Below are 72,089 nucleotides of genomic sequence, written 5' to 3' on the forward strand. Positions count from 1 at the left end.
ATTAGGCATATACTTAACTAGGACATGAACAACCGATCACCCTATAGTTCATTCTTTCCATATTCCACATATAACATGCATATATGGTTTAGAACATGTCATGTTTTACCATGGTCCATAAATAATTGAAATAAAATTATTCCATTATCTCATTATTAATTAGAGCATTGGAAGAGCTTTCTAACGCTTCTGACGACACTTAATTCTGAGTTACGGAACTCTAGTTATGCGATTTTCAATTCTGCATTTTCCAACTCACTCTTAGGAAATCGATTTCTATAATAGGAGTAGGCAATTTCCTGCACGCAGAATGTCCATAAACCCACTTTTTTACCAGAAATTGATTTCTATTGTAGGGGTGATTCACTTCCACTCAACACGGACTGAAAAACACTTGTTTTTCTGCATAAAACCAGTTCCAAAGTGTTCCAACTCCAACCCTTCCCAATTCCAATCATCCCAAAATTTCAACAACATGTATATCCAATTTTTCAACAGCAAGATAATTTACACATACACATTCTAACAACATACATTCATGGATTTTCACATAAAACCCCATAAACCCCAATTTCATACAATTTTCGCAAAACCCCAAGTCTCTAACTAGAGACTCACCTTAGAGATGATGATGGAGTTGGATAGCGAGACGAAGATGATGGGAGCAACAAGCTTGAGTAGAATCTTGGTATATGCAAGGTTGATGATGACTTGAAGCTTGAGCTTTGACCCAAAATGGTTTTCTTATCATTCCTTCCACTTGTTTCACGTTCTCCTCTCTCTCCTTACACAAAAATATGATTTTGTGTTTCTAATCCCACATGCAATCAACCAAACAAACCTTAGGGAGTTTATTTAAGAGAGAAAATGTCTAAAATACCTCTTACCACCCATTTAGTCAATTTCTCTACAATTTAGACCAATTGAGTGACTTAGTGCTAATTATTCTCTAATGACTTCATCAATTAAATTATTGATAGTCATTAGGTGATAGTTATATAGGGCATTACAAAGTTTTTCTTTTCAGTCAATTCTTTGTAACACTTGATGCTCTGAGGATGTTGAGTTTGATCTTCAAAGAATTAATTTCTTAATTTAATTGAGAGAAAAAATAATAATTATCGTATGAGGATCCAAATTTACTATATAAATAAAAATTATATGAATTGAGTTATAACTAATTATTTCCCACTCAAATTTATTTTCTGACCATATCTCTCTCCCAAACTCAATATTCTCAAGACACGTTACAATATTTATCTCAAAATATTCTTTAACTTGAGACTAAAGTTTATATTTCTCAAACTTTTCAACAATTCTAGACTGTCACAAGTCATAACTAAATTAACTATAATAATATTTCAATGTAAAAGACAAATTGAACCTATCATTTAAAAATATATATAATATTTTAACAAAACTTTACTCATTCACAAAATTGTCTTTATAATACAAATTTAAGCTTATAATGACAATCTAAAATAGTTTAAAATAAAATAAAAATCAATCTTCACCAAAATTGTCCCCTCTAAATTAGTGTATCTTTCAACACTATTAAACCTTTGTTAGTTCATATCATATTTTCTTACTATTCTTTAGTTGCCCTTATTCTTTTGAGGTATTTACCGAATTAACACTATTTTAATTTCTCTTGATTAAATCTTTTTCTTATTGCTCACTTTATGAAATGATTCTATTAAAGAATAATTTATAACACTAATAATTAGAAACTGCATCGTGTAAAGAGATTAAAGTCAACTAATTGACAAAACTATAGCGCTTTAGCAAGATTAAATCTTTTCATAATATGCTTATGATATTTTCTTTGCTTAATAATGTTGATGAAAAGCCAACACTCCAATGAGAGTTTGTCTTTTGCTTTATTGCTTTAGAAGCACTAGAACTTAAGCAAAGATAGTATGACAAAATTTATGTCATATTAAATAACACCTCTAATGTCTCTAGATTGCAAAGCTTTAAGATCTTAGACCTGTGAAGTTTGAAGTGTACTCATTTTTTAAACTTGAGTTTCACTTTAAATATACTAAATTATGAGAGAATTTGAGTTTCTCCACCTTATATGAGGTCTATATCCAAAAAGATGATGTTGATAATTTATTCCTAAAAGTTAGAACTTTTGAGAATCAAAATCTAACTTAATTTTCAAATATATAAAGTATATTCGTTTATATAGGCCAAAAAATGTACTCACAAAAATATATATAAAAGGTGATGTTTAATTAGAGTTCTCATTATTCTGAAATGGGTCATCTTGACGTCAACCCATATTTCAGTCCATATCCAATTAAAATCGAAATCTAATTAGTCTTTTAACTTTATTTGATCACTTAATCAATTAAAGCTCTCAAAAGATGTAAACTTTGTAGGAATGATGTATAGAAGTATTCTCATGACAGATGTTTCTCAATGTAAAATTAAGTGATATAGAGATTGTATGCCCTAAAGTGTATTCTAGAAGATTTAGCTTTTGCACTTTCAAGGCTAAGAGAACAAACAATATTTGCTAAAGATATTTTGCATGAAACTTGTGTGATTAGCATTATATCTTCTGATTTCCAGTCTGCTTCACATATTGGACTGGCTAAACTTTTATTCAAGTTCAGCCTATCTACAACAGAATTATATTTTTGAAAAAAATTCAAAAATAGTTGGATTGCATTTCTTGAAAATTAAATGTTGTGATTTAACTCTTTTATTGACAATCTAATTTATTATTTAAATCCTCAGACTTAGGTTTGTTGAATCATTTAATTATTTATGTAATAACCAGAAAATGGCAAGCTTCAAATAAAGATAAAAGCATAAAGAGGACCACTTGAAAACAAATTGAAGGATTTTCTTCTTGTGACCTTTTCAAAAAACTTTGCATCATGAATGACAATTCTGTTGGAACAAGGTTTAATAGGGTGAAGAGCGATGGTTATCTTAAATTTGTTCGCATATTTCTCTAACATGATTATTTTTCCTCTTATTTTTAGCTGAATTTCTATTCATCTCTACAGTAAATTTTAACATAAAGTCTAGTATACGCTAGTAAAGGAAGAGAACAGATTCAGATCATGTTTATAAGAAACATAATTTTAACTTGACATCTATATTTAATATTTTATTCAAGAAATCCTTTGGACTATTATGAAAACATAAGATCATAATATGAGTGTACCGTGTCGGGAAATTGACACTACTTCATTTCAAAAAACAAAAAATGTGAAAATTATGATTGTTATAACCGTCTTATTCTACTCTAATTTTTTTAGAAAAATAGTAAAATTCGTGTCGGTTTAAACTGCCATTAGTTATAAATTAAAATTGCCATTACACAAAAGTTTATTGTTATTATTATTATTATTCCTCAAACAAAAAAAGGTTCAACTATTAATCTGTAAGTTCAAATCAATGAAACATGCATGATGAGTTCATGGAGCAGAAGGGTTCGCTGATTCATCTTCACCCTCCATTGTTAAATCATTCCCAGTTGGTGTAGTAACTTTCTCCTCACCCTTTGCCTCCTTCCTCTTAAAGACTCTATATGCTCCTAAAATTGACTTCTGTATTAAATTTGAGCTAAAAAATTCAGTCACTATATCTAGCACAAAAATCATGATTTTCATCTGAAAGTAGAAAAAAAAATAAAAAATAATAATAATAATAATAATAATAATAATAATAATAATAATAATAATAATAATAAGAATAATAATAATAATAATAATAATAATAATAATAATAATTAATATTTTTTTTTTTTTTTTTTTACCATGTAAGGATGAAGAATTGGCTTGATGTGAAACTCCTCCATCATCCATTCACTTCTCACAACTTGTGTTCCCTCCATCTTCCAATACTCAAAAGTGTTCTTTCTTCCAATGAAGTAACGGCTTCTTCGGAGAGAAACTTCTTTTCTTTTTTCTACAATTCTCCATTCGCCATTACCTGCTGCTCTTATGTCCATGTTTTCAAACCTACCATTCCTCACATCAAAAAAATAGTACTTCCTATCACTAAATGAATTTCTTGTATCTGCAAAAACATACAAAGTTCATTCTCATGATTAAAAAAATATTAATTAAAATGCTTATAGAACACCAAGAAAATTTCAAATGGATCATAGAAAATTTTGCTTTTTTAACAAGACACAATTATCATAAGAAAAAAATTAAAGGGCTAAAAATACATATAATACAAATAAAGTGCGTTTCTACTTACCAATTGGTAGCCTCCATGGCTCAGTTTGGAACACATCAAACTGAAGAATTCCATGAAATGTGAGTGGTTGGTTAAAGATCTTCTTCCTCAAATAAAAGCTCATGAGATCATCATCCGTTGGATCAAACCTGTAACCAACACGAAATTGAGAAACACAATCTATCGAATCATAATCAACATATCCGTTCATAGCCATGGATATCACCAAAAAGTGTTGTTCTTAGGTTAATGTGAAGAAAGAACTCTTTGGATATGAATATGTGAAGCAAAAGAATCTTCTTATGACTTAAATTTATAGGTAGAAGAAGACATGTAGTGTCTTCAATATTGTGATGAATGCAAGAGAGAAAAAATGGTGAGATACAAACAGAAAAGGGAAAATTATAACTTCTATACGGTTATAAAACTAACTAAAATAATAGAGAGATCAAAGAGAGATAGAGAAGAAAGAGAACAATATTATCTTATCTTATTTCAAGTGTGCTTTACATTGTAATATGGGTCTCTATTTATAGGACTCAAGGGAGATAGAAAATCATACATATTAAACACATATTAAGTATGTAATAGGAAGATGAAGAACTAGGAGATGGATGAACATCCACTAACATAAATATTCATAACACTCCCCCTTGGATGTCCATTGAGGATATGCCTCGTTAAAACCTTACTAGAAAAAACCCAGTGGGAAAAATTCTAGTGAAGGAAAAAGAGTACAATATCCTTTGAATGTGAATTGCCTCGTTAAAAACCATACCAGGAAAACCCAATGGGACAAAACCATGGTGAAGGAAAAAAGAGTGCAAAACATATGTATTTCTCCCCCTCATGCAAACATTTACATGTGAGACGATATTCTTTGTAGTCGTTGCTTAAAATGTCTTCTTCGAAGTGACTTCATGTAGTGGTAATAGTTATGCAGGATTTTATGAAGTTGTTGCCATGATTTGTTTCGTAGATCTCCATGAAATGGTTGTACCATCACATGTAAATAAATAACCTCTTTCTGATCTACCATTGTGAGAATCTGACAAGTAACCTACATCTCTAAGATAATGAAGTATATGGTTGACTACTTTCCAATTTCTTCGTGTAGATGAATAATTCTATCTTACTTATAGATTGACCGCAAATGATATATCATGATGTGTGTATTTAGCAAGGTGCATTAGTACTCCAATTTCACTAAGATATGGTACTTCAGGACCAAGCAATTTTTATCCTTTTCTCGAGGCCTAAAAAGATTTTTCTCCATATCTAATGATCTAACAACCATATTGGAGTAGGCAACATGTGACATTTGTTCATATAGAATCATTTCAACACTTTTCTATATAGCCTTCTTGATGTACAAATATTATTTTGTCCACATGCTCAATTTGCAAACCTAGACATATTTTGTCTTTTCTAGGTCCTTCATCTCAAACTCTTTATTTAAGCAATTTATAGCTTTTGGAAGCTCTTCAGGAGTTCCAATAATACTTATGTCATCCACATAGACAACTATTATTGCAAATACTTTTCCACACCATTTTATGAAAATAAAAGGACAAATTGATCATACCACATGCGTCTAGATTGTTTCAATCCATAGAGAAACTTGTTCAATTTGATGGAGTGGTTTTCTCGAGATCCAAAATTACGTGCCTTTGGTATATTGAATCCTTCAGGGAGTTTCACGTAAATGTCACTATTAAGTGAACCATATAAATAAGATGTCATAACATTCACCATGTTCAAATTAAGCCCTTCATGTGCTACAAGGCTAATTAAATATAAAAAAATCGATTGAATCCACTACAGGTGGATATGTTTTATCAAAATCAATCTTAAGTATTTATGAAAATCATTAAGCAAACTTTATATCATTCTTATGTTTCTTTTTCATAAAAATCATTTATATCCAATTGGTTTCACACCTTGAGGTGTTCGGACTACAGGTCCAAAAGTGAGTCACTTGTAAAGTGAGTTTAATTCTTCTGCAATTGAATATAATCATTTGGCCAATTCTCACTTAGTCTACAATCTTTAATAGACTTTGACTCATGATCCTCGTTATCATTGATCACTTTTAGCGCTATATTGTATACAAAGACATTGTCAATATTGACTTTATTTGGTTATCTCAATTTCGGTTCCATTGTATTTCATCCATGACATAATTTATCGAGATCTCTTTATTTCATATTTCAAGTACTTGATTTGTTCTTCTGGAACTGAAAATTAAATTAGATCAAAGTGCTCTTAGCATTTTCATATCCTCACTTGGGTCATCTTTAGTTTCTTTTCTTAGTAGAGGACTTTTAACATTGGAACCGACTTTCATACCACGCTTTAGGCGCAGCTACAACTCATTTGCAATATTATATTATCCAATAGGAGAATCCACTTTGAGTGGAGTATTACCAGCTGATAATTTATTTCATAAACTTTGCAAATGAATAATATTTTGAACTTTTGGTTCATATTGATTTGTACGAGGATCAATACAACAATTTATTTTATCTTGTTCATTTGAACTTCTTGTTCATGATTTCAGCAGTTCATTTCCCTCCCCCTAATATTGGGAAAATTAATTTATCAAGTGATAATCAGCCTACTGGGCTGCAATCAAGTATTTGATTATTTGCTCAAATTATATCCTCAAAATTGAGATTCATATTAATTATATTTTTCCACATTCTTTCATGACTCATCTTAATGTATTATATTGGAGCAATTGGAATATACACAACACATCCAAATGTTCACTAAGATGAGAAATATTATAATACATTAGGGAGGACTAAGATATAGTATATTGTTGGCTTAATGCGAATAAATATCTTAATATCATACTTTGGGTGTTTCAAATATATAATTTAGAATTGATGATCTCATAAGTATCAACCATATAATTAACTTTAGACGTCTAAAGAATGGATCTTCGGGTCCATTTTCTTTTTATGAACATATATTACATGATATTCAATATCAATTTTAATAATATATATGTGATACTTATACAGGAATTTCTATAAAAAAAGTTCAGACAACAAGATCTTAGTCTAATTAGGTGAGAAAATAATTTCACAAACTTCTGGTTGTGAATAGAGACATATGCATGATATTTTAGTCGATGCAACAGTTAATGTCATAAAAACGCAATTTCTCAAATTTTTATTTTCTTTTAGAAACACACAAAAATTTAATGGATTGAAGAAACTTCTGGTTCTTCAATACAAAATATTCGCATCATATTATATCCGAGATGGTCCAACCGGTTTTACCAACGACACATTTAAGTGTAATTTGTAAACTACTGGTTTACAATGACATGTGCTTAAATTGTACTAATATAAGTGTAGTACAAGCCCAAGGAAAAAAAACGGTAGCTTTTCTATTATACATTTTATGTCCAAATTCATTTGTGTAATACAAAGATATTCAATACCTCCAGTATAATTCAAAACCAATATAATAATAGTATCTCATTATTAAACACTTTAATCAAACACATTCATATGAACATATTATCATATAATTATCAAACAATTACCCCTTATAAAATTAAACATATTTATTCAAACAATATTATATCACTAAAATTATATCGTCATATAATTAATTTGATTTACAATCCTTCAGGGATGGATAAGTTCTTCAAAAACTATAAAAATAATTTATTTTTCTATCCTTCAGGGATGCTTGATAAGTTCTTCAGGAACTATAAAAATAATTTGTTATATACAGTAATCTAAAAAATATATATAACCATCCTTCTGGGATGCGTTAAAATAATTTGTGTCATTTTTCTAGAATGACAATATTTTAATGAGCACATTACAAGTTATGAATTTTTAGATCGATACAAAAAAAATTATGAAATCCTTCTGGGATTCAATAATATTATAGATGCGACCTTTTAAAGATTATCGAACTTTGAATTCTTCTGAAATTCATCAATTATTGATAAACACAATACTCGATTAAACTCAATCTTTGAATAATAATTTGGAGATAGTTTAATAATAATAATCTTTAGTTCTACAAATATCACATCACAAATTATTTCCATAAACAACAGTCAAGAAAAATTATTCTTTGTGCAATCCTTCAGGGATGCTTGAATATTAAATTAACACTTTTATGTGTTAAAATTCAATTTCGGACAAACATATAGAAATGCTTTAATGTTAAATTCTTCTGGAATTTAACAAGAATATAATTATCAAAGAAATCTAATATTATTGTACAAGAAAAATAAATTTCTCTATAAAATATATAAAAAATAAACATATTTATACGAAGAAAAAAAGAGTAACAAAATCATGAATTATATTATATTGGTTCAAATATATTAAGATTAGAAAATAACGTAGAACCTGGCTATATCATGACTCGCGTTGTAGAGTATCGTGCTGATAACGTGTTATAAAACTAACTAAAACATTAGAGAGATCAAAGAGAGATAGAGAAGAAAGAGAACAATATTATCTTATCTTATTTCAAGTGTGCTTTACATTGTAATATGAGTCTCTATTTATAGGACTCAAGGGAGATAGAAAATCATACATATTAAACACATATTAAGTATGAAATAGGAAGATGAAGAACTAGGAGATGGATGGACATCCACTAACATAAATATTCATAACATATACTAATATGTTACGAATTTTGAAATTCTAATTGAGTATAATTTTTTTCTTTATTTTATATTTTTCCTAATATGTATCATGCAAATGTATAAGATTATACAAGATCAAATGCATGTTCATAATTCATTTTTGACCGGTCTACAAAAATATATTAAAAATAATACAGCATTGAATTAGGAAATATTAAATTTATTTATTTAAATATTTGTCAAAAATATTTATTTTCATTACATTATGGATTATAGCAACAAAAAAATGCATAAAATTTATAATGTTATATTCAAAAAAAAAAATTAGAAAGTTTTCTAAATAAATTAAATCATGAATAATGGAAATGTTACTAGGAAAATTTTCCTATTCAATTATTCATGAATTTAAAAATAATTATTATATTAACGTCTAAGGGAAGTGCCAACTCGAGAATCAAGGAAAATAAAATAAGGTAAGAGTTTATCAAGAATTAACAACCATTGTCACAAAGAATCAACTATTTCTATACTACTAAAAAAATTGATGTATTATTTTTTATTTAATTAATTAGTTATTGTTGATTTATATGTGTTAATTAAAAAATACTTTATATGTTTTGTTGGCCGATTATTTTTTTGCAATAATCAAATATTAAAAAAAATACACAAATAACTATGTCTCGGAGATAATTACGCAAATAATCATGTTTCAGAAAACGTTAATATGCATCGGTAATGGTTATATCACATCTTTTTGGCATTCTTGTTGGAAAGAGGAGAGGAGTCTCAAGGAGCTATTTCCGTTGACTTTTTCTTCTTCAAAGTTAAAAAACGCTTCCGTGGCTAGTATGGGAGGTTGGAGGGATGATGTGTGGGAGTGGGGGGACCTCGGTATTCCGTTTTCTATGGAGACCGAGGCTGCTGAAACTGACAGGCAGCAGCTCTGTTTCAAGCTGGGCAGCGTCTGTTTGAGGCCGGAAGCGAGGGATCGTGTGCGGTGGCTCGCAGAACCGGACGGTATGTTTTCGGTTCGAAGTTGTTACAATCTTCTTAGTTTTTTTCACTTACCGAGAGGGCCTTTGAATAAATATGATAGCATTTATTCTTTGATTTGGAAAGTGGTGGTTCCGTTAAAAGTTAAGGCTTTTGGTTGGCGTGCTTCTTAGATAGATTACCCACTAGAGATCTCTTGCTAGCTAGAGGTATTATTTCTCCCTCTTTTGATTCTTGTTGTTTGTGTGGTTTGAAGAGGGAATCCATGAATCACTTGTTGTTTAAATGTACGGTGTCTTCGGTGATTTGGAACAAAATAGCTTCTTGGATAGGTTTAGTAGATTACAAGTTTAAAGATATTGGGAATTGTTTTTTGGTTTGGCATAATTTTTGCAAAAAGCAAAAGGTTAGAGCCGGTACGGAAGGATCGTTGTGGTTATCGGTATGTTGGTCTATTTGGAAACTTAGGAATGAGATCATCCTCCGTAATGATGGTTGGAGTGTTTCCGACATTGTTTGGAGTGTTAAGGAGCTTTGGTGGAGATGGTCCTTCATCGGAAAAATTACTCGCACCAATTATAATTTCTTTGAGTTCACAAATGACCCTTTTTTGTATTACTCTTAGATTGTATTTGGCTTGTAATTTTTTTCCGGGGCTTTTGTTTGTTTTGCCCCGCTCTTTGTAATCTTTTCGATAGAACTTTTGGTTCTTTTTAATGAAAGCTTGATTACAAAAAAAATATATATATGCAGTAGCCATGTGAGATGACGTCTTCATGTAATTTTTTAATGGAGACGTCAAATGAGATGGTGTCTAAGTGCATGTAGTTTGCAATTTTCACATGCACCTAGACGTCATATCATTTGGCATCTTCTTTAAAAAATTACATTGAGGCGTCATCTCACTTGGCTACTAAATGTTAACATTTTCTGAAACATTGTTATTTGTGTATTTTTATTTTCAATACTTGGTTATTAAAAAAAAAAATCATGTTGGCCATCTACCCAAAAGCATATTCAATCCATTGTAGGCTCCAAGTAGAAGCACGCCAATCATTGATGTACATGTACGAGTGAGTGCCGCACACAAGCATACCCTATTTAAATTTTGGTTGTTGGTGCACCACACCGGATAAATCAAGGACATCCCGTTCAATATTAGTGTAACTTAGTGACACTTACTTTCACTCACAAAGTTTCACCTCATTCATGTATTATTTTGAGGGTGAAAGTGCTAACATTTTTGCAAACACCTTCTCTAATCATTGGAAAACTATCACTCCAGCACCAGAAACCTTTTCAAAATGGTACTCATCAATCATTCACAAATTGTTTGTGCATGTACACAATATTGTTGGTCTTTGTGGTTATCAACAATCTATTATCTCAAATTCGCGTTAATTTCCTCAATTCCACTGTCATAATCATTTCAATTACAATTTCGAGCAACTGTCACTTCTTTTTGATATTTCTTCAATGGTAGATTCCAACCATAAAAACCGATAAAGAACTATGGATGAACATTTCAACCTACTGCAACAAAAAAATTTGAGGCTTCTCCGCCTAGAAGAAAATCAAGAAAAGATTTCAATTGAGATCATAACGCAGTTAGAGATTTTGCAACACGCTAACTTCAGAGATATCTTAGTGGACGCTCTTGTTGACGCCAGTTTGCAACCTTAAAGAGCTCAAGAGCTTCCAGGGAGGAATTTTCCTCCTCACCGTGATAATATTAAACCTCCAAGTAAATCTAGTGACAATGATATAAGTCGTACACCTCTCGAAGACCATCGTTTGCGAAAGAAATATGAGCGCAACTCCTTCAAGCAACCTAGTATCCATCATCGACGAAACCAGTTCTTAAGACATATCACAGAATGTCGTGAGATGTAATCAAAAGACTAACATTTAATGCCAATTTTTTGGGTTGAATATGGGAGTATAATAGTTTAGAAGGGATGGGGATTGAAAAGACTTTATCCTAATAAAAATTCTTTTGAAATAGTTTTTCAAAATCAGAGGTTTCAAAATGCATGGGAGAAAAAAAATTTAGAAGATGTGTGTTATGGTCCGAATTCACGTATTACTTAATGATCAGATAGTATAATGAAAATCAAAATGATAAAGTCACTAACATACAATGCACCAATTAATTGAATTCAAGTCAAAACATGAAGTTTTGAGTGAAATTTAATTAATTGAAATAAGAATCTAATATTATAAGTTTATACAGCTATAATATAATCAACATGAAGAATGTTTAGAATACGAAATCTAACACATACCTAATTTTAAACATTAAAGCTCTAAGAGTAATAAATTTAACAAAGGTGAACTTTTATGCATGTATGACCTTCTTGCGCTTACGGTGAACTTTCTTTTGTTCTTTCTATAATTTAGTTGAACTCTCTTTTGAAATCATAATGGTTTTCATGGTTGTTACAAAGGTGACTAATACTTGAAGAATACAAAGGTCTTGTAAAGTTGATAGTATCGTTTTATACTTGAAGAAACAAAATGGGCCTACATCAACAGAAATTAAATTTGCTGATGAAGCTAGTGCATTTTGGGATACAAATCATGTTGTCTGATATATATATTCTTAAACTCAATTCTTTTAGATCAATCTCTTTTTGAACTTTTAAGTTAAAACATTTTTCTGTTGATTATTCTAATTTTTAATATTTATTTGTCTAAGTTATTAAACTTTATAAACCCTTTTATTATTATAACTTTATCAACCCTAAAAAAACTTTTTATAAATATTTTTCACAATTGTTTTTTACAAAGTATGTACTTAATTTTTTTTCTTAACAATAGTAGTTTTTGAAAACTTATATAATTATCTTGCCGACCATTTTTTAGTTTTTAGTTTTTACAATAATATTTTCATATTTTTTAATTTGTTTGAATTCTCATGACAAACTGGTGACATATTCGTGGTCCACACCAGAACCCGTGCGGACGCACGGGTATCCTGCTAGTGATAAGAGAAAAAGGGTGATGAAGTAATTTTACACTGTCAACCAATCACAATCATGTATCCAATTAAATCACTCTTTTATTTTTAAAAAAATTTAATGTCATGACAGAGTGATGATTTTTTTATTGGGTGACAGTGTAAAATTATTTTACAATGTCATGCATATTCATTAAACCCTTATGATAATACAAACCCATCAAAAATAAATATGAATGATTATTTTTTTTCTTATTTTTAATTAGGATTTTTACCGATTATTATAGATAACCAGTAGTTCAATTCACCTAAGTGCCCAACACCTAGCGTAGTTCTACAGATTCACTCGGGATTAGATGAATTGCAACTAACATGGAAAATGGATTAATGCACTCTGCATATCCATCCATTCAGATGCCGCCTATCGTAGTTCTAGGACTCATGCATTTCAGAATGAGCATGGAGATGCAGTAGTTCCTTCCGCTAGAACAGATGCCCAAGACTTTCCCCAGTGGAGATCACCACTTCCACTTGTTTTATCAACCCTTTAAATAGGTAACTAAACACATCTTAAGGTACACCAGAACGAGTCGGAGTGTAACACCTCATCCATCCCAGTACTGTCCAGGCCACAGTAACTAGAAAAATCCAATATCTATGTCCAAACCCATAAAGTCTTCCATCTTATCGGTTCTCTAGTCATATATGTCATTGGCACTACGATCGAGTAGCAAATCCTTAACTGCTTCGAGCTCAGCTCTATCGCAGAATTCCCTTTACTACATTCCTACTCAGTCGCCTCGTGAATTTCCTACACTGCTTCAAGGATCCAAGAAAGTTCACTCCATCTGATCGAAATCTTAGAACTTCCAGTCATCTTATACCCTATCATGACGGTTGGGTTATCAACAATTTCCTCGACAAATGCTCCTCCTATAGATAACAGTTCCAATATTCCTTCTACTTAACTGGCTTCTACCACTTCAGCTCAAGTTGCTTCAAATCTTATTCGTCCTCGTAATGGCTCCACCATGATCTTATCTATCGCATATACAGTCAGTGAGTTGGCCAGGCTCAACGAATGAATAATATGATAGTAGAAATTGGTCTAGTAACACACACATGTGAGGGAAAAGAGAATTGCTAGTGATGTCTCATGGCAGGGACAAGAATCGACCTGCTCTGATACCAACTGTAATCCCCGGTACATATATGTCTAGAATAATATGTAGTGATGCTATAAATGGTACAAGAAACATACATAAGCGGTAAAGACATGAAACGAAAAATCATATACAGTTCAAATTTCCAACTAAGATGTATAAAATTAGCTTGTCTATAACATTGCACAGCGGAAAGATAACGTCTGAGGAGGTCTTCCTGCCAATAACTTGTCCACGGTCTTCAATATGGGTCATCTAGCAATCCATCTACTTAAACCTGTTCTTGAAAAATATTAATAGGATTGGGGTAAGATTACTAAATCTCAGTGAGTTCCCCTATCTTATGGGTTCACTCGGTTCTACAAGGTGCATGCAATCAAACGGATTCACCGAGAATCCGGGTTTTCCTCACGGCTAGGTACAAGTACAAACAAGGTAATGCCATCATTGGAAGTCTCATAACTATCCAATGAGGCAACAACAACAAGCCAAGTACAGAAAAATATGCAGACCCGTACCCATGTACGAGGAATTCAGGAGTAAGTTTACTTGCCTGCTACATAGACTACGCATCCACACCCTCGGTGAGTTACACCCATGTCTATTTGTCAAGAGACTTATACATACACATCGCAAGTGAATCGGATAAGTCCTACGTGGTTTATCCGTGACAAGTTACAGCGGTGACTTGCCTACATGGTATCACGGCCCCGTCAATCACTATACACCAATGTGATCTCCACAAGCCTAGAGGTGAGTTAACCGAGAAGTGCATCATATATGGTACCACTAGCTCACCATACCAAGCACGCCGATGCTATTAACCACTGGTGGAACGCCTTTGAAGACCCACACAAGCACATCACAATGGTAGCTCAGGTGCGTAAGACATACCCATATCAAAAAGCAAGGTATCCAAGATCACAAAGCAAGGCACGCACTAAAGATCACAAAGCAATAGTCATGGTCTTAAGCGATTTATCATCTATTAGCCAAGCCTACTCCGATTCAAGCATATACACAAATCAACGAGATCACATAGCACGGTACAAGCCATCACACAGGCAATCATATCTCCGATTGTTCAACCGGAACAAATGGGAAACAATGCATAATTATACATAACCTTTGATAGGAGTCATAACTTATCAAACATGCATACCAATGTCATACTCATCGAGAAATCATGCATTAAAATAATCATAGAACCATGATTTAGCATTAAACAATTCCATGATATTCATCAATCCAAGACAAGAGGCTTCCGGTTCCCGGTTCGGAACGAAACTGCACTCAAGAGGGAAAAGTATAAATTCTGCATCAGACAAGTTTGTTACGCGAACTGCTAGCGAGCTCTAGCGAATGAAGTCAAAAGCTTCATCTGGTTCTAGAAAGGAAGGTTCGCTACGCGAACTAAGTTCACTAAGTGAAGTTCTTAACTCAGGAAATAACCAGAACTTCTATTATACAAGGGTCCAAAACTCAAGTTAGGATAATATTATACAGCTTAATAATCAAGGTAAACATCATGGCCTAAGTTCAACACAAGGGTAGCATCTTATAGACATAAACTCAAGGCTAGTTGTGCTTATTCCAATATCATGCAACACCTATTCATGTGCCATAATTTATATCTGCATCAAAAGCATGGTATCTAAGCAAGAACACAAAGAGAACTAAAATACATTTCCAATGCTTCTGACGACACTTCGTTTCAAGTTGTAGAACTCAAGTTATGATCATTTTAGTGAAACATAATTTTGTGCAGTCTGCAGTCACTCGCTAAGCGAACCCGACAGTGCAGAACACAAATTTTGGGTTTCTAACTCCACTGTTTGCATCCCAATTCATCCCAAATCAAACCCTAACATACAGTAACAACCCAAGGCATATACTAATCACTCAAGGCATAAGGGGGCATCATAAGAACACATTTCTATCAAATGATCAAGCATGCAAAGCATTACACTCAACCCAAACCCAAGATGCAATAGTTCTCAAACTTTCTACCCAAGTTCTATCTAATGGAACTCACCTCATCCCATGAAGATTCTGAGTTGTACAGATGAAGATGATGACAATATTGCTCCTAAAATCCCTTCTTGATCAAAGTTATGCTCCTATCATCATCAATCCCGTAACCACTAATTCACATATTTCAGCAAGAATCGCCAAACTTCAAACCCGCTTATCTCCATCAATAAAGAAGCTATGAGTATGAAATCATATATCAAATCGAAGGAAATTTTGTGTAGATTCCAGAACTTCAAGAATTACCTGAATTGGAGCTACGAGTAAAAAGTTATGACCCAATATGTGAAGGCTGCTACAATACTACGAAAATGGATTTATGAAGATGATGAACATAAATTTCCCTTCTTCTCTCTTGCTCTTAAGCTCTCTCTTCTTCTTTCCAATTCTTATTCCTTAAGCCAAGCAAACCCTTATTAAAGATATATTTCTCTCTTGGCCCAAAATGTCCTTTAACTAAGTGATATTTACAACAATGCCACTTAGTTCAATTCTAACTAATTCCATTAGTTCCATTATGGTTCTTGCACTTAAGAAGGATTACCCTAATGTCACTCTTGATTACTCTACTAATATCATATAATCATGTTTAGACCAATATGGGATATTACATTAATAAATAAACATTTAAATTGTAATAGTTATATATAACATATTTCATACCAATATAAAATAATATTAACTAAATATTCAATAATTTATTCAAATTAGTTAATACACTATAATATGTAATTTTAATTATTTTTTGCTCTTTTTTTATGTTTGGAAGGGCTTATTTTTATTATTGTTTTCACATTTTTAAGGATATTTGACTTATAATAAAAACCAATTATTTCAAATTAAAATTACTTTAAATAATTTTTGACAAACATTGCAAAATATAACAATATCCCTATTAAAAAATATCCATGTGAAATATAATTTGTATTTAAATTTTTTAAAAGTTATTAGTTTACAATGTCACTGCCCATACAAGGTAAAATTATTAAAAAAAAATTGTTTAATATATTTTTTTAATATTATAATTTTTGAAAACCATTAAAATGGAAAACAATATTTGATGGTTAAAATTTTTTATGTTTTAATTTTATTTTATATTTTAAGAATACGTTTTCACCTCTACTTTTTAATTAGTTTTTTTATCATAAAGTTGTATATCTTAAGAACATTTTAGTCGGTATATCGATACACACATTTTTTTCTATTTAAATCAAAGTACTAAATTAATACTCTCATCTCATTAATTATTTGTATATTATTAATTTAGTTTTTTTATAATTCTTCCTTCTTTTCTTTTTTTGTCAACAAAAGATAAAGTAATAAAAAGGAGTAAGTTGTTCTTGTTTAATTCTTTAAAAGAGTAAAGGTTTGTTTTTTTCTTGGACATATTTCAATCTCATTTTTCTCATATGTTAAATTTGTTTTGTACACATAAAAAACCAATGTCCGATGAGTTTTAATGAATCCAAATGATTATAGATCATACACATTAATGGTATACCGATTAGGAAAATTTGCTTTAGATATATAATTAAGCTTACGATCTTATGTATAAATATATGTTTTAACATGATGAGAGAGAGAGAGGGGGTTTTTTATTCAAATGGTGAAGTGTGGTTTGATACATTATTTAGAAATATGAAACATGACCTCACAAGTACATATTTTAAAACTTAATCTAGTACAACTTTTATTAATTTGATGAAATGGTTCGATGAAACATTAATTGCTCATGGAGAGTGAGGAGGAGATAAATTTTCATCCTCTAATGTGAAATCAATTTCGCTCGGTAAGATAGTCTTAAAAATTCGATAAGCAGCTAACCATGAAACCTGCATTAAATTTGAGTTCAAGAATTTAGTGAAATATATTTTGAACAAAGGATAAAACATGATTTACTATAATATATTTATTTACCTTAGATGGATGAATGGTTGGAGTGATTCGAAACTCATCCATTACCCATTCAGTCTTCACATGTTCATCTCCCTCAATCTTCCAGAATTCAAGGGTGTTCTTTCTTCCGATGAACATATTGTTTGGTAGAGAAACTTCTTTGTTCTTTTCCATACTCCTCCATTCACCATTTCCAACTTGTCTTCTATCCATATTTTCAAATCTATGGTTCTTAATATCAAAGAAGTAATACTTCCTATCCCTAAATGAATTCCTACTATCTATAAAAAAAAAAAAAAACTTTATTATTGACAAGTTTAAATAACACTAGAGAAATTTTATATGATAATTCAATAACTAACCTAGCATCCAAGGTTCTCTTTCAAACACATCAAATTCAAAAATGTTATTAAGTGGAAGAGGATGTCTATGAACCTTCTTCCTTAAGTAAACGTAGATAAGAACCTCGTCACTTGGATCAATCTTCCATCGAGAATCATCTCCCAATTCGTAGTTAAGAAGTCTATTCTCGCCATGAGTCCTGCACAAAAATATCTTTGCTATTTTTATGATTGATCGAAATAATTCTTTGGATGAAAATAAACATCTTCAAGGAACATAGCTTTATAGACAAAATACTTTCAGTTTTTTATAAATGTGCTCAATGTAGTAGAGATATGGGTTAAGAATGTAGTGAGACAAAATGGAAAGTTTCACACAAAAAAAGAAAAATGATAACTAATACTATGTAAGGAATTAAACATTTTCAACGGAGTTAAGTGTTTTTCTATATTTTATTTATTTCCTATGAAAGTTTATATAACATTTCTATTATCTGAACTTGGGAAAATAAATAAATAAATTATACCTTAAAAATGCAAAGATTTGCAAATTTATTTCATAATTATCAATATTCTAGAATGCATTTTTAGCCTAAAGTTAGTTTAGTATTTTCAAAAAGAATTGAAGGATCAATTTAATAAATTTAGTTTCCAAAAATAATTCATCTAAAAAAAGGGAAAAGAAAAATATTTGAACATAATGCAAATAATAAAATAGAATAAATCGTAAAGTACCATAATAAAAAATTAAAACATGATTTCTAAACATATTTGCTCGCCGATATTTCTTAAAATAATTTAATCTCAACAATTGAAATAAAAAACTTCATAATATATTTTTAAGGATATTTGACTTATAATAGAAACTAATTATTTCAAATTAAAAGTACTTTAAATATTTAATGACAAACATTGCAATATATATATATATATATATATATATATATATATATATATATATATATATATATATATATATATATATATATATATATATATATATATATATATATATATATATATATATATATATATATATACCTATTAAAAATAACCATTTGAAATATAATTTCTATTTAATTTTTTTAAATTATTAGTTTACATGTCATTGCCCATACAATTTAAAATTATAAAAAAAATTGTTTGATATATTTTATTCATATTAGAATTTTTGAAAACCATTATATTGGAAAACATTATTTGATGGTTGTTAAATTTTTTATGTTTTAATTTTATTTTATTTTTTAAAAATACATATTCACCTCTACTTTTTAATTAGTCTTTTTATCATAAAGTTGTATATCTTAAGAAAATTCTAATCGGTATATCGATACACACATTTTTTTCTATTTAGATCAAATTAAAGTACTAAATTAATACTCTCATTAATTGTTTATATATTTTTAACTTAATTTTTCTATAATTTTTCCTTTTTTTTTCAACAAAAGATAAAGTAATAAAAAAGAGTAAGTTCTTGTTTAATTTTTTAAAAGAGTAAAAGTTAGTTTTTTTCTTCGACATATTTCAATCTCATTTTTCTCATATGTTAAATTGGTTTTGTACACATAAAAAACAAGTGTCTAGTGAGTTTGAGATATGAATAAAAATGATTATAGATCATTACACAAATGGTATATCGATTAGAAAAATTTGCTTCAGATATAAAATTAAGCTTACGATCCTAAGTCCAAATATATGTTTAGGGAAAGATCTAAAGTGTGGTGTGATACACTATTTAGAAATATGAAACATGACTTCACAAGTACATATTTTAAAACTTAATCTAGTACAACTTTTATTAATTTGACGAAGTGGTTCGATGAAATATTAATTGCTCATGGAGAGTGAGGAGGAGATAAAATTTCATCCTCTAATGTGAAATCAATTACACTTGGTAAGATAGTCTTAAAGATGTGATATGTAGCTAAACATGAAACCTGTAATAAATTTGAGTTCAAGAATTTAGTGAAATATATTTTGAATAAAACTTGCATGATTTTTTTGTTGAACAAAGGTGTAGCGGAGAAAATTTGAGGTCAAAGCCATTGAATTAACTTGACTCATTATTTTAGTGAAAGTCGTTATCATGCTTTATTGTTTCTAAAGGAAGAGGGAAAAGAGCGAAATAAAATCCAAAGAAGTTTTTAAATCAAAACGAATAAAACAAAGTAGAGATCTTAGGTACGGTGGTTGATTACGCAAGAGAAATGTGTTAGCACCCTCACATCTGTGGTACTCCACAGAAACCTTTTTGAAAATCTGTGTAGAAATAAATTATTATGTGCAAAAGAAAGTTTGTTTGATTTTAAAATTATGCTTAACAAGACCTTTACACCTTGTGCCTACATCCCTCCTCAGTGCAATGGAGAAGTCAGAGAAAATGTAGTTCCACTTAAAAAGAAAATAATAGTTTTGAATGGGCCTTACACAATAAGGAACATGCCTATGCTCCTACGGGATTGGAAACCTGATTTCTGTATGAAGAATGACATGCTGCGAACAATCCCGATCTGGGTGAAGTGACCACAATTACCTCTGGAACTGTGGGGAGCTAAGAGCCTGAACAAGATTGGTAGTGCTATTGGTTCACCAGTTGTTACTGATGAATGCACTGCTCAGAAATTGAGGGCTTCATATGCTAGAATTCTTGTTGAAATTGATGCTACTCAACAAATGCCAAAGGAGATTACCATACAAAATCATGAGGGAAAGAAGGTGAAACAGGCAATTGAATACGAGTGGCTACCTAAATTTTGTGGAAGATGCCAAAAATTTGGGCATAATTGTGCCACGACCCGTACCATACCTCAATGGAAGCCAAAGCTGAAACAACCTACTGAGGAGCCAGCCAAAGAGAATGGGAAGGAATCAATTGCTGAGGCTAGCACAGAGCAAGTGTTGGAAAGCAAGGAAGATACTCCTAATGGAGTGGTTAGCAAGAATACTGGGCAGGAACAGTGGTCATCCCCTAAAGTAGGCAACAAGGGACATGGAACTAGCAGAAATAAATGTAAAGCTCCTATTCAAGTCTTGTGTAGTAATGGCTTCAATGCTCTAGGGGATTGGATTGACCCCATAGGGCATGAAGAACTTGAACCATGTTAGTTTCATGGAATGTGAGGGGGCTCAATAAGGTTGGTAAACTGAGAGAGATTAGCTCCCATCTCTTAGGGTTACAACCCGATATTTGCATTCTTTTGGAAACTAGGGTCAAAAAAGATAAGGCTGAGTTGATTAGGAAGAAACTGAAATTACATTATGCTTATGTTGATAACTATAATAGTCATGTAAATGGTAGAATATGGATTAGCTGGAATCCCCTGAACACCAATATTAAAGTCTTGAACTGTACTGAGCAGATGATTCACTGCAAGGTTATGGATCCATCTGGCAAGCTTAAATTTCAACTGACTGCAGTCTATGCCTTGAATACTCTGGCTCAGAGAAGGAAACTCTGGCAGGATATTAGCAGCCTGCCTAGGATTGATCATGAGCCATGGTGCCTCATTGGAGACTACAACAATGTACTAAGAAGCAAAGATAGGATTGATGGCAACCTTGTTACTGAAAGAGAATTTGTGGATTTGCAAACTATGATGGACATGTGTAATTTAACTGAAATGGAGAACCAAGGTGACTACTATACTTGGCACAACAAGCATGATAGGGATCCTATATTTTCCAGAATTGATAGGGTTTTGGGAAACAGTGCTTGGTTCCAAAACATGGACATGAATCTGAGGCACCACCCTCCTCATATCTCTGATCATGCTTTGCTCCAGGTTAGCATGAATTCCCTACCCAATCATAAGAGAAGCCATTTCAAGTTTGTGAATCAGAATGTGGAGTTTAGAGGGTTTCCAAGCAGCTGTTGCCAACAATTGGAGTATGCCTATACATGGGAGTCCTCCTTATGTGCTTTGGGAAAAACTCAAAAGGCTGAAGCCCATTCTCAAGAAGCTTAGCAAGCCCTTGACTGACATTCAAAGAGCCATTTTGAAAGCTAGGGATGACCTACAGCATTTGCAGCTATAGCAGGCAAATGACCACATGAACACAGAGACTATAAGGAGCATTAAGAATGTCACTGAGGATATAGTCAGATGGCAAGAGATTGAGGAAAAAGTTCTACAACAAAAAGCTAAAATAGACTGGATCAAAATGGGAGATGGCAACAATCAATACTTCCATGCCTCTCTGAAAAGTAAAAATAAGGCTAAGAGGATTCTGCTCTACAGGCAGGATGGTAATCCCATATCAGCTACTAAGGAGATTGAAGAGGAAGTACTCAGATACTATAGTGAGCTGATGGGCAAGGATGATAGAGATTTGCAACAGATTGACATCAATGCTATGTGAAAAGGTAGGCAGCTAACTCTTGAGCAGAGACATGAGATGGTCCAGGAAATCCAGGAGAAGGAAATCTATGTAGCTTTGCAGGGTATGGGGGACTCAAAGGCTCCAGGCCTTGATGGGTACAATGCTAAATTTTTCAAAAGCTGCTGGAATATTGTCAAACAGGATGTGGTTAATACTATCACCTACTGGTTCAGGAATAGCACCATGTTTAAAGGGTTTAATAGTACTCTTGTTACTCTCCTACCCAAGACATCTGAGGCAAATAATGTGAAAGACTACGGGCCTATAGCTTGCTGCTCCACAGTCTACAAACTATAATCCAAAGTCTTGACAAACAGTCTAGCCAAAGTTATAGGATCCATAGTTGGGCTCAATCAAGCTGCATTCATCCCAGGCCAACAAATTCACAAACACATTCTCCTGGCTTATGAATTAATAAGGGGCTATACTAGGAAACAGGGTCCACCCAGATGCATGATACAACTGGACTTGCAGAAAGCATATGACATGCTTAGTTGGAAAGCTCTGGACACTATCCTCCATGAGGTAGGAATTCTTGACCAATTTGTGAGATGGATTATGAATGGGGTGACTACAGTGACTTATAGATATAATATCAATGGGGAGCATTCTCAAATGCTTAGAGCAGCCAGGGGTATAAGGCAGGGAGATCTTATCTCTCCCTACCTCTTTGTGATAGTTATGGAATACATGAGCAGACTTCTCCACCAAATGCAACTGGACCCTGATTTCCACCATCATTCTAGATGCAAAAAGTTGGGCCTGACTCATCTCACTTTTGCAGATGATGTGCTGCTCTTTGCTCGAGGAGACACTACCTCAGTCCAAAAAATGAAGCATACCCTGCAATGTTTCTCAGATTCTGCTGGACTAAGTGTCAACCCTATGAAATGCTATGTGTATATGGGATATATGGAGGAGGAAGCTAGGCAGCAAATCATGGAGATAAGAGGGTTTAGAGAAGGTACTCTGCCTTTTAGATACCTTGGAGTTCCCCTAACATGCAAAAGATTGTCTGCAGCTCACTATTTGCCTCTAATTGAGAAGATCCTCCAAAGACTACAACACTAGAGTACAAGATTCTTGAGTAAAGCTGGTAGAATCCAACTTATACAGAGTGTCAGTTTTGCCATAGCCAACTATTGGCTTCAATGCTTGCCCTAGCCCAAGTGTGTGATTCAAAAGATTCAAACTGCCTGCAGAATATTTGTGTGGACTGGGGGCACTACTCCTAGTAGGAAAAGCCCAGTTGCATGGAAGAAGATCTGTAAACCTCGATCTAAAGGAGGGTATAATGTGATTGACCTTGAGGGCTGGAACAAAATCACCATGATGAAACTTCTATGGGATCTAAAAATGAAATCTGACTGCCTCTGGGTCAGATGGATTCATTCCTATTTCATCAAAGGTCAGGATCTGTTGCATGTGGAGATACCAACTTCTGCATCCTGGGTCTACAAAAGCATACTCAATACTAGAGCACACATTGCAGTAATACAAGAGCAGTGGGATAGAAGTCTGCTGGCTAAGAAGTTTCACATGAGCAAGATGTATAAAGGATTATTGCAACAGGAGCCCAATGTTGACTGGCATACTCTACTGGTGGGCAACATAGCAAGGCCTCGAGCTCTGTTCTACCTTTGGCTCACATGTCATCAAAAGCTTGCCACAAAAACTAGGCTGAAGAAGTTTGGTGTGGACATTGATACTAAATGTTGTTTTTGCCAGGAAGAGGAAACATTGGAGCACCTCCTTTTCTGTTGTGGCCCTATGACAGTTATTTGGCAGGAGATTTTACTTTGGCTTGGGGTTGCCCGCACACCTTTACAATGGCATAGGGAATTAGCTTGGATCATTTGATACTTTAGTGGGAAAGGTAAAAAAATGTGGACTTATGAAGTTGGCTGCAGCAGAAACAATATACTTTTGTTGGAAGTATAGGAATGACACATGCTTTGGGCATACTTATGATAGGAACATAGTTGTAGATAATATAAAAGATACCATCATACATAAAGGATGGAGAATTAGAAAATATAGAAACATAATGGCTCAACTTTTAATGTAAGTACTAGTGTAAGGTTGGATCCTTTATGATCACCTTGGTTTGTAACTGTTTTAGAATTAATCCAATATTTTATTGATTAAAAAAAATAATAGTTTGTTTTAAAAATGAAGAGACACTTTGTCGTCTCAAAGGAGAAAACTCAACTAACCATACTTGAACATGAGAACAAGTGGATTCTTTGCATCACAAGTGAAAAAGGGCTCCAACTCGGGTAAAGATCAACGAGTATGCCACTAACTCTTTCAAGCGGAAAATAATCGAGTATATCAATAAATATCAAGGGGATAGAAAATTACATCTCGACTATGACGATTACTCGTGCCTAATCTTTAGCAGAAGATGTTTAAAAGAAAGAGCCTATAATGGCAAAAAGATTTGAAAGAATTTTTTTTATCAAAAGAGTTTGAAAAGCTTGCAAACATAAGAAGGTTTTGAAAAAGGGATAAGATTTTGAAAATTTAAGAAAGGGGAAAAAGATGAAGGGGCTATCCTAAAGCATAAAGTAAAAGATAAGGTAAAGGAAAAGTATAACCAACAAAAAGCCAACACATGACATAAAGAAGTCAATGTAAATTTCTCATCTTTTGGATTAAAGAATCAAGCAAGTAGAATACCAAGATGAAACCCAGCCTCAGATGAATTAAGAACCAAGCAAAGTCCTCCTTTTTATTTCAAAGTTTTCATGTACCGGATGAACTTTCTTGAGTTCAAAATAACATCTTCATATGAATAACTTGCAAACCATTGCCTTGAAATAGACCTCGAGAACTTAAGACAAAAATTGACCAGAGTAACAGTTGTATACAGATGAATCCTCAATAAAATGCCTTGGAATAAACCTCAAGGACTTCAGAAAATTATGAAACTCAAAACAACCTGCACGCGTAGAAAATTCCCAATGCCTTGGAGTAAATTGCAAGGACTTCTGATAGCACATCAATAAGATAACATATTGTCCAAAGGCATCAAGGTAACCAGGATCCTAATGCTAAGTCCAAGAAGTCCAGATCTCCAAAGTGTTCAGGATATTAACCAATAGTCCACAAAGAGTCTTAAGTCTTTTATTGTTCAAGTTGATTATTAATGTCTTAATAACAAGATAAAAGGTCCAAATGGACAAAGGAAAAATAGCACAAGTACAAATAAAAGTCCAAGTGGACAAAAGAGAGAGTTCATAAGCATAAGCATAAGCATATGTCCAAATGGACAAAGGAAAAATAAACATAAACATAATAATCAAAGATAGATGGTAAAATAAAGCATAAAATAATAAAATAAGCATAGAATATAAAGTTAGAAGTTAGATCAACGATGACTGAATAACGAACTTAGGCCAAAATTAATGAAGACTCATGGGAGTATTGATAAGACCAAAACCTCCTAACAACAAGTCTCATAGGTGTTGGACCATTAGTCAAATAATCAACCGTCCTTGGGCTTTCGAACATAGGTTTGGGCCACGAATGATCATTTTTTGATAAGGGGCAAAACTTAGCTCTATGTTAAGCAATCGCCAAGTAACTTATATAGAACTCATCCTACAACGAGGCCGATCAACAATCTATAAGTTTAAGAACAAGTTAGAGAAATGATATAGAAGATCATTCTCCTAAAACTTGCAATACATGCAAAAGGAACAAAAAGAATTTCCTTAACCATCATGGGACTTCACTTTGATAGTTCAATAGAGGAATGATAAGACCATAACCTCCACACAATAAACTTCTCAAAACTTGCACCCACAAATTAAGAGAAAGGAGATGAAGAGAGATCTTGAAAAATAAAGAAAGATATTGAAAAAAAGGCATCACTAAAACAATTTTTTGATATTTTAATATAGAAAATAAAATAATTAGCTAATTTTTTTTTTTGAAACTATTAGAAATAGTTAATCAATTATAAACTAAAAAACACAAATATTAAAGGAAGAAAGTCAAAGAAAAACAATTAAAAAAACTTAAAACAAATAAAATAAAATGGAGAGTGTAAGTAATGCAAAGGGCGTTGGGCTTCAAAACAAAAATTAGGCCTAAGATTGATTTCCAGACTCATCCAGGTGGTGAATTCGTTGGACATGGGGTATGTAAGCAATCCGGATTAGGCCATTTGAATTTCATTTAGGCACATCTGAATTATTTGACATGCGGGGCAAACATTAGGGTATGACAAATGCCCTTATTTAAGTTTCTTCTATTTGAAGATATGAATATTGAAATCTTTGTCTCGACGTGATTGAAGAGAGTTCAATACAAAATGTGCAATTTTTGGCCCTGAGATGCCATGCAATGATTATGATTATGAGTGTAAGAGATGAAATTTCCACAAGAGGGAAACAAGACACCATTGGGGAAAGAAAAGATAGACTACATTGGGGGAAGAAACTTCACTGAGAAAAACACCTTGCACAGGTAGAGAAAGGATAATATATCATCGAGTCATAATCGATGGCAGCAAGCAATCATCATCGAGTCTTAATTGATGGAAAAACCAAAACAATAGTCATCGAGTCGTAATCGATGTCAAAACTACCGAATGGTAAGAGAAAAAATAGCACCAAGTCGTAATTGCTGTCAAAACCAAGATAGTAGTCACCAATTCATAATCGATGAAACTACCGAATGGTAAAAGAAAAACAGCACCGAGTCGTAATCGATGGTAAACTACCGACCGGTAGGAAAAGGATACACCGACTTTTCACTTGGAGATGAAGGTAGAGAAATGTCTTCATCGGAACATCAACTTTTCACTTGGAGATGCAGGGATGACAAAATAACTTCATTTGAACATCAACTTTTCACTTGAAGATGCAGGAAATACCGACTAAATGGATGGAGATAAGTTACTGACTCAATGGATGACGGTACACTGTCGGGGATAATAAGCTTCCGTTATGAAAATAGGGTACACTTCTTCTTTAATCTAGTATTCTACTTGAAAAAGGATTGAATGCAAATTGTCTCTGCTAAAAGGACTGCCATCTGCTAAGCTTCCGCTAAGAATAGGGATCAACTTCTTTAATCAAGTCTTCTGCTTGAGAAAAGGAACTGAATATAAACAGTCCCCTCTAAAGGGATTGCCATATGCTAAGCTTCCTCTAAGAATAAGGATCATCTTCTTCTTTAATCAAGGATGCTGCTTGAGAAAACGAACTGAATGTAAACTGTCGACTCTACTAAGGGACTACCATCTGATGGGAATTACAATCAATAACTCTATCAGGAATCTTCAAAAGAGATGTGGGCAGGTTAGATTCATAATTGACTTCTCAAACAAAAAGATATGCCATTTGTTTAAGGAGTTCGCGACAAACTTCTCTAATGGGATCATACCGAGGAGATGTCATTTGAAGGAAAGGTCCAGGGCTTCATCTGATTAGATGTGAATCAGGAAGTTCACAAAAGCTGCTCTGCTAAGGACAAAGACTTAAGAGAATACCAGTTGTTTTGAAGATAAGAGATACATACAAATTGCTCAAATAAAGAGGTTGTTATTTGCTGCCAATCAAAACATGTTGGGGACAATACAAGCTGCTCTAATTCAGAAGCTGCCATTTGTTGTCTATACAAGTTGCTCAAATTCAGAAGCTGCCACTTGTTGTCAAGCATAAACTCTAAGGGAGTGTAGTAGCAACACTACTGGGAAACAAATCCTTCATCAGCTGATAGGAAAAATCAATCATCAGGAGATTCTCTGTTTTTTAGGAAAACAAAATCCTCTAGAGGTGCAAAACAAATGTCTTCTCAATCTAGGTTCCTCAACCTAGAGAGGTTCCAAAATAGTGTCGTAAGAGATCAAAGTTCAACTCTAGGAACAAACTGGAAAAGAAATAGTCAAACAAAACTCTTCCCAAAGAGGAATAAACTCAACTGGGGTTTAGTTCCATCCCGAAAATCAAGTTGGGGGGAAAAACTCAAGAAAAAATTCTTCCACGAGGAACAAACTCAGTGGGGAATTAGAAAGCATAAACACTTTCTGCTTAAGGTAGACACTCTACTTGGAGAGAGATCACCCTCTTTCGGCGGATCAAAATCATCAAAATGGAGCTTTTTCCAATGGTCAATTACTTCATCCATGTGTATCGGTGAATTCAACTTCATCTTTTTAGAAAGTATACAAGCGCATGGAAGCCCATAGGTTTTTCTAATTGTGCACCCGCATTTTGCACTATCTGGACCTGTTGTCTCCGCCTGCTTCGCCTCATAAAAAATAAAATTCAATCCCGCACTAGATATGTTGTAAATCAATTGCGAGTATAGATTTTTTCCCTTAAACCGGGGTTCCATAACTTTCTTGCTCCGACCAAACGATGTTTGAATTTCATTATGTTGATTTTGGAGCATTTGGTTCACGGTGTCTCATCCCCTACACAAATCCCCCTTGCTATCACCAACCATCTCTTCAACGCCGCATGTGCGGATTCAACTCGGTTAGTTGTAGTGCAACCAAGATGTCTCACTCGATCCGTCCAAGCACAAACAACTTTTTCTTTTACTTTGTCAAGGATAGTACTTTTGACGTAATGACAAAAAGTGTTCAAAGAAACATACAAAGTCCAGAATTGTACCACTTTTTCGGTATACAACTCTTCGGAATGTGCATCTAAAATCTCCCTCCATGCGGCCATAATCTTGTCCACCATAACACCGGCTTTGATGATGTTACCGTTGTCGTCCTTTCTTTCTTTCGTGCCAACGGAGGGTTCGAGCTTACTTCTCACGTTGCACGTTATGTGATACCGAAAAAGTAATGCGGTCGATGTCGGGAAGACGGTATCGACCGCATTCATCAAAGCATTATCTCGTTCGGTAACAATGACACTTGGCATAGTCTTTTGATCCACCAACAAAGACTTACATATTCCCAAAGCCCATGTAAAGTTTTCTTCTTTCTCACATTCCAAAAATGTATTTTCCATTATAATCAAACAAAACAAACCTCTGTGTTTCTTTTTGAGCGGAACTTCAAATGCTTTGACTTCCCTATTGTACATAAGGGATATGTAAGCACAACATGCAACGTCTTGCCGAGCACACAAAAATAAAAATAACTTCTTCTCTCATCTCACCATTTTTTTGCAAACTTTAACACTTTAGCCTAAAAACACATATTTTCAAAAGGGCTTGTGGAGTGCTACAGATGTGAGGGGTGTTAATATCTTCCCCTTACATAACCAACCCACGTATCCAGATCTTTTCTTTGTTGGGTTTTATCGATATTTTCTCTTTTCTTTTGAAACAATAAAGTTCGGTGACGACTGTTGTTTCATGAGTTAAATTAATTAATAGCTTAACCTCAATTTCTCCACTGCGATATGATAAACTCAATTTCTCACTAAAATATGCAATTGGATTTCCCCTTGTAACCAAACAACATCTATCTTTATATAAGATGCATCACATTAAATTTAAAAGACTTTTGCAAAGTTGGGCAAGGACAAGATAGATGTATTCATTAATTTTTAGTTTAAGGTTCTAAACACGTCTCCTTGTTCTTCTTCTCACTTAAATGCAACACTTTTAACTAAGCAATTAAGCTCGAGTGGTAAACGAACTCCTGCTAAGGATGAAGGTTCGGAGAATACCGAATTCGATTTCTAATAGGAACAATATTTGGTCAGTGCCATGACCTCTCGACACAAACTCTAGATTACTAGAACCCCATTCCCCTAAGAACCAGAGTGCATAAAACAAACAACACTTTTCTTAACAAACTTATTCAAAGGAGTTGGTAATGTTCTAAAATCGGACACAAAATGCCTATAGACGCTAGCAAGGTCTGAAAACTTCTAGCATGACTCATGCATTTAGGTGTATGATAATCTTGTATGGCCTTAATTTTTTTCTTGATCTATCTTGACACCTTGTACAATCACTACAAATTCTAAGAAGGTAATTTCACTTTGACCAAAAAATGCATTTCTCTAAGTCAACATACAACTTCTCTTCTCGTATAACTTCTAAAACACTCTTGAGATGCAATCACCACAAAATTTTCAATGAAAAGTCTCAAAAATTTAATTTATCAAACATATGGACATTTGTAAAACTGACTAATCATTCATAAAGACCAAAATTAATCTCAAAAATCTAAAATACATAAAACTGCAACAAAATACATATATTAATATTCTAAATACATAAAGTAGCATCCAAAAATATAAAGACAGATACTAATTCAACTAAAACAAATTTAAAGGACCAAATTGCTAAAAAAAATAATTTAAAGGACTAACTTGTCACAATAAAATAACTTAAAATATCGTGTAATTTTGCCTATAACTTATTTTTGCATATATCATTGCGTTTGTAATTTCTTTTCAACAGATATCTATACTCAACCGGTGTTATTAACGGCACAAAGGAAGAGTGGTATATTTTCATTTTTAATTAGAGATCTTGAGTGTAAAAAACGCAATACATATGGTTGATTTTGAGTTTAATTTGCTCTTTAAGCCCTATTGTTTGCAATTTCTTTTCTTCAATTTCTATACTTGTACAACAAAACTATGGGTGTTTCACTAATACGTATATACTTATTTACACCCGTTGCAAACTTGCAATGGAAGCCAACAATGTTACACTTGCAACTTATGTATATAAGAGAATATAAGTAATATCAACCATATTTCATTTCAATTTCAATGGAGGACCTCCAAACTAAGTATTACTACAAAACCACAATTTCTTTCATCCTCAAGTGAAACGTAGAAAACATATATGTACAAAGCCTTAAGGCATTCATAAACTGTCCCCATTTTCTACCAAGAGTGTTTAATATGAAATAAAAGACATCGCTTTGTTGCTATAACAAAAGCAATTGTGAAAATGAGCCTGTATAGAAAAGACAGCTCAAGCTGTGAAAATTGAGGATTTGAGTTCCCTTTCACCTTCCCAATTCCTTCACTCAATCCCTCTTCCTCACAATTTTTGATAGCTTCATCATATCTGCAACTGCTTCTGTTATCTCTTTAACAAAATCTACTATTACCCCATCAATTCCCATTAGATGCTGCATGTGAACCACTTCCGGGACATTACTGTCATCAAGCCAAATCAACAGAAAAATCAGTAACAAGACAAGTATATTACACTATTACATTCGAGTTCGACAACAACTAAGGAAAAAACACCATACTTCAATTTTCCATATGTTAAAAGAGAAAGATTAGCCTTCTTGATCTTGCTTACTGCTCCTGGATTTCTAAATATCCCATTGACCTCAGAGACAATTCCTTCCAATCCATTCTCCAAACAGAGCTTTAAGGCTTCTTCCAAAGAGTTTCTCCTCAAATCTTCAGAGATTTCACACCCTCCCTTGGTCAAAAAGAAAACCTGCCACCAAAAAACAATCACAACCCATGTTAGAATCTCACAAAATAGCAATAAAATTTCATCCAAATCAACAAAATGGGCATTAAAAAAACTCACAGGGTGAGTTCTTTGCAATTTGCTAACAAGTATAGCAGCATCAGGTTGAAAAGTAGAGAATATAATAGGCCTATCCTTGGCATTATCCATAACAACCTGTTCAAAAACATTCATCAAATTAGAAACAAAATTAAGAACACCAAACAAATAATCTGTGTGGATTATTTTGTACCTTTAAGATGGTTTGAAGGACATGAACAAGATAAGCTTGTTCATATACAATATGGTCTTCAAATTTCAACTCAATGTTAAAACCCAAAGAAGGTTCAACTTTGAGAAACGCTTCTTGAAGGGTACAAAGTGTGTCATCTTGTTCAACTTCCCAATTACATATCTTTCCATCTTTTGTTTTTCTTACCAAAACTTTTCCTTCTATTCCAGGCTCCCTTTGAAGCCCATAGGAAAGAAACTCAGATAGACACAACTCAGGTATTCTCTTCCCAAATACATTACCCTGAAAAAATCCCAAAAATACCCTCTCATCACAATCAAATCAAAATATCCACCATAAAAAAAATTATAGTAGTTAATTCCAAATATACCCTTACATTTTCCTGAGAGTAGATGTAATCATCATGGAAAATGACTGGGCAGTCATCTCTGGTGACCTACACAAAAAAAACCAAACCCAAAATGAAAAAAATACAAGTAGAAAAAAAATCAGTATCTATTCAACTGAAAAACTCAGCAACAGAAAAACCCTTAAACCCCGAACGTATTTACGGAAGTGCCATTGAGGACATAAACGGAAACCACAAGAGAAAAAAACGTGTTGAGTTGAAAGTTCAATTACGCGGCAAATCTTGAAAGTTCTTTTTCGGAAATTTTTTATTGAATTTCTTGATGATGATGATGGTAAATTGTTGAAGAAAATAGAAAGAATTGAAAGATATACCTGAACGTCGAATTCAATGAAATCAATAGGAAAAGAAGAAGCAGCATTGAAAGACATGATGGAGTTTTCTTTGATGGCTCTCATTCTCCGATCAGAAGATTGAATAACATTCATACCGTTTCCTCTGTGTCCGATCACAACGAACTTCGGAAATTTGAATCCACCATTGCTCATCTCCAAACCTGAAAAGAAAATCAAGAAAATGGTTGATAAGAAGAAAAACGGTGCATGGATGCATGCATGAATTGCAAATAAAGAAGTTCCAATTTCAAGTTCCACAACATTGACAATGGTGGAAAAGTAACAACTGCAACTGACATTGAAGCATAAACGAAGAAATTACATGTACGCACCCTTTGCCTCCGCTGATATCGAGAGAGGTAACAGTAACGATAGGGGGAACTGACCGGAGCTCCGGTGGGTTGAACGGTCGGCGGGGAAACGGGATTGTGAGAGATGGTCCGTAGAGGTGAAAAGATGTAGTATTGTGGAGTAATTGGGAAGGAAACGCCATGGTGGAAACATAATTGGAGCAACGAAATGAAAATGGGTTCGAGTTCAACATTTATATTTTTTTTAGTAGAAGTGCAGAATAGTACAAGTATAGCGAAATTGAGCGTTATAAGTTATAACCTATTTTCCAATTGAATCTTCATTTATGCATTTTTTAAACTGAAATTAAGTTATGCTCCTCAACTAACTAATTAGGTTCCATAAAATTATAAAAATAAAACTATGCATCTTCAAATGTACGAAATTAAGAACAGCCAGAAGTAGGTTATTTCCCTTTCTCATGACGGTAAATGTACAAATGTTATCACATCATCACACTTGAATAGTTAAAAAAATAAACAATAAAACATGGATTAAGAAATCAATAATTCTTACCATTAGAAATTCTCACGCTGAATTTATAATATAATGGTTAATAGTTAATTTTTCTCCTATCATGATGATGTGGCATTGACGTATTGAATTTTTTAATCTTTTTATTATTAAATGTGAGAATGTTTTACTCAAATAACCCAACTTTTTAATTCAATTTCCAAATTCATCCACGTTTCAAAAATCAAACTCTTCTTCTACGGTTTCCTAAGGCTTTATCCTTTTATCCATAGGTAGGATTACCTTCTAGACATAGCCACTAATTGCAAAAACTTTCGACTTAACCTTTTGTTGGAAGTCTTACATATTCACTCCTTTTATCTAATAAGAACGTTTAGGGCAACTAACATTTCTTCATCCAGATCGATTAACTCGTCCATCATCATGTTCCAATAATTGTTGGATGGAAGCTCACCTTTCCTTTGGATTCTTACTGATTGTAAGTATATCTCAACAGGAAAGCCTGCATCATGGCCAAATGTTAATCGAAAAGGCGTAGAGTTAGTTGCTTCTTTAGGAGACATTCAACAAGCATAGAGTGCTTGGTCCAAAGTTTTATGTCAGTTCTTTGGCTTTTGACCCACATGTTTCTTAGTTAGGCCAATTACGATCTTATTCACAACTTTGACTTGACCATTTTCTTGAGCGTAGTAGGGGCTAGAAATTTGATCCCTGAATCTCAAGCAAACTCAACCATGTTTCGACCGAACACTAAACATTGGTTCGTGGTTATGGTCTCAGCATTTCCAAACTTATAAATAATGTGACTATGAATCAAATTGATCACAACATCTTGATCAACATTTGTCAGAGGCATCGATTTAACCCATTTGGTAAAATAATCGATGCCTAATAAGATGTACTTAAGACCCTTAGATAATATAGGTCAAATTTCGCCAACTAAATCTTATGCCCAACCTCTAAATGGCAAAAATTTCAAAATTCCTTTAGGGTTTTGTAAATCTTCCTACCCTTCTACCCCTACCAATTTTGACATTGAAGATTCTAAAGCAAGAATACTGAGTAAAATAAATTTTTCTTAGACTTCGATTATTTATTCTAATTTTTCTTTGGAGACTTTATTTCCTAAAGCAATTTGAGCTAAGCCATTAACTTCTTGATTCGTCAATCGAGGCACATGTTTGATGTGAACTGAATCGAAGTACATAAATAAATTCTCTTTGATGCACTTATATTCTTTCGTCAATTATTTCACAGCCAATTCTGAGTCACCTTTAATTTTGATTGTTTTCCCCCAAGTCTAACAATATCCTGCTATTAAGGCTTTATATCAAGCCTCACTATTCGAGCAATATCCTTAGATTTTGAATTTAAACTTGGTCGGGATTCCTTTAAGGAAATAACAAGAATTCCAACGCCAGTTCCATCTTTATGTCTAGAACCATCGAAGAGCAACCTCCAAGGTTTGAGTTCCACATAATTTGATCTACAACAAAATCAACAACAATCTGATCTTTCACAGCCTTTAAAGGTGCATATGTTAAAGAATACTCAGTTAAAACTAAAGCCCATTTTCTTATTCTACTATGTAAAATCGGCTTCGACAACATATGTTTAATAATATCAAAGTGGGAATACACAAACACATCTGTCAGTTTTATATAGTACTTTAACTTTGTACAAGAGAAATATAAATAGAGACACAAACTCTCTATTGAGGTATATCTAGTTTCAGTGTCATTTAACACTCGAGTAAGGTAATAAATTGCTCTTTTGACCCAAAAATTAGACGCAAAAATGTAAAACTTCATGAATTTATCTCTCATGGGAGGCAATAAAATAGGAGATTTTAATATGTACATCTTGATTTCATCAAAAGATTTTAGATCTCCTTTTAGATTTCTACTTTAAGTACGTTCTGGACCAAATCCATAAAAAGAACACATTGTGATGTTTTATACCCTAGAAAATTAAGAAATTTGCAAAACCTATTTTTCTTCATTTGCTCTAAAGGTGTCGTCTTTAGCCCCTTTGGGATAATAGGTCTAAGATTTCATCACACTTGGTTACATCGAATGTGTATGTCGTGGTAACATATTTCTCAATTTTTGCTAGGCTAGATGGGATTCTTCCCGTTTGAGAGTTTTAACAACTTACAGACGTAAGGCGGACTTGGCTTTAAATATCTCAGATTACACTACTCCAAATAATACATTTCATGAAAAAGCTTTCACCTCTGCCAAAATAAACTGAGGTATTACGTCAAGGCGCGCCATAATTTTTTTAAAATAAAAATAACATAATCCCTCAATTTTTAATATAACCGAGGGGAAAAACAACTCAGTACACGCTTTAAATCTCAGTTATTGCAGTTTATGTTTTTATTTCTTTATAAGTGTAAACTTAATGATCTATCTGTTCGGTTTAATAACCGAGGGATAAAATAATCATATTTTATCATAAAAGCATTTCTTAAAAAGATTTTACCTTAATCCTTACTTATATGTAGCCGCCCCAAATTTGTATGCATCATTCTTTGGGATGAATTACAAGACAAAAAAATCTTCAATGTTTTTCTATCCTTGAACAAAAAAAATTGCCCTTGCAATCTATCTCACATAATGGTGTTAATGTTGTTGTTGTTATTGTATTCTTCGAACAACGCTCATTTAAAGAAGGTTGGAAAAGTTCTCTATGATAGATTACAAGTGCAGAAAAATAATTTCCAACTTCAATTTAATCAAAGAAGGTATTCATTCTTTGAAAATATTAGAAATTAGATGCATTCAAGATATGCAACAAAATATTGAATTACTGCGACGATGACAATTCTGGATTTGTTAAATATTTTGTGTAAACAATGTAAATCTTAAAAAAAAATAGTAATAATAATAATAATGTACCTCGATTTTCTTCTAATACCGAGGGTTAAACATGTTTTACCTTGATTTTTGCCAAAACCAAGGGAACAATTTCGGCGTGAATTTTTAGGATATTGATCACTGTCTGGCCGTTTTCGACCTCCATCACCCTTAGTAACTTAGGGTGGGGCGCTTCAACCTGTTGGGGTACAACTTGTTATTTCCTCTGATTATTAGTTATCCCTGTATTATTTAAGACTTCTAAAGTTTGATCATGTCTCAGACTCTGGACTTGGAGTATTGGTCGAAGAGTCGCTTGGGAAGCACTAAAGAAATCTAAAATTCGTCCAACTTGATGGGCCAATTGTTGAAAGCTATGGTTAGTATTTTGAATCAAGGGATTAAAGACAGTGCCAAATTGACGTATAAACATGTTAATCATTTTACGGTTGCTCTCATCCATTTGTTGCCTTACAGATCAGAGGAAACTAATGGTTAATGTTGGCATGACTTAAGGTTGCACCCCTCGACTATGGCTGCTTATTGTCGATCTTATTGAGCGGTTGTTAGTTGATATTTTTGACATTGAAAGTAAGGTATGAATTTAAAGAACACTTTATAATGAAGAATTTAGTATGATAGTCGACCATTTCAGTCGAAGTCGGCCTAGTGTTTTGTCTCGTTCTCAAGGACTTGGCGTATTTTTTATGGTGATTTTCACGCAATAACTACGATTTTGACTACTAGTGGTTACTTCACTTACAAAAAGATAAGATCAAATACCGGTCGCACACAGGAATTTAGATGTCAAAAACACCTGGAAACAAACCATCAGCATTGAAGCAACGTAACAAGGATACATGTCGAGCACGCACATAGCAATCATAGAAGACAATTTTAAATCTAGTAGTATATATATGTAATCCTGATATCGGGATTAGGGGTCACAAATTCACATACAACACTCTAAAACTTAAAGTATCTACATTACAAAGAGAAACAAGTTTGTGAGAGAATGTATGATCTTGTGTTCCATCTTTTCATTTTTTATGCATTTTATTAAAGTAAATTCCTTATTTAACTTATATCCTCATTGTTTTTCCCTTGCTTTCACTTTACTTTACATTCGATCCGACTCAGTCGGTAATTTCCTTTTAACTTTCTTTTTACTTTACAATCGAACTAATGGACACTCTAAACATATCTAGAAATTCTTGCACAAATATGTTCTAAGATTTTACTATACGATCCTGCGAATAACCACTTTTGTATACTAGCGCTAAACAACGATTGTCATATTATCTTTCCATTTCTTATGTTTGATGACATGTGGAGTTTTTAGATATTTTTAAGATTCATGATCACTATATATCTCAAAATCCTTAGAAAACAAATAATGTTGTCAACTATGCTATCCTCTTACTGATGCATAAAATTTCTTATCATTAGTGGAGTAGAGGTGTGTTCCATTCAATTTCTCACTAAAATATGTAATTAGATGATCCTCTTGTAACAAAACAACCTCTATCTATTAAATGCATCACATTCAATTTCAAAAGTTTTTCCAAAGTTAGGCAAAGACAAAATAGGTGCATTCATCAATTTTTAATTTCTAAACGCATCTTCTTGTTCTTGTTCCCACTTAAATGCAACATTTTTCTTAACAATCTCATTCAAAGGAGACGACAAAGTACTAAAATTGGGCACAAAACACCTATAGACGCTAACAAGTCCATGAAAACTCATAGCATCACTCATGCATTTAGATGTAGGTCAATCTTTTATGGCCATAATCTTTTATTCATCTACCTTGACACCTTGAGTACTCACTACAAATCCTAAAATAACTTCACTTTGACAAAAAGTGAATTTTTTTCAAGTCAGCCCACAACTTTTCTTCTCTTATGATTTCTAAAACACTCTTGAGATGCAAGTTCAACCTATACACAAATACTTCATCAAAAGAGACAACCTCAAAATTTCCAATGAAATATCTCAAAATATGATTCATCAAACACATGAGCATTTGTCAAACCAAACAACATGACTAACCATTCATAAAGACCAAAATTAATTTTGAAAGTTGTTTTCCACTCATTTGACTCTCTAATCCGAATTTAATGCTAACCACATTCAAGTCTAGGTATAGGGTGTCTATGCCCGACGGTGATTGAGTTTAATTTGCTCTTTAAGTTCTATTGTTTGCAATTTGTGTTCTTCAATTTCTAACGTGTACAATAAAACTATGAGTGCTTCATTAATACATATACCTATTTGCACCCATTGCGCAATGCAAGACAACAATGTCACACAAGTAAATTTTGTACAAAACAGAAATCAGTTAAAATCAACCATATTTCTTTTCAATTTCAATGGAGAACCTCCAAACTAAGTATTCATACTCATGCATAACCACAATCACCTTCCTCAAGTAAAACGTAGAAAACATATATACAAAGGATTAAGGCATTCATAGAACTATCCCCATTTTCTACCAATTGTATATAAAATGATAAAAAGATATCGCTTCGTTGTTATAACAAAAGCAATTGTGGAATGAGCTTGTAAAGAAAGGACAGCTCAAGCTGTGAAAATTGAGGCTTTGAGTTCCCTTCCACCTTCCCAATTCCTTCACTCAATCCCTCTTCCTCACCAATTTTTGATGGCTTCATCATATCTGCAACTGCTTCTGTTATCTCTTGCACAAAATCTACTATTACCCCATCAATTCCCATTAGGTGCTGCATGTAAACCGCTTCCGGGACATTACTGTAATCAAGCCAAAATCAACTAAAATCAGTAACAAAACAAGAACTTTACAACAAATAAGGAAAAAAAACATGGACTAAAAAAGACCAATAATGGACCACATACTTTAATTTTCCATATGTTAAAAGAGAAAGATTAGCCTCCTTGATCTTGCTTACTGCTCCTGGATTTCTAAATATCCCTTTAATCTCAGAGACAATTCCTTCCAACCCATTTTCCAAACAGAGCTTCAAAGCTTCTTCCAAGGAGTTTCTTCTCAAATCATTATAGAATTCACACCCTCCATTAGTTAAAAAGAAAACCTGCCACAAAAACACCACCAACCCTTGTTAGAATCTCACAAAATAGCAATAAAATTTTTTCCAAATCAACAAAATGGGCATTAAAAAAACTCACAGGGTAGGTTTTTTGCAATTTCCTAACAAGTATAGCCGCATCAGGTTGAAAAGTAGAGAATATAACAGGCCTATCCTTGGCATAATCCATAACAACCTGTTCAAAAACATTCATCAAATTAGAATATAAATTAACAATACCAAACATAACAATCAATGTTTCTGTATGGCTATTTATACCTTTAAGATGGTTTGAAGGACATGAATAAGATAACTTTGTTCATAAACAATATTGTCATCAAACTTCAACTCAATGTTAAAACCCAAAGAAGGTTCAACTTTGAGAAACGCTTCTTGAAGGGTACAAAGTGTGTCATCTTGTTCAACTTCCCAGTTACATATCTTTCCATCTTTTGTTTTTCTTACCAAAACTTTTCCTTCCATTCCAGGCTCCCTTTGAAGCCCATAGGAAAGAAACTCAGATAGACACAACTCAGGTATTCTCTTCCCAGATACATTACCCTGCAAAAATCCCAAAAATACCCTCACAATCAAATCAAAATACCCACCATAAAAAATAGCAATGGGAAGGAAAAAAAAAGCTTACATTTTCCTGAGAGTAGATGTAATCATCGTGGAAAATGACTGGGCAGTCATCTCTGGTGACCTACAAAAAACCACATGCGGAGTTTTGCTTTAACTTTTTTCGTCTTTTTTGCTTCATTCACCTAAAACTATTTTTTCGTAGTAAATAAAACCCCAACCCAAAATAGAAAAAATCAGAATCGATTCAACTGAAAAACTCAGCAACAGAAATACCCTTAAACCCCGAAGTTATTTACGGAAAATGCCATCGGGACAAAAACGGAAACCACGAGAAAGTTGAAATACGCGGCGAATCTGGAAAAAGAACATGCGTCTAAACTAGTAATAATCGTTACTTTTTTTGGATAACTTTTTTGGAAATTTCTTGATGATGATGGTAAATTGTTGAAGAAAATAGAAAGAATTGAAAGATATACCTGAACATCGAATTCAATGAAATCAATAGGAAAAGAAGAAGCAGCATTGAAAGACATGATGGAGTTTTCTTTGATGGCTCTCATTCTCCTATCAGAAGATTGAATAACATTCATTCCGTTTCCTCTGTGTCCGATCACAACAAACTTCGGCAATTTGAATCCACCATTGCTCATCTCCAAACCTGAAAAAAAATCAAGAAAAAAATGGATAAATATTTAAGCAATAATAATCAAGAACGGTGCATGTATGAATGTATGAATGAAAATGATAGAATGGTACCGTTGGGGAAGCGGTTGAGGAGGGAGAGGGAGGGATTCTCCGGGACGAGGTTGAGGGAGGGAACATCGGAGACGTGGACGGCTTTGAGAGCCATTTTTGGTGAGAAAGGGGGAGGAGAGAGAGGGTTTGGTTGATATGAAGGATGGTTAGGTTGGTGGTGATGATGATGATGAGCCTGAGGGTAGAAGAGAAGGTTTAGGGTATTTATATTTGATTATTGTGGAAAAATTGACACGGGATCTACGCACCGAATATTCTATCTGTTTGTCATATGCTTTTGGATATTCCTGATTTTGTATTTTGGAGAATTCAATTCAATTGCGTTGACACTTGACATGGATACAACTCAGGCTAGTCAGAGCTGTATGATATCTTATCCTATGACAATTTTAATAACCTGTTCGGTCCAAAAAAGTAATTTTTCCGATTCCAAAACAAGTGATATATTTGAAATAAAATAATATTCTAAAATAAATTATTTATTTTAATTTTTAATATTTTATTAATGTTATTTTTTAATTAATATAAAATTTATTATATACTACCTCGGGTCCTATTTGTAAGAAAAGATTTTCTTTTTAAATACATTGTCCAGATCCATTATTTATTCAATATATCTAAAAAAGAATATTTTCTTATAAATGAGACTAGAGAGAGTAATGATTAGGGTTATAGTAAAAAAAAATTTTACATATATTTTCTTTAATGTGTGAAATGGTCAACTAAATCACTCATTGAGAGACGGAGAAGTAAAAGCAATGACAACTTTTTTTTATTGAACATTAAATCGGCACCGGCTTCGCCCAAGTAAATATTCCATTGGTTCATTTTTAATTGTCTTTTTTTTGCATGGCAAGAAAGCTGATGGTTGTTGTTCCTTTTGAAACTATGACATTTCTTTAATACCTTTGACCTTTAATTCTTTTGATATACTCCCTCTGTCCCACAATGAGTGACTCAGTCCACCATTTCACACAGATTAAGAAAAGTAGTTAAAAGTAACAGAGAATAATATTTTTACTATACTATCTTTATTATGTATTGAAAATGATGAAACTTTTATTAATTAGAGAGTAAAATTGAAAAAAGTGTATTGAAAATTAAAATGGATCATTCATTTTATTTCAAATGGGTCACTAATTGTGGGACGGGGGAGTAATTTTTTCTCTACAAAATACTACTTCTGGTCCTATTTATAAAAAAAAATTATTTTTTAGATTTATTGGATAATCATTGTATCTAGTCTATATAATGTCCAGATACATTGGTTATCCAATAAATTTAAAAGCAAACTTTTTCATATAAATGGGACCAGAGGAAATAAATAGTTATGGGTGATTTTGACCAAACTATAATCATTACTACTTTGAACTTTGAAAACAATTAAAAGAAACATAAAATTTTCACATAAGCCACACTTTAAAAAGAACGGAACTTAAAAAGGAACGGAGGCTCAATTATCTGTCTAAAGTTAGCACACGTTAAGGATATGAAAATTTCTTTTTCACCCTAAGGATGTGGCTCACACCACTCAAAACCTGAAATTACCCTCAAGTGCGTTTGGAGCTTAAATCACCACGCCCTTCGTAAATCAAACAGCTACCCTATTTTTGGCAAAAATTGGTCCGAAGATGCATCTCCGTAATTTTCTAGGGTGTATTTGGATATGCATCTCCAAAAATACCCTGAATCCATTTACTATGCTCACTAGAAAAGGCTTTGGTTTGATGATGGTAGTGTGATGAATGATGGTAAAGAAGGTTTAAAAATTAAAGAAATCGGTTAAAACTAAAGGTGCCCCAAAAAAGGTCAAATGGACACAAGATGACAGTTCAATGAAGCGGACTCCTTCATACTTCGGACATGTTGATTCCCGAAATCTCCAACTCCGAAATCTTAAAAAAATGTTTACAAGGGTGCTCGCATTAGCAAACCACCTCCTTCACTGTCGATGCCGAAAATAATCTACATTGAAGAATTATTGCTTTCAATACAAAAACACATTTAGCGGATTATAAATGTTAAGGACGATGATAATTGCGGTTATCATGTCATATCCGGCTTACTCGATAGAGGAAGAGAGAATCACTTTCTTAGTCTCCAAATTTTTTTGAAAGAGTCAACAACGCAAGGGAAATTCTACACATCGTTGTGCAGGAAAAAAAAAGAATATTTTAATGCAATTCATGGTGCTCTTATTCCTTGTGTTAGCGGTCCCATACTAGAGTCAAAATGAATGCGCTCCCTAAAATGGATCAACTTATAGCAAGTAATATAACATGGTTTGTATCAATTTGACAAGATATAGTTTCTCTGAGACATATTTTCCACTTCGGAGTGGCCCCCCTCAAGATTTATCCGGGCGCATCATGTGTATTGAGTGGCTTTCAAAATCGCTACATTTTGTTGAGATTTATTTGAAACTGGAGTGTCCTATACCAAGTACATCATTAGAGTGGATAGCACATTCAACAAAAGAGGCGGAAACTTGGTCGGATCACTTTTTAGAGAGGATGTAAGAGTTCACTAAATTGAGCGAGTTTGAAAGAAAATCAAATAAGGAAAATTCGAAGGAGGAACCAGTAGTGGATTTATGCGGTGATGCATCTTTGGATACATTTTAGATTGTAACCGATACACTTTTGAATGTATTGTCATCAGCGATGTAATCTTGATATGATTTAATATAAAATTAATATATATTCAACAATAATGGTGTAAATGTCGATTATTTCTGTTTATAAATTTAATGGTTTACATTTTTTGTTAATGTTTATACAGTTTCTACTCTGTTTCGGGTTCTGGGGTAATTCCGAATATGCCTATTATGATACACCCTATACTAAATAAAATAATACAAAAGGGCATTTTACGGATGTGCATATTCGTAAACACCCTTTTTCATAAAAATAAAAATAAGGTGTATCCAGACATGTATCTGTGAAAAGTGCCCTAATGATTGGATAAGGTTTCTAAGGTCCAAAGTGATCTAAAACTAGTATAAATATGGTGTCTCTCATCCCATATTTTCTACAAAAACACATCGCAATCATGGAGAAAATTCATATCCCCACCTTGTATTTGTGTATTTCAATGGCGCGAAGCCTCCACTTTAATTCAGGGTCACCGATGACACATCTCTCGTCGATTTGATATCCAAACTAAATACTCCTCTGATATCCAAAAAAATCAAAGAGTTGTCAAGCTCGATTATCGTTCTCTCTCGTTTGACTGCAAAGGGAAGATACAGTTCACCAACTTTGAATTGAAGACGAATGAAAATTTAGAGGTAAGTGAAGTACTTTTCTCCATTATGTATCAAAGGGTCCAATTGAAGTGAATGCGAAGATTGCAAGATCCTTCGAAAATATTATCAACATGTTGCAATGTTCTTAATTACCTGTTTATAATGATATGTAATGTTAAATTTAAGTTAACGATTGTCTAGGTAATGTTGAATGTTTTAATTTTAATGTCAAGTTGTTATGGTTTTTAGATCTTGCTCATATTATCTATGTTTCCGTTTTTAAGTATCAGTTCCATTTTCGAATATACATCTCCGAAATATACCAAATATACATTCGGAGATGCAACTCCGAACTAAGATTAAGTATAATAAAGGTGGCTCACTCAATTGAGTTTAATTTTTGTGGGAAATGGATGTGTTCGGAGATGCATCTTTGAATCCTAGGGATATTTATGGGTTTTCACCAAGGGTTTGTGAGAAGGTATAGAGGTGAGAAAATAAATTCCCTAAGGGTACAATGCAACTACTACCTTGATATATCTACATGATCCACACCTCAAGCAGATATTCGTAGTTGGATATTATCTAACCGTTTCTCGGGTTCCACGTTCGAAAGTATGGGATTCTCTAACTTTCCCGTATATATAAAAAGATCTCACACGAGACCTGAAGTATGTTTTAACCATAACTTACTCTGGTTTTTGTTGTTGAGTCACTGACATGGGTATGAGTGATAACATTACAGGTCCATTGTCTATCCTCCGTACATAAAAAAGGCACAACAACTATAGCTCAGATAGCAACATGATCCACCTTGTCACATGTACAACAGGTGTATTATCCTAGTCAATAATGCAGGTGATCTCTATCTACGATCAATCAGACAGATATATGTATTCCACGTCAACAGATCAACAAACGGTTATAAATCACTATACTATATAAAAGGGAGAGGCTTCATTTATTAGGCTACATTTGGATATTACGAAATGAACTGAGCGGAATGGAGTGGAGCGAAGTGGGATGTAGCGGAATGGAACGGAGCGGAACGAATACCATTCCATTGTTTGGAAATTTTAGGACGGAATATGACAAATTGTTCATTCCACTCAAATCGGATGGGAAGACATATAGTGGTAAGTGATGGAATGGAATGGAATCCATACCACTACTTTGCACTCCGCTCCATCAGTTTTTAAATTACCAAAATAATGGAATATCATTTAATTCCATTCTATTCCGCTCCGCTTCATCCGATTCCATCAATCCAAACAAACCCTTAGGCACATTTTAAATTCAAATATCATTCACTTATCTTACTTTAATAGTGACTTAAATATTAGAGAGTTAGCCTTACAAGTTAGTCCCTCTCCTTTACACAAAAGTTTAAGTCCATTGTCGCGACTCATATCCATCAATAACTAGTCAAATATAATTCTTGCACAGAACACCATCCATTAAAAATTAAATTTTAAAAAATAAAGTTAATTACCTATTTATAAGAAAAAATTAATTATTAAATTAATAATTTTAGAGAACTAAATTCAAATTAAATTTATGACTTAATTAAAAATATTTAAAAATTTAAAAGTAACCTAATTATAAGTTATTTAAAAATCCAAAGAGTTATTGATAAAAAAACAGAGAGTCAATTAATTAAATTTGTGGTCTAAATAGCAGTTTTTTGCTCTCTGTAAGTTAGCGTGCTTTTGGTTTTCGTCCTTCTATCTTCTTTTTTTGGATAAAGTTCTTAAATATTGAGTTTCTTTTGGATTTAGCCCCTAAAACTAAAATTCTCGGGAAAATCTGAAAGTTTCCTGCGAATTTTCCTTCAAAATTTTCTGCAGATTTTAACTTTAGATATTAAAACCAAAAAGATTTTAATATTGGGGGATCATTCTCAAGAAAAACAAGATATAGGGACGAAAATCATAAACACGCTAACTTACAGGAACCAACGGACTATTTAAATCTAAATTTTTTTACAAATTAAGGTACTTAATATAATATTTTATTTTAACTATTTATTTAATAATTGTTAAATAATTTAGAGACCTAATTATCAAATAATTTAACTTTTCATTTATAAAAACCCTTATTTGTTTATGGAGTTTTTTAAAGTGAAGTGTGTAACGCATCTACTATACAAACAATTAATAAAAGATTGACCAATCTGACTATTATGCCCTTAGTTAAAATTTTCTTTACAAACAAAAAAGGGCAATTCGGTAACTAACAAAATCACATATCACTTTTTCAACCTTTCAATAACTAAGCGCCAATTGTCAGCCTCTCATTGGTCCAACTTTTTAACTTTTCAATAACCAACTTTTTCTCCCCAACACACTTATTCTCTCTCTTACTTAAATTTTCAAATTTCTTTCACATTTCATTTTCCCACACTTTCTTACTTTTATTTTAATTTTTTTTCATTTAATCACAAAAATTATTAATAATTTATTTTTTTTAATTTTAATAAAATTAAATATTTATTTATCTCACGGGTCACTATCAATACAATATTTAATTTATTTTAATCGATCATTACACACTTTCTCTTTCTTAATTAAAATTTCAAATTTCTCTCAAATTTTCTTCCCACACTTTCTTACTTTCATTTTAATTTTTTTTCTCTATTTATGTATCAACTCTAAAAAAAAATTTATTTTTTAATTTTAATAAAATTAAAAATATTGTAATATCACGGGTCACTATCAACATAATACTTATTTTATTTAATCAATCATTGTTTTTATTAGAGAGATAATATTCTTATTTTTAAATTTTTTTTCTTTTCTTCATTTCACGATTTTTTTAAAGATTATTTAATACAATTAAATTCATATGATTATTGTTCATTTTACATTTGTATTTAAATATATTTTATATCGGATCAAATAATTTTTTTCCACGGGTCATTATCAACAAAGTATCTAATTTTTATTTTTAAATGTTAAAATTTCATTTTTTTTATCTTCATCTTCCAGATTCTTTTTTTATATAATTATTTAACATAATTAAATTTATATAATATTTTTCATTTGTAATTAAATCATTTATTAAAAATTTATATGTATCTAATTAATTTCATACAATATTAAATAAATTTACCCGTGCGGAAGCACGGGTATGTTACTAGTTGTAATACAATAAAATAAAGAGAAGCATAAGCAAGGAAGATAAGGAGAAGAATTCTTTTTAAATTTATTTTAAAAAATTAAAAGAATTGAGTGGTGTTGGCTAATTTGGCGAATATGAAAAAGGAATGGGGAAGGGTTAGATGCTGTGTCATAGGTGACGGTGATAAAAGCGGCGTATGCAACAGGGACGAACGCTTTTTCACAACCTCACAGGCCCACCTAATTTTTGGAATTTCCAACCATTCTGGAAGTTGTTCCCCCTTGACAAATACTCCCTCTCATCTTGCATATAAATTACGGTTATTTTATATAAATTATAAAATGATTTTAATTAGTCTTATATTTCAAAACTATATTAATGTATAAAAAATTGGACCGTCATAAAATCAGTGATCAGATCGGATTAAATCAGTGATCGAACCGTATAAACAAATCGAATTAAATTGGATAAATCAGTTGAATAAAATTAACCTTTATAATAAATTATATAATTATTAAATCGGTCGAATCAGATGATTTTATCTTTAAAAAAATATGATACCTATAAAATCTCAAATTTTTAAAATATCATAATTTTTCTTAATCATCCTGTAAATTTAAATTTTAAACATAGTCATCAGTCATCACACACAACAAAATAGTATAAAATATATTTTTAAAATAATATAAAATAATTGCAGTGTTTATTAAATTTAATTTTAAGGAGTAAATTATTCAAAATAAATTTTTGAATAAAGTCTACTTATATTTTAATTTTATTTTTTAAAAGCAATTATCAAAACAACATGGATTTATCTTTAAAAAAAAGTATTTAAATCGTTATTTTTTAAAACTATTGATTCATTGATTTTTATCAGTTTCGGTCGATTTTTATTGGTTTAATAGTTTATTTGGTCTAACAATCAGATCAGATCGACTATCATTTCGATTCTCGATTCGATCGGTTTAATCAATCAATCAATTCAATTTGATTTTTAAAATATTATTGTGTGTGAGGTGGAGAGTTAAAATCAAATCTTTATCTTACACGAGATAAATTATAACGTATAAGTTTTATGTAGATCAAATAAATTTGTTTGATAATATTTTTAATATCAATATAAATCTTTTGATTTTTATTTTAAATAGTATTAAACTTATATATTATAACTTATAATTAGTGATATTTTTCTCATTTTTATTTTTTATTTTAATTAGAAATAAAAATAAAAACTAAAATATTTATATGATTATTTATCTATTAATTAACTTAACTATTATACTAGTTTGTTTATCTATTATCAATTATAAATATAATATCCTATCAATTATTTTATCATTTGAAGAAGACTTCGGTAGACTTCTCACATACTTAAGGAAATAATTTAATTTGTTTTTTTTTACAAAATTTTCTAAAGTTTCATCGAATTCTTCTTAAATCTTGTAAGGTTTAAGATCGCATAGCTTGTATGAACCGACAGTGATCACCGACAGGGTGGCCTTTCATAATCAATGTTAAAATGATCCACTCACTCATTATTTGTCTCCTACGCAATCGGCTACTCGTAAGAAGTTGTTTGACATGACACTAGTGCGAAATTCCTGGTTTTAATTTTGAAAAACCTTGTCTTTCAAAGGTAATAAATTCAATATTCTCAATTTATGATGGTTTCCTTCATAATCAATTAGTTTCAATATTATATTTGTAATATTAGTATGAACAACTATTTTACATAGTTTCATTGATCTCTTTACAGAATGAAGAAATTTTTTCCGATAGTTTCTAGAGACAAAACTACTTCTTCGACTAATCTGGAAGCATCGGAAACTCAACATCCAAATGAGAGTATCAAAGTTGTTGATTATGAATGGTTGTAAACGGGTCCAAGAATTGGGCTTCCAATTTCAAGTTATCATCCTAACATAAAAAATGAGGTAAGAAAAACTTATTTAAAAATAGACCGTCATCAACATCCTCACAATTTCGTTTACCCTTGGTCCGTTCAAGGTAAGACTATGCTTTTGTTAGTTGTGCTTCAATCCTTTAATTTTAACTTCGTGTTATATATGATGGTTGAGATTTTAGGATTTACAAATGATTTGAGTGTAAGCGTTACAAAAGCGTGATCAAAATCTTTTGAATACTTTGTCACTTGCCAATGCTACCAAACAAGAATTATAAGAAATGATGAATGATGGATGGGAAGAATTTGTATCTAAGGTTATGGAAATTCACAATAAACATGGTATTGATGTATACCTCATATGGATGTACTGTAAGTGCAAGGGAAGAAACCTAGGCGACACACTACAACTTCTAGTGTTTCTAATTTGCATCACTATAAGCATGATTGTTTGTTTAATATTTTAGACTTGTAATTGCGTGAGCTAAATGCTAGGTTTGATGAAGAAAATACAGAACTTTTACAATGTGTTTCTTGTTTGAGTCCTTCATCATCATTTTCAACTTCTGATGTGAAAAAATTACTAAAGACGGTTGAACTTTATCGAAATTATTTTTTAGATGTGCCGGAAGTGGTGGTGCGACATCAACTTGAAAATTATGTTAGAAATGTTAGATGTGACCCAAATTTTGCAAAGTTAAAAGGACTTTCAGATATTTGTTCAAAACTTGTGAAAACAAATAAGTGCAACGCATTTGATATGGTTTATAAGTTTATGAAGTTATCTTTAGTCTTGCTGGCAGCAACACTTTGTTCAGTATGAAGTTTGTGAAGAGAAAATTATGTAACAAAATGAGTGAATAGTGGTTAAATGACCCTCTTATAACTTTTATAGAAAGAGATATTCTTGGAACAATTAACATTGAAGTTATTTTACCTCATTTTCAAGAAATGGATGGGAGACGATTTTCATTGTAATTTATTGTATTGAACAATAAATTTTTTTATTTTCAATATGATTTAGTTTGTAGTTTCTTTTATATTTAGCTCCACTAATATGTATTGTCTGGATCCGTCCCTATATATTGGTGGTAAATAATTTCAATTAAACAATTTTGAATTTAAAGTCAACATAACAATAGAAAAATTAATAAAAAGACTATTATGATTTGATTAAATATTTTAAAAAATTAAATCGAATTTTTTTATACAAATTAATTTGAATTCTGTAATTTTTATGAAGGGTTAAAATAATTTTTATTAACAAAATTAAAATATTTTATATTTTAATTTATTGTTGCCTTTCTTTACAGAAATGCTAGCTTTACACTGCATGTTACACTTACACCGTATACAAATACGGTTTTGCTTTTTTTATCATATTTAATAATTATATTTTATTTTTCTGACACAAAAAAAATACATAATCATGTTGTTGTTTAAATGGTGTAACATTAGGTGTAAGTTTTGTGGTGTACAAATAGCAAGTCTCCTTTCTTTATTATGGCTTGATTTTAAAATTGAGTTTATTTTAATGGGTGACTCTGCATGCATTAGAAGAATACTTTTATAATGATGTGGTGACACAAAACAGCACCTACACGGTGTGTCTTAACCTAATTGGATAAGCTAATAATAAAGTAAAACAGTATAATACTATATATATGATTTTTCTTTTTTAATAATAATGCATATGTTTTGCATGTAGATCAAATAATATTTTAAGGAAATTATTGTTGTTTATGATATATAAGAATTCTTTTCCTTTTCATACGAAATCGGCATCATTTTTCAAATCGAAATTATTAGAATCCTTTTTAATGTCAAGTTGCCGCTTGTCTTTCAAAAAAGTTGAAATTATTTTTTTAAAAAATAATAATGCTCGTCAATGGTCATGTTTGATCGGTGTGATGTGAGCGTGAGTTGGATCCGATCCACAATGGACGTGTCTGACAATAAGATAAAGAATTAAGAAAAGTGTGAGTGATGCGTAGTATGAGAACAAAAATATATTGGATTACATTAACTACTCCTTGTTGTTTTTGTGCTGTCAATTTATCGTTTCATTAAATGTTGAAAAGGAAATAAAATAATAGAGTAATACTAGTCCTAGAGCACAGCTTAAGAATTAACTGAAGAAATAATATTTTGAAAATTGTACATTAATTTTAATAAAAATGTAAAATTATTTTTTTTTTTACTTTTTTCAAGACAAAAATTTTATAAGTAAATTTTTATTACTTTTTTCAAGATAAAGTTAGTATTCCCCAAATAATAAAAATGACAAAATTGTTTTAATTTCGAAAAAACAAATGTAAATATGCAATGTTAAATTTTGTCACTAAAAAAATAAAGAAAGACATACTCAATTACCATTAAATTGGATACTAATTGTAAAAACAAAACAATACTACTAGAGTTTTATTCAATACTGTAACATTTTATTGTTAAATGGCCGCCAGTATTCTCGTATAATTTCTTGATACAAGAAATAGAGGAATGATTTTCTCACACCAAAATTTTTATATTGTATGTTCATACCGGATAAAATACAACATGCATATATATATATATATATATATATATATATATATATATATATATATATATATATATATTCATTTATAGTTGAAAAAATTTTTAAAAAAAATTATTAAATATAATAAAAAAAACCAATTCGTATGAAAGTTCGGTGTAGTTATTACATTTGGTGTGAAATTATCCTTCCTCTAAAAAAAGTAATACATGAGTTTCACTCATTTCTACTCTCAACTAGTAATAAATTCGTGCGTTTACACGGGTTCTAATACGGGACACATATTTATTTCAGATGTATTTTTTAATAGAAAAAAGTATATTAAAAGTAATTACTCTATCTGTCCCAATTTTTTTTTGTCAAAGTTGGTCATTTCACACAGATTAAGAAAATGTGATAAATGAAAGAGAGAATAGTATTTTTATAAAACTATCCCTGTTTATTATTGGTGTATTTGAATGATCATAAATGCAGAGTAAAAGAATAATAAATTAAGAGTATTAATTAGAGGATATAATTGAAAGATAAAGATTAAAATTGCATTGGAAATTAAAAGCGACATTTATTTTGGGACAAATAATTTTATTAAATGCGACACTTATTTTGGGACGGAGGGAGTAACATTTTGTGAAAAAAAAAAGAATAATTAATATTAAAACAGTGTCTAACAAAAATCAGGAACAAAATTAAAAGCACCAAAATTAAATTGTGTATAAACAACCTTTTGTAACTTCATGTTCCCATTAATATTCACTAAATATTTCCGTAAATATTCAATATTTTATCAAGTAATTTTAAATTCCCGTTAATATTCAATATTTTAATCAGTAATTTAAGGTTCCCGTTAATATTCAATATTGTGATCAGTAACTTGATGTTTCTGCTAATATTTAATATTGTGATAAGTAACTTCATGCAATGTAAACTTATTTCTATCATTCCCTAAGATAAATTTTATGAAATGTAAACGTAAATATTTCTCCATCTTAAACCTCTAACATTTAGGAACTATGACATGTATTAGTCCCCTCAAAAGCAAACATATTGATATATTGTAAACTATAATAGCAAAGATGAGAAAGACGCCATATTTGTTATTGAGTAAGTGCATAAATTACAAAATAGAAGACACGAAAAATATATATATTCAAAATTGAAATTAAAAAAACACATAAAAAATACATTAAAAATCAAAATGAATAAAGAAATACAAATCATCTAAATCATAAAGAAATCCAAACCTCTTACATTCAAAGATTCCAACCCAAAACATTCCCGGAAAAAAATCCCAACCCAATTTAAAAATTACAATTACAGATCTGATTAGGTAATATATTTGTAGATCCAAACTCTAAACATTAATAAACAAATAAAAAAATTATAGATCTAATTTAAAAAATTTTAACTTGTTTTTTGTTTTTCAATGTTATTTTATTTCTCGTTTCAGTCTACAGTAGATCTACAACCTAAAAAATAAAAGAAGTAAAAAAATGTTAAGAACATGAATGAGAGAAAAAGATATGAGAATAATAGATCTAATATAAAATATTTAACTTGATATAAATATAAAAGAAATTAAAATAACATATATGATCTAATATTATTAACCCGTTTCTTATTATTGATGTTGTTTTACGACCTGTTTCCGTCTTCGGTGGATCTATAACCTGAAAAACCCAAATAAATATTAAGAGGATGAATGAGAAAAACAATAGAGTGAAAAATGAGTTTATATGTATTAGATTGTAGAAGAAATAATGGGTAGTGAGTAAAAGCAAAGTAGCTTAGCTTATGTAGTCTACTATTTAATAGTTGATGAAGGGAAAGGAGGTTAAAAAATATAATTGATTTTTTCTAACCACATGGACATTAAAAATTTAAAAGATGACGAGGCAAGTTGAATAGTAAGAAAGAATAGAAATAGAAAGCAATGCTGGTTGATGAGGTCATACACGTGGATAGACTATTTGAGCATAGGGGTAAAATTGATTTTTCAACAACTATGAATTTTGTTATATTGTGGATATAGTTGTTTTCCTTTTGCTTCTTGAGAGTCCTTTGAAGGGAAGGAGTGAACACATTTGGAATAATAAACATAACATGCTAAACAAATCATTTAAAGAGCACAAGCAATCCTATCTAAATGAAAATGTCATTTCATTTAAAGAACACAAACAATCATATCCATATATATATATATATATATATATATATATATATATATATATATATATATATATATATATATATATATATATATATATATATATATATATATAAGTAAGTTGGTTTTCTTGGAGAAAAATCAATACATGTTATCTTGATCCATAGTACCGCGATTATTATAAAATTAAGAATAATTGCTACAACATTAAGAGACTAATCTGTCATAAGTACATTGGTGATAGACACCTCATCTCTAAAAGAACTGTTAGAGTGAATCATGTACGCAAAGATGAAAACTTAGTTGACACTTTGAAGAATGAATTTCTAGAAAGTCTAAAATACATATAAAAGAATGTAACTATTGTCAATTTGTCAATAGATCAATGAATCACTCATAATGATAGTCTGACCTAGATAACTAGAGATCACAAGAATTATGTTCAATGGATAATAATAAGTTATGAGGTGATATGAGAACGAACATGCTATTGAGCATGATTCCTAAAGCGATAAAAGGTTGAGGTGATAAAAACACTTGATGAGTAAGAAATACCTAGCTATATAAGTACTCTTGATAGATTCACTTTTGTGAATGTGAAAATATGACTGCTTCTTATAAATTTTTATACATAAATTTTTAGACTATGTGTTGTGAATTCAATACCAAGAACAAAGTATAATGCAAGGGAAGAATAAAGAACAAGGAATAAGAAGAACACAAGAATTGGTTATAACTGCTATTCTTTTACTTTCTCTTAAAACAAGATTACAAGTTTACAAGAATAACAAATAACCCCTCTCACCCTAAATTAGGATTTGCAGCTTAGCAATGATAAGAGACTAGTATGCTATTTATAATAAAACCTAACATACTAACTAATGGGCTTTTTCCACAAGGCCCATTACACAAGCCAACTTAATAAACAAGCTAACTTAACAAATTAGGGTTTAAACACTAAAACCTAATTTAACATGCTAACAACCCTAGCATCTTCGACACAAGCATGTGAACAACCTTCGACTTCATGCTTAATCCTGTCGAACCAAGAAGCTACCCTTCGGCCATACTAGAGTTTGATCCAATATCTCACAAATCTCCACCTTGGACCTAACTCTACAACGTCAAGGGAACAAACTAGCTTTCTTTCATGCAGCTTTATCAACTGCATACAGTGGAAAAACTTGCAACTCGGCAATGTCTTGGTGATTATATCAGCAGCATTGTATTTAGTTGAAACCTTCAGCACTTGGACTTCTCCACGCTCGATTACTCCTCTGACGAAATACAGCCTCACATCAATGTGCTTAGTTCGCTCATGATAGGCTGAATTCTTCGACAGGTGTATTGCACTTTGACTATCACATTTAATAGTGATACCTCGACCTTGAAGTTTCAGCTCCTCCGCAAAACCTTCAAGCCACAATGCTTCTTTTACAGCTTTAGTTAGGGCAATATACTCCGCTTCAGTGGTTGATAGAGCAACAACCTTCTGAAATGTTTCTTTCCAACTAATTGCAGTGCCAAACATAGTGAACACATATCCAGAAATAGATTTTCTGGAATCCATACAACCTACATAATCAGAGTCGACATATCTTTCTATTACTGCTTTACTATCTTCACCCAAGGCTCCACCATAAATTAGGACTCTATTCAGAGACCCATTTATGTACCTTAAAATCCACTTCAATGCTTGCAAGTGAGCCTTTCTAGGGTTCGCCATGTACCTGCTTACAAGACTTACTGCATATGCTATGTCGGGTCTAGTACAGACCATAGCATACATCAAAGAACCAACTATATTAGCATAAGGGATGCTATTCATATAGGCTCTTTTGACATCAGTACTGGGACACTGATCAATACTCAGCTTGAATTGAGGGTTTGTTGGAGTCACAACTGGCTTCGAATTCGACATACCAAACTTTTCGAGAATCTTCCATAGATATGCCTCTTGAGATAAGCATAACTTCGACTTCTTTCTATCTCTTCGAATGTCAATTCCAAGAATCCCGGAAGCAGCTCCCAGATCCTTCATATCGAACTCCTTATTGAGTTCAGCCTTCACCCTCGTCACATCTTCAACATTGTTGCTTGCTATGAGAATATCATCCACATAAAGCAACAAAATAACAAATGAATTACCAGGTCGAAATCTGAAGTAAACGCATTGGTCGAACTGACTTCTAATGAAACTTATGCGTGCCATGAACTTGTCGAATCTCCTATTCCACTGTCGAGGAGATTGTTTCAGCCCATACAAAGATCTCTTTAACTTGCACACATAATCTTCCTTCCTCTTTTCGACATACCCTTCAGGTTACCTCATCAGGATCGTTTCATCTAGATCACCATACAAGAACGCAGTCTTCACATCCATCTGTTCCAATTCAAGATCGAACTGTGCCACCATGGCAAGAAACATTCGAATGGACCTATGCTTCACAACAGGAGAAAACACATCATTGGAGTCAACACCTTCTTTCTGAGTGAAACCCCTTGCAACTAACCTTGCCTTGTATCTTTTCGACGTCACTCCTTCAATTCCTTCATTAACTTTGAAAATCCATTTAAAGCTGACTAACCTTGCCCCAGCAGGTTTCTTGATCAGTTCCCAAGTATGATTATCATGAAGAAATTTCATCTCATCATCCATGGCCTTCAGCCACTCAGTCTTATTTTGACTCCTCATAACTTCCTTGTAGTCTCTAGGTTCTTCGTCTAGAACCTCACTTGCAGAGATTAAGGCATAAGCTATAAGATCTGCATATCCAAGTCTCTAAGGTGCCTTGATGACTCTTCTCGACCTATCTATCGACAATAGGTAGTCATCGTTAGTTTCCTCAACTTCCTCAGCATCTTCTGCTTCTTATTCGACTTCATCAGGGATATGCATTTCAGCATCAACATGCTCCACCTCAACAGAAATCTCTACCTGTTCCAGCTCTTCGTCAGATGTTTCTGTACTTCGACCAACATCAGCAATTTTCTTAAAAGCCATTTCAGCTTCATTGAAAACTACATCTCGACTGGTGATACACCTCCTGTGACCTGGCTCTAGGCACCATAGCCTATAAGCTTTGACTCCTTTAGGGTATCCCATGAACATGCATTTCAGAGCTCTAGGTTCGATCTTGTCTTGCCTAATGTGAGCATAGGCTACGCAGCCAAATACTCTCAGTTTGTCGAGATCTGGTGGATGTCCCGACCAAACTTCTTCAGGTGTCTTCATATCTAACGCTGTCGAAGGACATCTGTTTATCAGATATGTTACTGTCAAAACAGCCTCAGCCCAGAACACATTCTTTAGTCCAACACTAGTCAACATGCATCTGACTCTCTCCAAAATAGTTCGATTAAACCTTTCAGCCAAACCATTTTGTTATGGAGTACCTGCAGTAGTTCTGTGTCTTGCAATATCAGAGGCAGCACAAAAACTGTCGAATGCCTCATTGCAAAATTCAAGGCCATTGTCGGTTCTCAACCTCTTGACCTTTCTACCAGTCTGATTTTCAACCAGAGTCTTCCAACTTTTGAAATTCTCAAAAGTTTCATCCTTAGTCTTCTGGATGAATACCCATAATTTTCTGGAATAATCATCTAATATAGATAGAAAATACCTTGCTCCTGAATGTGATGGACACCTTGTAGACCCCCAAAGATCAGAATGGATGTAATTAAGGGATCCATGTGTTCTTTGTTTGCCTTTGTTGAACTTCACTCTGCAAGATTTTCAAAGTATACAAGGTTCACAAAAGTTCAGCTTTTCGACTTTGTCTCCACCAAGCAGATTTTGTTCCCTAATTCGACCAGACCCCTTTCACTGACATGGCCCAATCTCATGTTCCAGATTTCTATCTTTGACAAAGGTTTTGTGGATGCAACATTTGTCGAACCACTTACAACTTCAGCCTCAAGGGTATACAAGCCTTGTTTCTTCACGCCTCTCTAGACTTCCTTCGAACTCTTCATGACTCTTAGGATACTTTTCTCTCCTTGGAAAGCATATCCTTTCTTGTCGAATTCACCAAGAGAAAGTAGATTTCTCTTCAAATCAGGAACATACCTGACTTCAGTCAACAACCTTATTGACTCATCATGGAGTTTGAACCTCACAGATCCAACGCCTGCAATCTTGCAAGCCTTGTTGTTTCCCAGCAATACTGATCCACCATCTTGATCACATAATTCCTCGAACAAGTCTTTGTTTGGAGTCATGTGCCAAGTGCAACCTGAATCCATAATCCACTCTCTTCTCGAGTCACTGCTTGAAACCACAAGAACATCAGATGATTCGAAATCATCTTGAACAATGGCTGCATTGCCATTATCCTTACCTCCATGATCTTTCAGGCGTTCAGGGCACACCTTTCTTGTGTGACCCTCCTTCTTACAATGATAGCATCGAATGCCAAATGCTTCGCCACTGTAAGACTTCGACTGGCTTTTGCCCTTCTTCTTGTCAAACTTACCATCCTTTCGTAAGAGTTTTCCTTTAACGGCAAACCTTCACCAACAGTCGAAGGTTTATGCTCTTTTCATTCGTTCAGGTCCTTTGAATATAGGGCTGATTGAACTTCTTCAAAGGTCAGGGACTCCCTTCCATACAAGAGAGTTTCTTTGAAGTGAGCATGTGATCGAGGCAAAGCGCACAATAGTAACAGCGCTTGATCTTCATCATCGATCTTCACATCAATATTTTCAAGATCAAGAATCAGCTTGTTGAATATATCCAACCGCTCAGCCAACACTTTGTCTTCAATCATCTTGAATGAATACAAAGCCTGCTTTAGATATAGTCGATTTACCAGCGATTTGGTCATATACAAACTTTCAAGTTTCGCCCATAACCCTGATGTCGTCGTCTCCTTTGATACATGTCGTAGAACCTTATCACCAAGGCTCAACAGAATTGCGTTGTGTGCTTTCTCGATCATAGTTGTCTTCTCCGCTGTCGTTAATGCAACATTCATGGCTGCCTCTCCCTTCAACGCTTCCAAACAACCCTGCTGGACCAGTAGGGCTTTCATCTTCAAGCGCCATAGACCGAAATCATTCACTCCGGTGAACTTTTCAATCTCATACTTTGTTGAAGGCATCTTCTCCACGTTCACCGCACCAATTTGTTGTGAATTCAATACCAAGAACAAAGTATAATGCAAGGGAAGAATAAAGAACATGGAAGAAGAAGAACACAAGAATTGGTTATAACTGCTATTCTTTTACTTTCTCTTAAAACAAGATTACAAGTTTACAAGAATAACAAATAACCTCTCTCACCCTAAATTAGGATTTGCAGCTTAGCAATGATAAGAGACTAGTATGCTATTTATAATAAAACCTAACATATACTAACTAATGGGCTTTTTCCACAAGGCCCATTACACAAGCCAACTTAATAAATAAGCTAACTTAACAAATTAGGGTTTAAACACTAAAACCTAATTTAACATACTAACAACCCTAGCATCTTCGACACAAGCATGTGAACAACCTTCGACTTCATGCTTAATCCTGTCGAACCAAGAAGCTACCCTTCCGCCATACTAGAGTTCGATCCAATATCTCACACTATGTTTGAGAATTTGGAGGGGATGAGAGGAGAAGGTTTTCGAAAACGAATTTTTAAAATAACATAGAAAATATTTTAAAAAAATTTAAGATTTAAAAAAAAATAATTTTGTATAAAATGATAAAAGAGTGTATATAATTATTTGTTTACCTAAAGTTCAATTTTGTTCACACATTTGTTGGAGTATTATTTTATAAAAGCATTTCACATCATCCTAAATTAGTTTTTAAATTCAAAAGGGAAGTTGTTTGAAAAAATTAATGCTTCAGTCATCTTTTTAGACTTTTTTGAGTCACCGCTCAATTATTCAAGTTTTGAAATGCATAATTAAAATTGTCTCAAAATGAATTATATTTTTAGAATTTTAATATATATCATTTTTTATTCCAATTTTGATACCTTTTCATTATTTTTAATTTAATATATAAAATTTTATATTTATGATAATTTTAAATCTACCGATATTAAATAAAGAATACTTTAATAAAATCATTATTCTCTCTTATTCATTACACCTGAAAAAGTGAAAAAATAATTATTAAATAAAATAAAATAAAAAAATCAAATGATATTTAATAAGGTGTAATTATCAAGTTTGGTATAATAATATGATTCCTCTTGAATTACTTATTGAATCTGTTTGTATTAACTTTAAAAAAAAATTATTTATATATTTAAATATATATTTTGCGAAAACTTTTTTCAAAATACTAAAACTTTTTTTAAATTTATGCCACTTGGATGGATGAACCCAGATTCAATTTGGGGTGATGTCTGGTGAAGAAGGAGGATAAGGATTTTTCAACATTTAAATTCAAAAACTTGTGACAACTGTTCTTTAAGTCTTATCAATTGTGGTGTCTCAGGGATCAGACACACAGCACGGCCTACCAGGCAGCTACTACTATTTTTGGAAATGGATAAGGTACTTTACTAGTTTTGTCGTTTTCTTAATGATTTTAATATTTTATTGAATGATTTATGATTATTTGTTTTTTGTTATAAACGAAACGAGTTTGGTAAGTTGGGGACAACCGACAATGAGCTAGTATTTCAAATCATCTCATTGTATTTCACTGTAAATTGTGTTATTTTTAACCTGTGTCCTAATGTTTGATTTTTAACTAGATTAAAGACTAGACATAACGGTTCAATGATCATTTGAACTCATAAATTTGTAACAAAATGTAACATGGCAACCTCATTGATTGGTCTAACAGACCTTAAACTTTATCTTCCTTCTTCAAAAGTTGTCATCATGTCTTCTTGTTAAGAGTACAAATCGTATTCCTTTTTGTTTAGGTGTAAATAATACAAAGCATATTCCTTACTATTGTTGCAATTTCTAATTTCTAATGTTCCAGCATGTTGCGACTATTTATTTTTATATATGTGCAGAGACAGAAACTTCTGATGTACATTTTCATGTTTAGGGGTGGAAGTAGTCCCACATGGGCTTAGTCTAGTCTCAATTTGACAAAAGTCTATTTATTTAGGGAATTAGGCAGCTTAAAATTTGCTACTACATTCTTTTGAAAAATTAAAAATATTTTTAGATTTCAGAAATATATCTTCGAACGCCCCCTAAACGCACACAATTCTTTCGCTTTTAGTTATGACTAAATTTATTTTAAAAATACATTTTCGAAACTTGCTGAGTAACTATTGGAGTGTGTGATATGGGATGGAATCTGAAAGAATTTTAATGGACTTACTTACGATACCTTAGGTGCAGTTCAACCGGTTCATACGGCATCGCTTAAATCATTTCATTATGCATGGTTCACAAATCACAATAATTTACTTCAGTTTTGTTGAACTAATGTATATATGTTCTTGCAATAAACATTAGTATATTGCCATATTTGTCTTCAAAATTCTATGCTTCTATTTGGTTTTTGAAGGAAATCGCAGTAACACCACTCGTTTCACAAAAGCTACAACTAGTAACTTCTCAAAATTGTGGTGCAATTGGTTCAGAACGCGCAGTAGCGGTGGCATACCGCTTTACCAAACACACGCTATATGAATTAATGTATTTTCCTTCAATATTTGTCTTCAGATATGGTAAACAATATTGGTAGAATATTAAAGTACAATAGCACCTCACTTGATTTTTACCCAAGGAATGTACATAACACTCCCTGTGCAAAGATTTCACTGTTTCCAAAAGTATCCTTCCAAAAGTAAAATGGGCTATTTATGACGTGTTTTAGTGAAACAAATGATACGTTTGAAAATGTATTTCTAAAATAAAAAAAAAAAATTCAAATTTTTATATGATGTGGGTTTTCCACCTCTTATAATAATTCTCTTTATTTAAATAGATAAGTCTTAAATCTATTAGGTCGGCCTAATAGATTTTTCTATTAACCTTTTTTAAAAGTAAGTTAAATATTTTTTAAGACTTTAACATAATAGAACCTATCATTAGAGTATTATGATAAATGATAATTACATGTGGCATATTTTTCAAGTTTTTCAACAAATTGCAACACATTTCTAGAGCAGAAGTATTATCTTCCTTTTCACATTCTAAAAAGGTAAAATCATTTGAATATGTCATCTCAATATAAGTAACACCAATAATTTCAAACAATGGTAGTCTTTATTTGTTGGTCTTATACATTAAATCGATAGAGTGAAAAATGTGTTAAATAACTTGATGAGTTCAAAATGTGTCTTAAAAATATCTAAAACATACTTCACATCCTCACACACTTTACCTAGAAAAATATGATGCTCATTCATCGGTTTCAAAAACGATTACATTTCAAATCTTGGATTACTTATCACGTTGTTGTTTTTGTGTTGAACATTATAAATTTGTTTAGTATTTAAGACATTATCAGATTATTTTTTGTTTCAAAGTTGTGAGTATGTTTTTGGACTAAACCATTTTTATTTTTATCTTAATAACAATTTTCAACTCATCGGAATCTAAACGATTGACAATAGGATGACCGACTAGCTTGTGATCAAAAGAATGGTTATGTACACCGTAAAACATATTAAATTTTCAAACATTTTTCACTGTGTGGTATCCGTGTAAATTAAAAGGACAACTACATTTTTTTGTTCTGATGTCATCACGTTTTAATTTTTAGATAGGTTTTTTATACTTATCACATCTTTTACATCTCATTGTAGCAAATATCGATCTTATATCAGAATCAAAATCAAACCTTTTGATAATTATCTCAAAGCCTAATTTAGCAACTTCCGCACTAATTCATTGAAGTATATGACCATGTTGCATAAACTTATGTTCAATGTTAAATTATTTTCTAACATCAATGTATATAACATCATATTGAAAAAACTCGTGACAAACCATATTTTTATGCATTAATTGGGTTGACAACATCAGGATTCATCATAGCTACAACAATTAAAAATGAATAGAATTCAAACAACCATTTCATTAGTCTAGAAGTTACCATCCAGAAGAAGTTTGAAAGATTTCGAATGATACATTTCGGACAACTTCCTCAATGCAAAAAAAAAAAAAACACAATAAATCAATAGAAAGAGATGCATTTGTTCATTACCAGTAATTTATCATTATTATAAAACTTATGTTGAAATACAGTTTGATTGTGTTACCAAACACAATAATTGAATTAGAAAAAAAAAAAGATATTTTAAGAGGATTTAAAGAAATATGACATAAAGTCTTCAATGAGAGGGCTTCAGAAACTTATCATGTGTAAAACCCTAAGATTTAAAAGATATGATTTAAACTATGTTACTTAGTGTACTTAGTATCCGAAAATTATCTTTCAGACAAATAAATTTCATACACTATTTCGCATTCCAAAATAATCAAATAAATTTCTTACACCATTTCACATTTTAAAATAATCAAATCCAATTGATTAAGGTGCATTTGAAAGATAACTTCCAAACGTAATTTAAAAACTAAATGAACTCTTATAGACACCCTTTAGTTAAACATCAAACTCTTAATATTATTGCTTAGTAAATAAAACCAAAACTTCATTTTAACAAGTGGTAGTGGAATTGAACATCTTAGCAACACAATTTTCAGAACTAGTGAATTAATAGTCATTATCATGGTCATTGTAGAAATTTGCTTATGAAACAAGCAAATTCACACAGAAACTATCCTATTCAACAAAGTACCCAAAGTTAAATTTGTATATGTCATTGATTTCAAAGCACAGAATTAGTTTTATCAAAATAGTGAATGGTTGTATTTAACACAATCCTTATCCTTATCTTCAAATAATTAATGAACCATGAACCATTGGCTGTGTGATTCATTACACAGCACAATTTTTCTCCTTGAATAACCAGTAGTAGAGGGAAAAAAAGGATAGATAGTGAGATTTGAAAACCCTTGACAAGTTTTTGATCCTACACACCAATTAATCGTTAAGCTTAAATAAATACAACAGCAAGCAAAGCAGAACAAAGCTCACACTCACAACACTCCAAACAATACCTTCTTACAACACTTACAATACAAACACACTGCAAATACCTACACCCCTCTCTCCATTTTGCACATACAATAATTTTGCCCTATAGTTTCCTCATGAGAAAAGGCAAACTCTTTTTTAAAGACCATAAAAATCAAATCTTCGTGTTGCGTCGCTTTTGGTCAGGCAATTTGCTTAACGCCTGCTTAAGATGATTCTCTAGTGCTACCACTGTTACCTTCACCTGCACGATTTTGCTCACCGACCCTGGCTGCCAAGGCTAACACTTCTGGCGACATTTCCCAGCTTCCACTTTTTCTTCCCCAGCTAGATCGCCTAGGATGAACTCCAACACGGTCGACTGTTTCATCTACTGTCGTCCTAATTTCAGAAGACAACTCGCCGTCTTTTACATTCACACGATCGTTGCTTATTTGAGCATCTGAATCGTCCATCTCCCATACAGCTTTCCTTCCCATCTTTACGTCGTCCCCAGGTTTTCCCAAACTTTGGTTCATATATCCTCCACCCACTGATCGAGCAGGTAATGCTGGTTCGTTTGGCACTGTTGCCCTGAAATGGTTCTTTGAGGGGGTTATGCTGATGCAGAATATCTCTTTGAAATTATTCATCACTCCTTTGTTATACGGGTTTGCCCGGCGATCATATCGGTATCTGAAGTTCTCATAAGTAGTCTGCCAGAACGATAGAACATACATGAATCAATCAAGTTGTATATGTAATTAAAGCTTGTGGATTAAAACGAATAAAATCGTACCTGGTTTGTACTTATGAGATATAAATGGAATGCGGTGAGGCCACCGACAAACCACATTGATATGAAGGTGTAAATTATTAAAACTATGGAGGCTGGAGTTTTGATCATTGCCTTCCAAATTGTTGTTTCCTCATACGACATAATTCTTCTAATATAGATCCAGCTAAATGCAAAAACGTACACACAAAGTAGCGTAGTTGAGAAGACAAACATGAAGAAGAAGCGATAATTACGCTGCATAACAATTGCCAAAGCATTAACATACATATCAAATATTCAAGAATGACTTAAACTGAAAAGTTATATCGGAAGAAACAATTAAAAGACCCAACTTACCAGCCCAATACACTGACCGACCCAGGGACAGTGATGATCAAACCGTTCTACACAGTTATTACAGATTGAGCAGTGCGAGCATCGAGGAGGCCTGTAAAGCATGCAAGTATCACAATACTTGACCTTAACAACAACGCCATTGACCTCAACCTCCTTAATCCGTGGCAACCTCAATTGGGGAGTCTGACCAGCACCAAGATCTGCATTACTATCGAAACCTTCTGGTTCTGGAGGATGTAAATTGCGTGGTATTATGCCAGGATCTCGACCAGATGTTAACAAAAGAAGAACCAAGTCCTGAAAATATGGTAGCATTAGCATTCGTTTGTAAAGAATATCTTCTAGTGTGCATAGCAATGAAAAATAGTGAATTAATGCCCCCACCCTTTTGGTGATAAAATAATCACCAACGATTAGACGGTTAAAATGGGCAAACTGGTACTATAAAGCACTAGTATAGACAGTCATGGGAAGGGTCAAATCCATTGCAGATCTGTTGTAAGCAGCCTTACCTTGCATTTGCAAGAGGCCGATTCCAAAACTTGGACCTATGACATCCTAAACAGAGGTCACGTGGCAGAACTTCATCATATTATCCATTTTTGGAATCTAGTAAGCCTAACACCAAAATAAAGAAATAACATGAAACACCAAAACTAACCTTTCAAAATAAATTCCTAACATGTAAAATAAAATAACTCAATTGTAGCATAACATGCTACATTGCATTAGATAAAGTAAATATCATCTAGTGGCATTACTAATCCTCTATGACTTGCCCAATTTGACCCTCTAAACCCTGTAGTTATAATTTGCCAAATATTTGAGTTTAAGAATAACCATGTAGAGTTGCAGAAAGAGCGATCGTGCTATTACTAATAACAACCCAGTAGAACAATCCTTGACCAGATTTTACTTACTTTTCAGCCAAACTTCAAATTACCAGGGGTCATTTCTTTTGAGAACCGCAAACAATCCTGTTATGCTAAAGATGTGGATGACCATAGTCCGATACACAATCTTAGTTGGTTGTTTACTAGTGGATTAATTAGGGAGTTAGTTAGGATTAAAAAAATAAGGCAGATAGACCTTTCAAAGGAGTTAATAAGGGAATCTTTCAAGATTACAAAGGAACAATAGAGATGGACAAATTATCCAGAGAGAAACACATGAACACCACATGAAGTGTTGATCTCAAGGGAGGAGTGAAGGACGATCAAAAAGTGGAAAAACACAACAGTTTTCGCAGGTTGAGTTTTGTGTAGTCATAATTACTCATTATTGCCACCAGAGCAGCCGAACGCAAGGTTGCTCTTGGTAATGGAGTGGTCTTTAACAAAAACGGAAATATGGATCTTGAACGTAGCAGCAGAGTGTCCCCCGCCACAGCCACCAGACAGTGGCACAGCGCTCAAACGTTAGACGTGGTTTTATGGGCGTGAGAATCAATCAAGTGACATTGCAAATCTTCAAGTGACAACACTATGGTTCAATGAACATGGAAGGTCTAGTGACTAGGATGCACGTGGAAGGTCTCGTGGCACGGCACTTAAACATTAGACATGGTTTTGTGGGTGTGAGAACCAAGGAGGTTTGTAGTTTTACATTGCAACTCTTCAAGTTACAACACTATAGTTAGCAAGCTTATACTGCCAAAACCTCAAAATCCTGCACATGGTTCAATGAACATGGAAGGTCTCGTGACTAAGATGCACGACAGTGACCTGCAGTGTCACCCTCGTGAAACATGGAAAAGAGCAAAGTGCTAAGGCATGGGGCCAACTTGTCGCCTTAGTGAATCGAGCATCACTGCAGGAAGCATAGGAATAAAGCTTAGCTTTATCCGGTAGCCTTGTTTAGTAAGTTTTCTATTTGATTATTTGTTGGTAGTTTGCTATCAATAAAACTATAGGGACATATCTTCACTATTTCTCTATTGTTCTTACGCTTAGAACTCTAACAACTGGTTTAACTTGTCAGATCACCAAAAGCCATGGTGAGCACAAAGAAAACTCGTATGAATGCAGTTTGTATCAATCTCCCATACAAAATTTTATGCCAAAACAACTCCAAAGTTTCTTCAAAACTCCATATTTTCAAGTACTTTATTTGAAGAGGGAGTCTTATGCTAAAACCCCTCTAGGTTTTCGTTGATTCTCTCCATTTATCCTCTAACTTCAACAAGTGTATTTCAACCATTAATTCATTTGATATAACTTGCTTTCCCTTCTCAAAATAGAAATATACTCTGCCTTTAGAAGTAGAAACGAAACCTAGGAAATTCAAAACAGTCTCTAAAATTAAGATTCTTCATATAGATTGCAATACTCAATTTTCTATTTCACCGGGAAGTTAACATATTAGCTCACTGCTAATATATCATTTGTTATGTAAAGCAAAGGTTCTCATTATTTTAATCATATTGGATTATCAATGCAGTTAAACAACCTACAGGAAAAAATATCTTATTGTAGTATATGAAATGAAAGTAAGAGACTCACATAAACTGTGAAAACGATTGCAACAGCCATTACGGAAATCCCCCAGTGATCAGAAAAATCATTCAATAGTTTTCTGGCAACAAAGACACAGAAAACTGCGACAGGAGCAACAATAAGGAAAACCGTCAGCGCCAACGATCTCACATCTGGTCCAAATATAAACCTTCCCTGGAGAAAAAATTTCTGCAAGAAAAGGATGGAAGCAACAAATAAGAATCTCCATATTTATGATGAATCAGAATCACCAATAAATCAAAACATAGCTGAGTCAGTAAACAAGTGTTTTTTTTAATACTGAAGATTTTCTACCGTTTGTGAAACTGTAGAAAACTATGACCCTTTCCTATCATGTCCAAACTCCAAAGAAAGTACAGCTTTCAAACTGTTTCAGTAACAGTTAAAAGCGACAGAACATAACAGGAAAAGCACCTTCAAATGTATGTATCATAATAAATCAATCAAACTAGAGAACCTACTAGTTGATTTTGAGTGAATTTATTCTGTAAAATTGATTTCGATTAAAAGTGGGTTGAATCGCAAAATTGAGTTGAACACTAAATTTCAATGTAAAAATCACGTTTAAACTCAAAAACTACACATTTTAGCAAAATCAATTCTACACCTCTGGAATTGCTTTTAGCACTTCCATAAGCTAAAATAAACATACACTAAATCAAAATCTTGGCTAAGAAAATCCATCCAATTTCTTTGGAAACAATATTTCTTTTACTCAGCTCATTCCAAAATGGTAACACCCCTAACATATGAACACAAAACCAGTGTAAATTAAAAATACTCTCACTCTCACACTTAAATTAAACAAACGAAAAGCTACTTAAAATCCAAAAAAAGGGGAATTTTCTGAGAGCAGAAGCAATTAAAAAAGTATAAAAAACGAAATCCAGAAAGAGAACTAACATTGCTTCCTTTCCAGGCTTGATAAACCCTCAAACCATCGGATCCTGAACCCGGATCCGAGCGTTGAGGCGGAGGCACCACGTACATACCGCTCAGAGTTCAAAACCCTATGTAATTTCAGAGATTCAGCACGGAAAAAGTAAGAAAAAACAAGGTGAGAGCTTGAAGGGTTCTAAGGCTGAGAATTGAGAGGCATGGGTGAATTTGATGACCCTTTTGGGGAAAGTTTCCGGCGAAGTTGATGGGTCGCGCCGGTTGGGCGACAAGACATGAGGGGTTGGTCGGGACAGAACAGAAGAGGGGGTGGTGCAGTAGTAATAATGTAGTAATGTGGGTATGAAGAGTTTTCTTTTTTTGCTTTTTCTTTTTCTGTCTATGTGGTGAGTGGTGTGATTGGTATGTGTGTGAGAGCTGGTTTTGTTTGTGTGGAAAAGGCAAATTGCAAGGGATTTGTTTCTAACAAGTTGCATTTTTTTTTTCTTTTGTTATTTTCTCATTTTAATTATCATATTCATTAATCAATAATGAATATGTTAATGAAAGCATGAGAGGGGCTTTTAAGTGAGAGATAAAATATACTGACACAATAAAAAGTGTCCAATTGTATGCCGAGTAGTTTTATCTTTGATCTTGATGATCAGCTAGATTAACACTGATAATAACCAAATCAATAGTTTGTCACTATGATGACTAAAGACAATCATGTCTCCTTATTGTCTATCGTTAGGGTTTGTGTCACCTGTACAAGTGTTCAATCATTTTCTTGCATGGTTAATAGTTTCTCTGACCAATAGCAGACTAAAAAGTTAGGTATTCGAATCGACCAAGAGGGAACCAACAACGTTGATTTCTTCAACAAGTATATGGAGAATCAAATGCATTCACATATAATTAATATCACATTACAATCGTTTAAAAAACAAATGGACAACAGTAGTTTTGAAATGATGAACATAATAATACATTAAACTATCACTACGTTCAATCTAGAAATTAAAAAATAATAATGAAACTATCAAGCCCTGGCAAGACAATCATGGCGAATTACAATGTCTTTGGTGCCCTTAGCTAGGACAGTGACAATAGGATTCATCAAGAAATTATCGACATACCATATGCTCGAGAAAACGTGGTTGAACTAGTGTTGAACATGCATAGATTCAATGTGGTCTATGCGAATAGGCCTTTTTTTAATCATTTCTCAATGTAGTTTTGCAGACTAAGATTCCCTAATGGATTAAAATCTCCAAATTTATCAAGATTTATGGTGAAGGGGAAGACTCCGCATTACAACATGTAACAAGATACCAAACAAAATGTATAGGCCAAAATAACAACAAATATTTGAAAAAAAATTATTTCTTAAATTTATTAACCAAATATATGTGTACTTAATTTACCATCTTGCTACCTAATTCGATTCTTGACTAAGGTCACTTGAAAATATTTTCTATGAACAAATTGATATATGTGAGATAAAGGTCAACATTATAGCTCTATCGAAATATTTGATGAAAAACTAATGAATCTCTCGATGACTATATTAGTATATTTCAAGAAATGAAGGCACATGCCTTAGCAGTATTCCTAAATATGTGTTAGTTCAAATGATTGTTACAAGCCTAAAATTAGAGGTGGCAAAACGGGTCCAACTCGTTGGACATGTCCGTTTTCCTCGCACTATAGTGCGGGGTGGACCAAGGATTTAGGTTCTCACTCTCTAATTCGCTCGCTCCATCTCGTTTTCTTTGCAGACTTTTGCATACGCGGTCAATTACATAAATTTTTGTTTTTTTTGTTTAAAAGGTGCAGTATCCGCGGGTTTTACCTATCCCACCCTCACTTTTTGCAGGATGGACTTAGGTTTTAGACCAGCAATCTCAATTATGTATGTCTCGCTCCATTTTTTATGGGTTTTTGCGAGGTAGGTCTAAACGGGGTGGACATGCCCGTTTGTTACTCCTATCTAAAATGTCAATATGTCGTGTGAAAGAAAATGATATGTTAGCACTAAGAAATATTAGAAAATGATAAGAAATATAGTTATGCATCTAGATTAGGTTATCTTCGAAAATGATTCTCTTAGAATGGTCCAAACATTGTGTTCCAATCTTTCTGAAAATTCTGAGTTTAATTTAATTATTAGAGTCGTCAGATTGTTATTACAATCCTTTCCTAACTTTGAGGTTGAGTTTATCTAACATCAAACAAATATGGTTGTCCATTCGTTAGCGAAGGCGGCCAATTTTTAAATTAGGTGTAGTTCTATTTATATTGTCCCTTCTTGTATTAAACTTTTGATTAGTAATCAAATGAATTAGCTTTAATCTTGTAAAAAAAGAAATATGTATCAAATGGTGGACAATGCTAAACAAATAAAAAATTAAATTCTAAGTATGGTTTTATGTTGGTATTTCAATTCTTTTATAACATACTTTAAGATTGTATCTTTAATGCTTCAAAATTATTGTTGTACATATGGATTTATTCATTCACTCAAAATCTATTGCATTGAAACTTCTTTCACAGCCAAGTTCTTCATCTTCTGCTAAATGAAATTTGAGCATATATGAATTTATTTATTCATTGAAAAGAAATAAACTCAATTCAAACAGGGCTGAGGATTTAGTTTTTGTTCATACAAATCTTTTTCTTCTCTCGAGAAAGAGTAATGTTTATAATGAAGGAGCAACAAAAATGTGGGATATTGGTGAAGATGAATGAAATATATTTGTTAGAGCTGGTATTCTTGAAGTTGCTAGTTTTTTTCGATGAATTTGAACTAAAAGTCGCTCTTTTTAATGATATTGGAGAAGAAAATATTAAATATTCAACCATAATTTCATAATTTATTGATATTTTTAAGTGTAATTTATATATATATATATATATATATATATATATATATATATATATATATATATATATATATATATATATATATATATATATATATATATATATATATATATATATATATATATATATATATATATTATTGTGTATGTATTAACTCTTTTTAAACAAATTGTTTTTTAATTTTATTGTTTTGTTGTTATTTAAATAATATAACAAATTGTTTTTTAATTTTATTGTTTTGTTGTTATTTAAATAATATCTCAGGTTCGAAACCCGCTAGATTCCAATTGCTTATTAAAAAATATATATATATATATATATATATTAAATAATTTTATTTTTTTTTTCAAATTTAATTAGGAGATACATCTCTACAATTTTTTTTAAAATTAATTTAGAGATGTTGTACACCTGCTATTATTTATGCAAATATGAAATATGGTACTGCTTGTGGGTTATAGAGCTCCTTTCTTCATTTTAAATTTCGGGTAAACAATAGCAGCATTTTATTTCAGTTGAGTTTGCATCTAACTAAGCCATCAATTTAATCACTATGAAAACCTATTCAAACATGATTAAGAATCCAAACATGATGAAGAATGGTG

At 32.4% G+C, this 72,089-nt stretch overlaps 7 protein-coding genes and 1 pseudogene across 7 annotated transcripts; 3 read left to right on the forward strand and 5 right to left on the reverse strand.

Annotated features, from left to right (window-relative positions):
- Nucleotides 1-3,437: 3,437 nt before the first annotated feature.
- Nucleotides 3,438-4,423, reverse strand: LOC131614572 (NAC domain containing protein 52-like). Its single transcript, XM_058886139.1, has 3 exons — nt 4,228-4,423; nt 3,779-4,041; nt 3,438-3,632 (listed from the first exon to the last, which is right to left on the reverse strand). Exons 1-3 carry the CDS (start codon nt 4,421-4,423, stop codon nt 3,438-3,440), a joined length of 654 nt encoding a protein of 217 aa, XP_058742122.1.
- A 5,117-nt stretch (nt 4,424-9,540) lies between these two features.
- Nucleotides 9,541-10,454, forward strand: LOC131614573 (uncharacterized). The gene is made up of 2 exons (XM_058886140.1): nt 9,541-9,853; nt 10,003-10,454. The coding sequence occupies exons 1-2, from the start codon at nt 9,541-9,543 to the stop codon at nt 10,452-10,454; spliced, it is 765 nt and encodes a 254-aa protein (XP_058742123.1).
- Nucleotides 10,455-17,712: 7,258 nt separating this feature from the next.
- LOC131614574 (NAC transcription factor 47-like) lies at nt 17,713-19,277 on the reverse strand. The gene is made up of 4 exons (XM_058886141.1): nt 19,261-19,277; nt 18,241-18,419; nt 17,900-18,159; nt 17,713-17,814 (listed from the first exon to the last, which is right to left on the reverse strand). The coding sequence occupies exons 1-4, from the start codon at nt 19,275-19,277 to the stop codon at nt 17,713-17,715; spliced, it is 558 nt and encodes a 185-aa protein (XP_058742124.1).
- Nucleotides 19,278-20,658: 1,381 nt separating this feature from the next.
- Nucleotides 20,659-22,184, forward strand: LOC131614575 (uncharacterized). Its single transcript, XM_058886143.1, has 3 exons — nt 20,659-20,695; nt 20,813-21,319; nt 21,391-22,184. The coding sequence occupies exons 1-3, from the start codon at nt 20,659-20,661 to the stop codon at nt 22,182-22,184; spliced, it is 1,338 nt and encodes a 445-aa protein (XP_058742126.1).
- A 1,771-nt stretch (nt 22,185-23,955) lies between these two features.
- Nucleotides 23,956-24,459, forward strand: LOC131614576 (uncharacterized). Its single transcript, XM_058886144.1, has one exon. The coding sequence runs from the start codon at nt 23,956-23,958 to the stop codon at nt 24,457-24,459; it is 504 nt and encodes a 167-aa protein (XP_058742127.1).
- A 6,843-nt stretch (nt 24,460-31,302) lies between these two features.
- Nucleotides 31,303-33,552, reverse strand: LOC131612255 (glycerophosphodiester phosphodiesterase GDPD2-like; annotated as a pseudogene).
- A 5,481-nt stretch (nt 33,553-39,033) lies between these two features.
- On the reverse strand, nt 39,034-41,379 carry LOC131609817 (glycerophosphodiester phosphodiesterase GDPD1, chloroplastic-like). The gene is made up of 7 exons (XM_058881626.1): nt 41,103-41,379; nt 40,823-41,004; nt 40,408-40,467; nt 40,041-40,322; nt 39,862-39,957; nt 39,571-39,767; nt 39,034-39,465 (listed from the first exon to the last, which is right to left on the reverse strand). The coding sequence occupies exons 1-7, from the start codon at nt 41,194-41,196 to the stop codon at nt 39,231-39,233; spliced, it is 1,146 nt and encodes a 381-aa protein (XP_058737609.1). The 5' UTR covers nt 41,197-41,379; the 3' UTR covers nt 39,034-39,230.
- Nucleotides 41,380-63,999: 22,620 nt separating this feature from the next.
- Nucleotides 64,000-69,037, reverse strand: LOC131609818 (probable protein S-acyltransferase 7). The gene is made up of 5 exons (XM_058881627.1): nt 68,626-69,037; nt 67,708-67,890; nt 65,207-65,503; nt 64,871-65,104; nt 64,000-64,787 (listed from the first exon to the last, which is right to left on the reverse strand). Exons 1-5 carry the CDS (start codon nt 68,710-68,712, stop codon nt 64,299-64,301), a joined length of 1,290 nt encoding a protein of 429 aa, XP_058737610.1. The 5' UTR covers nt 68,713-69,037; the 3' UTR covers nt 64,000-64,298.
- Nucleotides 69,038-72,089: the final 3,052 nt, after the last annotated feature.

The sequence above is a fragment of the Vicia villosa genome, linkage group LG6, assembly GCF_029867415.1.
Source record: "Vicia villosa cultivar HV-30 ecotype Madison, WI linkage group LG6, Vvil1.0, whole genome shotgun sequence".
NCBI classification, from domain to species: domain Eukaryota; kingdom Viridiplantae; phylum Streptophyta; class Magnoliopsida; order Fabales; family Fabaceae; genus Vicia; species Vicia villosa.

Bases quoted from the DNA above. Each gene is read 5' to 3' on its own strand.
- LOC131614572 (XM_058886139.1), bottom strand. From the start codon at position 4,423: ATGGCTATGAACGGATATGTTGATTATGATTCGATAGATTGTGTTTCT. The intron at 4,042-4,227 runs GTAAGTAGAAAC...ATGTTTTTGCAG, and splicing joins GCCATGGAGGCTACCAATTG to ATACAAGAAATTCATTTAGT. The intron at 3,633-3,778 runs GTAAAAAAAAAA...TTCTACTTTCAG, and splicing joins CAATTCTTCATCCTTACATG to ATGAAAATCATGATTTTTGT.
- LOC131614573 (XM_058886140.1), top strand. From the start codon at position 9,541: ATGTTTCAGAAAACGTTAATATGCATCGGTAATGGTTATATCACATCT. The intron at 9,854-10,002 runs GTATGTTTTCGG...CGTGCTTCTTAG, and splicing joins GTGGCTCGCAGAACCGGACG to ATAGATTACCCACTAGAGAT.
- LOC131614574 (XM_058886141.1), bottom strand. The intron at 18,160-18,240 runs GTTAGTTATTGA...TTTTTTTTATAG, and splicing joins AAGAGAACCTTGGATGCTAG to ATAGTAGGAATTCATTTAGG. The intron at 17,815-17,899 runs GTAAATAAATAT...AATTTAATGCAG, and splicing joins CAACCATTCATCCATCTAAG to GTTTCATGGTTAGCTGCTTA.
- LOC131614575 (XM_058886143.1), top strand. From the start codon at position 20,659: ATGCCTATGCTCCTACGGGATTGGAAACCTGATTTCT. The intron at 20,696-20,812 runs GTATGAAGAATG...TTGGTTCACCAG, and splicing joins GGATTGGAAACCTGATTTCT to TTGTTACTGATGAATGCACT. The intron at 21,320-21,390 runs GTTAGTTTCATG...CCCATCTCTTAG, and splicing joins GCATGAAGAACTTGAACCAT to GGTTACAACCCGATATTTGC.
- LOC131614576 (XM_058886144.1), top strand. From the start codon at position 23,956: ATGAAATCTGACTGCCTCTGGGTCAGATGGATTCATTCCTATTTCATC.
- LOC131609817 (XM_058881626.1), bottom strand. From the start codon at position 41,196: ATGGCTCTCAAAGCCGTCCACGTCTCCGATGTTCCCTCCCTCAACCTC. The intron at 41,005-41,102 runs GTACCATTCTAT...ATTTTTTTTCAG, and splicing joins CCTCAACCGCTTCCCCAACG to GTTTGGAGATGAGCAATGGT. The intron at 39,958-40,040 runs GTATAAATAGCC...GTTTTTGAACAG, and splicing joins TCCTTCAAACCATCTTAAAG to GTTGTTATGGATTATGCCAA.
- LOC131609818 (XM_058881627.1), bottom strand. From the start codon at position 68,712: ATGTACGTGGTGCCTCCGCCTCAACGCTCGGATCCGGGTTCAGGATCC. The intron at 65,504-67,707 runs GTGAGTCTCTTA...CCATATTTTCAG, and splicing joins CAATCGTTTTCACAGTTTAT to GACTTGGTTCTTCTTTTGTT. The intron at 64,788-64,870 runs GTACGATTTTAT...TCGTTCTGGCAG, and splicing joins ATCTCATAAGTACAAACCAG to ACTACTTATGAGAACTTCAG.